At 40.5% G+C, this 72089-nt stretch overlaps 1 protein-coding gene across 4 annotated transcripts; it reads right to left on the minus strand.

Moving 5' to 3' along the window:
* Positions 1 to 26562: 26562 nt before the first annotated feature.
* On the minus strand, positions 26563 to 42565 carry LOC109050392 (membrane-spanning 4-domains subfamily A member 4A-like). Of its 4 annotated transcripts, XM_042756628.1 has the most exons (7): positions 42335 to 42565; positions 40418 to 40528; positions 40252 to 40320; positions 39355 to 39492; positions 39046 to 39162; positions 27232 to 27303; positions 26563 to 27121 (listed from the first exon to the last, which is right to left on the minus strand). In XM_042756628.1, the coding sequence occupies exons 1-7, from the start codon at positions 42518 to 42520 to the stop codon at positions 27047 to 27049; spliced, it is 768 nt and encodes a 255-aa protein (XP_042612562.1). In that variant the 5' UTR covers positions 42521 to 42565; the 3' UTR covers positions 26563 to 27046. The 4 variants fall into 4 exon arrangements, 2 of the variants coding, with proteins under 2 accessions (XP_042612562.1, XP_042612564.1); XM_042756630.1 differs by lacking the exon at positions 27232 to 27303; XR_006160082.1 differs by lacking the exon at positions 27232 to 27303 and having other exon boundaries at positions 27026 to 27121; positions 39462 to 39492.
* Positions 42566 to 72089: the final 29524 nt, after the last annotated feature.

Raw genomic sequence — 72089 nt, forward strand, 5'->3', positions numbered from 1 at the left:
CACTTCATCAGCCTACACCAGGGATCTCCAACCCTGCTCCTGGAGAGCTACTGTCCTGCAGACTTCAGTACCAACCCTGCTCCAACACCCCTGTCTGTAATTATCAAGTAGCCCTGAACACCTTGATTAGCTGGTTCAGGTGTGTTTGATTGGGGTTGGAGCTGCAATCTGTAGGACGGTAGCTCTCCAGGAACAGGGTTGGAGACCACTGGCCTACACCATTATAAGTATAATTTTTGTTTTATGCATTTGTGGCGCTTGGGCATACATTTTATTTTCTTTAAGGTTATTTACTCACATGTGCAAGATAAAGCACTGGGTGTTTCGTGGTTGTTTATCTAGCAGACTAGCACTGCATAATTAAGATGTTGATCAAACTAATACATCCAATTTTTGTGACAACTTTGTAATGAGGCATTTTAAGGCTCATTATTAAAGGCTTACAATCTTTATACTGATAAAGATCGTTGCTCACATTTTTCATTTCTGAAAAATATGCTATGTCTAGCACACTGTAAAGTATTTGTTGTCTTAATCATATGCTTTTGTCTTCGTTTATTCAGTCATTGTTTCATTTGCATCTATCTACAATAATTCCTGAACACTTTGTACTGGAATGGGGTAAGTATTACAACTTAAGTCTCTCCTGTTTCGTAGACCATTTCTGCAAAGAGGTCTTCGTTATCTATTTCTGCACGAGCGTCCTCTGAATAAGAGCATGAACGTAAACAGACACGTTTTCTTGCTATGCTCAAACACTGAAGTTTTCCCAATATACAATATATTGACTAACTAATTTCATCATACTAATCTGTCATTCTTTTACTATTCTCAGGACTTATTTAAAGCTCTAGTTTAACTATGTGGCATTAGTTTGCTCTATTAAATAACTAGCTGGCGCTCTTTCTGTGTGGTGAGCATTAAAGTATTCCATCTTGGAACTTGCACTCATCAAGGCCTTTCTATAGTCTGATGTTTTTATGTACTTCCTATCTATAGATGACTTCCTCTCCAGATTTCCTCGTAAACTTCATCAATGTTTGGACTTGGAGGTTATAATTACTATTGTTAATTTAGTTTGTGCTCCGTGACATTAATGTGCTGGACAGTGCATGCTCACTCATAACATCTGCTTTAAAGTTCTGCAAAAATCTTTGTGTAAGGACTTTATGCTTTTACAGGATTCAATAGCTATTGAAGTTTAATTGGCTAGTAAGGCATCGTAGTTAAATGTAAAGGGTTCTTATCCTTCTGCAAGGGTAATGCATCAAGTTTTATTTTTCTATCTTTGTCCAAGTCCATACATTACTAATATTTCTTTAACTTGTATTTCATGTGATCTGGTTTATTTGAAGGTTCACTCGTCAGGTTCCTATGGTTAAATGGAGTCTATCAAGCTTTTGTGGGAGTTAACTAGGGCTGTGCAAAAAATCGAATGCGATTTTCATGCGCATCTCATCAGTAAAGACGCTCCTGTAATTAGTAGTATATCGTACTCGGTTACGAACGTAACCTCGGTTCCCTGAGATACTTCGCTCATACTGCGTATGGGGAAAAGCTCCTTTTTTCCTCAATACTGAAGCCTTTTTTCAATAACGCAATGCAACTGCACTGCCATTGGTTTAATCTGTAAACTTTTTTAAACCAATGACAGTGCTGCGTAGCTGCGTGAGCCTGTGGCGATGCGTGTAAGCTGCGCGAGCCTGTGGCGATGCAGCGCGCCAAAATGGGCAGGGTGAATGGCTATATAAGCAGGCAAATCGCCAGAGGAAATCAGGTCATATGACTGAAGCGACGACACTGAAGCCGCAGCCTCGTGGCACGGCATATAACGCAGTACTCGTTCCGTATCTCAGGGAACCGAGGTTACGTTCGTAACCGAGTACGTTCCCTTTCGATACTTCACTCATACTGCGTATGGGGAACGAATTAAATCCAGCTCTCGCTCACCTGACAACGGAGGCAGAGCTGAGAGGGAAATTACCTGTGCTCTGAATGGCGTCGAGAGCACTTTAGGGATGTAGCCATGCCTGGGTTTTAAAATGACCTTCGAGTTATTGGGCCCAAACTCAAGGCATGCAGGGCTCACCGAGAGGAGCTGCAAATCGCCAACACGCTTGACCAATGCTAGAGCAAGTAGCAGAGCGGTTTTGAGTGTTAGGGGCCGAAGGTCAGCTGACCGCAGCTGTTTAAAGGGAGGTCCTTTGAGTGCTCCCAGGACCGTGTGAAGGTCCCAAGTGGGAACGATGAGAGGACGTGGGGGCCTCAATCGCCTAGAACCTCTCAGGAAATGCACAATGAGGCTGTTTCGACCCACTGATTGGCCAGCAATAGGAGCATGAAATGCTGCGATGGCTGCTACGTACACCTTGAGCGTGGAAGGGGTGAGACCCTTGTCTAGACGCTCTTGGAGAAATGACAGTATCGGAGATATGTCACACTCAACAGGGTCTTCGTTTCGTGCTGAGCACCAGTCAGCGAAGACTGACCATTTCTGGGCATAGAGGCGTCTCGTAGACGGGGCTCTCGCCTGAGCAATGGTGTGTACCACGTCCCCGGGGAGGCTCAGAGGCTCCCATCGAGGGACCATACATGCAGACCCCAGAGTTCTGGCTGTGGATGCAATTGTCCTTTTCGCCTGAGAGAGGAGATCCCGCCTCAGGGGGATCGGCCATGGGGCTTTCATGGAAAGCCTGAATAGCTCCGAGGACCAAACTTGGCTCCTCCAGAGTGGGGCCACCAGGAGGACTCTGTGCCTGTCTTCCCTGACTCGTCTGATGACCTGAGGGATCAGAGCGATCGGGGGAAAAGCATAAAGAAGGAGGCTGGGCCAGTCGTGGGCCAGCGCATCTGTGTCCTTTGAAAAATAAGTTGGGCAATGAGAGTTGCTTTCTGAGGCAAAGAGGTCGACCTCTGCCTTCCCGAAAATCTCCCAGATTTTGAGAACTGTCTGGGGATGGAGCATCCACTCGTCCAAGGGGACATTGCTCCGCGAAAGCATGTCTGCTCCCAGATTCGTCTTGCCAGGTATGTGTGTCGCCTTGAGCGATTGCAACCTGGGATATGCCCATTCCAATAGGCGCTTTGCCAGTGCGCAGAGGCGGCTGGACGAAAGGCCGCCTTGGTGATTTATGTAGGACACCACTGTCGTGCTGTCTGACTGGACTAGGACATGGCGCCCTTCCAGGATCGCCTGAAAGGATTGAAGGGCTCGTTCTACTGCCAGCATCTCGAGGCAGTTGATATGGAGATGGCTTTCCTCATGTGACCACGAGCCGAAGGCCGGTCTGCCCTCGCACAGAGCACCCAAACCCAGGTTGGCTGCATCTGTTGAGAGCACCGTCCTTCTGGAAACCGCCTGTAGGGGTACTCCACGACTGAACCAAACAGGGTTCATCCAAGGCTCCAGGGCTGCTAGACAGGCCTGGTTGACCCTGATGAGAAAGCGGCCGTGCCGCCAAGCATGAGGTGGAACCCGGAGTTTCAGCCAGTATTGCAGGGGCCACATTCGGAGGAGACCGAGCTGTAAAACTGGGGAGGCGGAAGCCATCAGCCCTAGCATCCTCTGAAAGAACTTCAGAGGGAAACAGGCTTTGTTCCTGACGGAGGCCACAAGCTGCTGAAGTACCAGAGCGTGCTCTGGTGATATGACCGCCCTCTTATGGACAGAGTCGAAAACCGCTTCCAGGAACGTAATACATTGGCTGGAGAGGAGTGAGCTCTTGGCGAAATTGACCCTGAGTCCTAGGCACTCTAAGTGGCTCAGGAGCACTGATCTGTGGTGGTCTAGCTTGGTTCGCGACTGGGCTAGAATGAGCCAGTCGTCGAGATAGTTCAGAATGCGGATTCCCATCTGTCTCAGAGGGGAAAGTGCCTCGTTCATACACTTCATGAAAGTGCGGGGAGCTAGAGACAGCCCAAAGGGAAGGACTGTATATTGGTAAGCCACACCCTCGAACGCGAATCTCAAGAATCGTCTGTGATGGGGGGGGCTATCTGGATGTGAAGTAAGCATGTTTCAGGTCCAGCGAGAAGAACCAGTCCTCGGGGCAAATCTGCATGAGGATCTGCTTCAATGTCAACATCCTGAACTTCCGTTTCATGAGGGAGAGGTTCAGGAGTCTGAGGTCTAAGATGGGTCTGAGACCGGCATCTTTCTTGGGGACAAGGAAATAACGACTGTAGAACCCCGATCTGCTTTCTGAGGGAGGAACTATCTCTATGGCTCCCTTCCTTAACAGCGTCATCACTTCGGTGCGGAGGACCTGAGCGTCGTCCGGCTCTACCAAAGTGGGAATCACCCCGTGAAAAAGTGGGGGTCTTCGGGCAAACTGCAGTGAGTAGCCGTGTTTTATTATCCCCAACACCCACTTGGACACTCCGGGGATGGCCTGCCAGGCCTCAGCCCGCGTGACAAGAGGCTGGATAGTGTCGGATGGCAGGCCGCTGATTAGGGGCCTGAACACTGACGAGTGTGGAAGAGGAAAACTGCTCTCTTCTTGAAAATGTTAAATTTTTATTGTGTTCACCATAATAACGGCGCTTTAACCCTCTGGAGTCGATTAACACGTATACGCGTTTTGGGGTATTTTCTCCTGATAACCCCGAAAAGAATTTAAATTACACTTTCAATTTTGATCGTACAGATAAGTGCAATACATCAATCGAATCTGTAAAGGGTCTACTTTTTTTTGTATACAGACATAATAACAACAAAACTTTGTGCACTTAAAAAATAAAGATAACAAACAAGGAGTGCTGTCTGCAGCCTTTGTCTGCGCTGATCTTCAGATACAAATGCGTCATTAAAATGAACTGTAACTCAGTGAATACTCAACGAAGAGACATGAGAGAGATATCTATAGAAAGCCTGACATGTCTTCTTTTAAACTAAACAAGTGCTGCTGAAAACAAATATTCTGTGATAAAGTAATCCATATGAAAACAACGCGATGTCCGTTTTTCACGTCTCCCTTCATTATCTTCTAATGTGACCACGCCCCCCCGCTCCGAGCGCGCTTTTGAGATTCAAATGTTTCACTGAAGCGCGCGGCTTTTGAATACGCCCACAGAACAGAAGACAACGCAGCGAGACTGTTCTTCAAGTTTTTATTATTTTACTGTTTGCTTCGCGATGAGAGGAATAAGACATAATTCACCCCAACAAGATGTGATGTGGTTGAGGATTTGAGATTTGGATTTCCTCAGAAAAAAAAAAATGAAGCACTTTATTCAGCAGAGTTCATAAACATGAGTAAGTCTCTTTTTATTTATTTATATACTTGTACTAGTTTTCACATAACGTGTAAACATTTTACTAGTTAGACTTTTTCCAAAGACTTTTTCCAAACTATAATTCCTGACTAAATGTATAATCAAGTGAAATATGATGAAGTTTCAATAACAATATACACTACTACACCATTCAAAAGCTTGATGTAAATAATATAAATGTAACAATAAATGTAACTGTAACAAATGTAATCATTGCTGTTCTTTCAATTTATCCCCCCTAAAAAACCTAAAAAAAAAAATATTCTCAGCTCTTTTCAACATTAATAATAATAATAATAATAATAATAATAATAATAATGATAATAATAATGATATTAATAACAATAATTGTTTTTTTGTAGAAAATAAGATTGTTAAAAGGATTTCTGAAGGATTGTGTGACTGGAGTAATGATGCAAAAAAATTCAGTTTGAAAGTCAGCTTTGATTGTTCCTAATAAACTGTTTAACTGCACTCACAAGTAAATATTAAATTATGTTGTGGGATAATTAAATATATTCTAAATAAACTACAAACATAAAATTATATACATTTATTTTGTCCTCACATTCTTTCTTGTAACTCATCCCTCTCAGTGACACAGCTGACTGAATGGCTCATTATGCAGCTCATTATGCAGGCCTTTGTATTCTCAGGTGTGAATTCATGATAGTTGATTCCTACTCGCATATGACTTTTACCAACAAAAAGTGTCTTAGAAAATTTAAATAAATATATTGTTTTCTGTAAGTGAGTAAACAAGATGATTTTCACATCATTTAGAAAAAAAAAATTCTAGGCTACAAGCTCCAGTTCTCAAAATTCCTGGGAACCAATTTTCTGTATGTGTTTTATTGCCTTATTCAAGTGATTTAACATTTTTAGTTTTTCACTAACCACGCATAACATTTTTTTTTTCTCAAAAACACAATCATGTACATACATGCTGCTCACATATTATTATAGCCTAGTTTGTGCTGATTACAGTGAGATTAGACTTTAGCCATTTAGATATTTATAAGAAACTGAAAAATCACAAATGTCAGGGCATGACAAAACTTCTCCAGGCCCCAAAAATACCCTTAGACTCCAGAGGGTTAAATAATAAATAATAATAAACACACAATTACGTTAGTAAGTGGTTTGTATGTGATTTTCTTGAGATTTGGGGCATTTTTATAACAATTTTGAAAATGTACATCTGAAATGCTAATTTGTGCAGCGATATAAAAAGGCTATAAATAGCATATTTTTACAACAGTAAACGACTAAATTCCACATGAGATCGCAAAAGGAAGTTATCACAAACACTCGATCGGGGTTTAAAGTTAGTTTTGAGTAAAAGTGTACAAATAATTTCATAAATTGTCTTATGTAGCTCGATGCTAATGTTAGCTCTAATGGAGCTACATAGCAGGTGCAGTTCTTTTTTTTTTATAACTTTTTATTTATATTTTTCACAGAACAAAATACAAAAAATATTGTATTGTGAAAAAATAACAATAATACAAATGGAAATAATAATAATAATAATAAATAAATATTCTGTATATATATTGCTGCAATGTTCACATCTAAACTAACATGATACAATAATATATAGCCATATAATGATATATATATATATATATATATATATTGCTGCAATGTTATATTTTTATATATATTTATATATTTATATATATAAATATAATGATATTTTTTATCTTTTGTTTCTTTCCCCTTTTTTTTTTTTTACTTTAATTTATAGATTTAAATATTCTTTAACCATATGCCATCTCTGATTAAAAAGGTCAGTTTTCAATTGTAATGATGCAGTCATTTTTTCCATTTTTCCATGTAAATCTTTTTTTGTCTCTGTTTCTATTCAGTTACAGTTGGTGATTTCTAGGGATGGGACGAAATATCGTTTGACAAAATATCGCGATACAAAACGTGACGAAACGCATCGAGGTCGAAAAAAATGGATCGCGAAATAAAGATAGATGGCACTGCTGCATGATTTGCGTAGTATATAAATAATTTAGTGTATTATATTTGTGTGTATGTATATGGGGCAGACATAAAGTCTATGGTGGCAGGGTAAAAAAACTAAATGAAAAAAAAATATATATCCGGGGAACGGTGCGGTACGTCGTAAAGTCAAGACAGCGCATGTTGCAATAACAACACTGCAGCGAGCTAACAAATATTATTAGCATTAGCACCAACTGCCTTGCCCCCAAACAGCCGACCATGGAGTCAAATGAGGTTGAAATTGAGGACGCTCCGCCTGGATACAAGTCATATGTCTGGCAGTATTTTTGCTTTCTCATTAAAAAAAAGACAAAGACGGCAATAGAGTAACTGACAAGACTAAGACTGTGTGTAAGCTATGCCATGCTGTCATTCCGTACACCACATCCAACACATCAAACATGAACCACCACCTTCAACGTCACCATAAAAATGTGAAGTCGGCCCCGGAGAAAACGAGCCTACCGAAGGGACAGCTGACCATGAAACAAGCGCTGACACCAACTCTACCTCCGTCAAGTCAGCGTGCAAAACAGATAACCAGGCTCATTGGCGAATTCATAGCGGACTATATGGCTCCATTTAACATGGTAGAGAACAGAAAATTCATCCAAATGTTCAATGTGCTGGAGCCCAAGTTTAAGATGCCATGTCGAGGACATTTTTCAGAGAAGGTAATCCCGGAAATTTACAATGAAACCAAACAAAGCGTGAAAGAGTATCTTAAAAAATGCCGACTGTGTCGCCCTGACCACCGACAGCTGGACCTCGCGTGCAACACAGAGTTATATAAGCATCACGGCAGAAGTCATCAACGAGAAATGGGAGAGAAAAAGCTTTGTGTTGCAAACTCGTGAGCTAAGTGAAAGTCATACTGGTGTTAACATAGCTCACGTGTTGAGAAATGCACTGAGTGAGTGGGAGCTAACGAGGCCACAAACAACCATTGCTTGTGTCACAGACAACGCGAGCAACATGGACATTGCTTTGAGAGAGAGCGGTCTCCACCCTCACATTAAGTGCTTAGCGCATGTTGTGAATCTGGCCAGTAAGCGAGGCTTGGCTGTATCCCGCGTCGCGCGCCTTCTTGGTCGTGTGCGAAGAATAACTACATTCTTTCACAAGAGCACCACGGCCACCGCCGTCCTGACCAACAAGCAAACCCAGTTAGAGCTGCCTCGGCATAAACTTATCACGATGTCCAAACCAGGTGGAATAGCACATACGACATGCTGGCGCGCTCCCTGGAGCAACAAGCAGCTGTCTCAGCTGCGCTGAGCTGCCCAGGAATCCGAAGGAATGCGAGAGAAATTGACACTCTGGATAACAGTGATATAATCAGATGTCGAGGACTGCTTAAGCCACTGAAGACAGCCACAACAGTTGTCTGTGATGAAAAAGAGCCCACTGTTTCACTGATAATCCCACTGAAGTTCATGATCGAGCAAAGCATGTCACCAGACGAAAATGACACACAGACCATCGCCAACATGAAAAGCGCCATTCTACTTGACATCTCGGACCGGTACTCGGGGGACTGCAATGACATGCTGCAGGAGTGCACTGCACTTGACCCACAATTCCGAAGCCTGTCCCATCTGAATGATGAACAACGCGAGTCCGTCTATGCCCGAATATGTGAAAAAGCTTCAGCACTTCATGAGCAGCGCAACCAGGTAGGCTAACTTTTATTGAAAAAAAAAATGAGGTGCCCTGTGCGTGTGTGTAACTCTGTACGTGTAGGCCAGAGCCCGAAAACGTATTTCTCATATTGTTTTTTTTATTAGTCGATGAGAGAGAGAGAGAGAGAGAGAGAGAGAGAGAGAGAGTCTCTGTGTGCGTGTGTCTGTGAGAGAGGGAGGGAGTGAAGGATTGAAAGACAGAAATGTTTGAGCTAGTTTTATTTTATTTTTTTCAGACCAGTGACATGGATGAAAGAACCACTAGGGCCAGTGCTTCAATATCAGGGGCAGCAGCAGAGCAGGCCAGGGTCATGGTTGAGGCAGCACAGGGAGCAGAGCAGAGCCAGGAAGAGCCAGTGGGGGGAGAAAGGCAGATGCAGGACGTGACACAGCCTCCCCCACCAAAAAAGACAGCGTTAGAAGATCTCCTTGGGAGCTCCTACACTACTGTTGTTGAGACAGTGCAGTCCAGCAGAGGGATTGAAATGGAGATACTCTCCTACAGAAATGGGATTTCTTTTTGAGTCAGTGGTGTTCAGCTTGGGTGTTGGAATGTTAATGCCTATGCTTACCCCATACTTGCCCCCCTGGCCAAAGCCTACCTTTGCATTCCTGCTACGTCAGTGCCCAGTGAGCGTGTCTTTTCCACAGCAGGAGACATTGTGTCTGCTCAAAGATCACTGATTACACCAGAACATGTTGATATGTTAGTTTTTTTGAAGAAGAACCAGTCCTGAGATAACTTAACCTAGGATTAGAGCAGCACTAAGGGAGTGTTCTTGTTTGTGTTTGGCCAGTTAGGCCTTGTGTTTTCCTGTGTGCAGCTGAAACAAAAATAAATAAGTTGTTGTTATACAGTAATATTTTCTTCTTTTTTTTTTCTTTTTTGATATCGTATTGTGACGTATCGTATCGTGACCCTGGCATATCGAGGTGCATCGTATCGTGAGTTTAAGTGTATCGTCCCATCCCTAGTGATTTCACAGACTTCCAATTAGCAGTAATGTTTTTTTTGGCAATTAGTAGTAATACACATAAAATATATCTTTGGTCAGCATTAAAAACATCCACTGATATAACACCCAGTAAGAAAAACCGTAAATTTGAGGGAACTTCTCTTTTTACAATTTTCTCCATCTCTTCTTTAATATTTTTCCAATACTCAAGGATTAACGGACAGTCCCAAAATATATGTGTATAGTCACCTGTTTTACCACATTGTCTCCAGCAAAAAGCAGCAGGGGGGTCTTTTACAAATTTTGAAATAAACAGAGGAGTATGAAAGTAACGTATTTTAATTTCCCAGTCAAATTCCTTCCACTGTTGACTTTTAATTCCCTTATGGCACCTATAACAGAGTTTATCCCATAACTCATCCTCTATTACTATATTAGCTTCTATTTCCCACTTTTCCTTAATATTATAAGTGTTTCCAACCATGTCTGCTAACAGTCTTTTATAAAGATGAGAAACATGTTTACCAAGGAGGCGTTTTTCTGAAATTATGATAAAATATTGTTCTATGCCATTTGGGATTTTGCCAAATCTTTATTTTTCCTTATGGTTTGTAATGTAATGCTTAATTTGCAAATATCTATAAAAATCACTTGAGGGAAGATCGAATTGTTCCTGAAGTTGTGTAAAAGACTTTAAGTGTGTTTCTTCAAAGGGCTGATTAAAAAAAAAGAGGCCTTTAACTGCCCATCTCCTAAACCCATGGTCACACTTTAAAGGTGGAAAATCTACATTACCCACTATGGGCATAGCTCTAGAAATTGTTCCCACATCATTAAGCATTTTCTTTACTTCTGCCCATACCTTTATTGTATGTTTTATACATTCATTTTCAATCTTCATTTTTTTTTACATGTTTTAGATCCATAAAGGGTAGGGCAGACAGTTGTGCACCCTTAACTCCCCCTTGCTCTATTTGGGTCCACTTTGCTTCCTCATCTCCCCTGATCCAAGTCACAATTGCTGCTAGTTGAGCTGCCCAATAATAAAATTTTATATTTGTCAGAGCCAAACCTCCTTTATCTTTAGCCAGATGAAGTATTTTAAGTTTAATTCTGGGTCTTTTATGTTGCCATATAAATTGAGAAATTAATTTGTTTAACATATTACAAGTGGAAATTGGAACTCTTATGGGCAACGACTGGAATAAAAATAGGAAACGTGGGAGCAAGTTCATCCTTACGGTCTCCACTCTGCCAAACAGAGATAAAGGAAGAACTTCCCAACGAACTAGATCCCTCCTTATTTGATTAATCAGCTTATTATAGTTTGCCTCGAAAAGTCTTGTAGTTTCAGGTGTAATAATAATCCCCAAGTACCTAAATCCTTGTTTAGACCAGTGAAATGACATCATCTCATTTAGTTGTTTGGGCCATATTCCTGATATCATCATTGCCTCTGACTTATTTTGATAAATTTTGTATCCAGAAATATCTCCATAATCTTTTAAGCATTGCATTAGTCGTGGTATTGAAGTAAGGGGATGTCTTATAAAGAGTAGGATATCGTCAGCGAAAAGGAAAATTTTATGAACTCCACCCCCCCATCCTCAACTCCCTCAATCTGGACATCCTGTCGTATTGCCTCTGCTAGAGGCTCGATACTGAGAGCAAAGAGAATGGGTGAGAGAGAATCACCCTGTCTTACACCTCTCTCTATATCAAAAAAATCAGAGCAATGTCCGTTAACTCTAATTTTTGATTTGGGATTCTTGTACAACAGCCGAAACCAGAAGGTAAATTTTTCACTGAAACCCATCTCAGTTAATGTTTGTTCTAAAAATTGCCAATCTACCCGATCAAATGCTTTCTCAGCATCTAAACTGAGAAGCATTGACGTTGGAGTACCCTTTGCCATGAGTGACTGCAGGTTTAATGCTCTCCTTATATTATTTGTCCCTTGGCGACCTGGAATGAACTAATTGTTCATAGTATCTGGCAAAGGTATTTACTACTGCTTTTGGACTAGTTTCGACATCGTTGGAATGAAGTTGTTTAATTTTAGGAATTGTTCGACTAGCTTGTGCTTTCTGTAGTTGAAATGATAATAACCTGCTAGCCTTGTTTCCCGATTCATAGTATTTTCTATCGATAAACCTAAGGGCACCCTCTGCCTTATAGGTCAGAATCTCATCTAACTTGGCTCTATTCTCTTTAAGTTTATTAAAAACTTCTTGTTTTCCACTTCGTTTATGTTCATTTTCTAATCTCTTGATTTCAGTTTCTAATTCTACTTGTTTTCTAAGTCTGTCTTTCTTTAACTTTGATCCTATAGATATTATTTTCCCCCTTATTGTGGCTTTTCCTGCATCCCATAAAACAGTAGGTGAGACCATTCCATTGTCGTTTAAAGCAAAATATTCCATTATCGCTGACCCTATTTCCTCTCTTATATTAACATCTGTCAATAATGAGACGTTAATTTTCCAATACTTCATACCCGACCCCAATCCCAAATCGAGTGTCATTTGTACTGGGCTATAATCTGAGATGGTTATTGACTCAATAGCACAGTTTTTAACTCGGTATGTGTCCTTTTTGGACACCAAAAAATTATCCAACCGTGAATAGCTTCCATGCACTTGTGACATTAAGGTGAAGTCTCTCTCTTTTGGATGAAGGTGGCGCCAAGCATCTATCAATCCTAATTCCTTCATCATATTCATTAGACTTTTCGACATTCTGCTTTGAGGTTTAGAGGATGATGGTAATTTATCTATTCTATTATTCAGTACGCAATTTAAATCTCCACTCATTAAAAAAAAAGCCTTCCCCATGATCTGCTACCAAATGTGGAAGCTTTTTGAAAAATTGTGGATAATCTTCATTTGGTCCATAGGCATTCAAAAGAGTTAATTTAAAACCCGCAATCCTTCCTATAACCTTGACATAACGACCCTCTGTATCCTGGAAAACCTTTTCACAATGAAAGTACACAGACCTACTAAATAGTATAGCTACACCTCTCTTTTTACATTTCCCATAAGAGCTACTGTAAACCTGATCCACCCATTCTCTTTTTAATTTTTGGTGTTCTGTTTCTGTGAGGTGAGTTTCTTGAAGTAAGGCTATAGAGCACTGCATTTTCTTCAACTGCCCCAGTATCTTTTTTCTTTTAATTAGGTTATTTATTCCTTTTATATTGTAAGTAATTAAATTAACTAATGCCATCATTGTATTTATACTGATTCATGTAACACAACCCGACCCTCTCATAAGCATTTGTTAGACCAAAACAAATAAAATAATTTAACTCAAAATATACAAAGTTAAACAAAAAAGAATTTGCAACCTGCCTCAGATAAAACAAAACAATAACATTACGAACATAGAACAGAACTTCCACATTTCCAGTCAGACACAGAGAGTAAACTATAACCATGTCTGATCCCCGGTGATAATGGGACAGAAAGTGGTGACCTAATCCCTCTGTGGAGAAAAGCACCCAATGTGCAATAATGACCAGTATTACACTAGCATGTAAGAAAGGTCTTAGTGAGTGTGAGCCACTCATGTAAATATCCAGAGTCCGTCAGACCTTTTTCCTTTTTTTTAACCCTTTGTGACAACTTTAATTTTTTATTTTGTATTATGCTATTATTGCTTTCAGTCTATGCATTGTTCATACACCCTCAACATTATGTTCCTTTAGCAGCCCTAGTCTGAAATCAAACTGAAATAAATTCTAAGTATTATATACCTCCGACTACTCATCCTCATCTTCTTCCTGAATCATAGCCTTCAAGTCAGCTATCACCAGCATGTTGGTTTTCCTCCTCTTCACGTTGATGTTCCATCCTCCAGTTAGTTTCTCCTTGATGCGCTCTTTCTCTCCGCACTGCACCTCTACACCCATCTCTCGCAAAGTATCCACAGCATTTGTCAGCGAGGGAAAAGTTTTTTCTCCCGAGTCCATCTTGACTTTCAGTCGTGCTGGATACAGGCATTTTGCTTCTGCTTTAGCTGCTTAACGATTGCGTGAACCTTAGCTCGCTTCCTTTGTAGTTCAGGAGAAAAATCTTGATCGAAGAAAATCCTCTTGTCTTGAAACATTACCTTTCCTTGGCTTCATGCTTGCTGCAAAACGATATCTTTCACCACTGCGTCGAGGAATCTCACAGTGATTGATCTGGGAGGAGCTGCTGGATCTGTCGGTTTGGACTGAAGAGAGCGGTGCGCTCTTTCAATTTTAATATCCAAATTAGGTGGTAACGTCAGTACTTTGGGAAGCAGGGCTTTCACAAATGCAACCACGTCTCCATGCTCACTCTCCTCTGGTATTAGAAATATTCAAAGATTGTTTCTCCTCAACCTGTTTTGTAAATCATCACAAACCGCTGTGAGTTGTTTTTCGCGTTGAAACAGGTACCGTATCACACGATGCTGCCCTGCCCTCGCATCTTCCACATCGCTCACTCTCCTCTCCAGCTCACCGATCCTCTGCTGGTGGTCACCGAGCTGCTCTTTAATATCTGTCACAGTCTTTTCCAAGCGTTCAAGGGTCTTTGTTGTTCGTTTGTGTCCCTGACTGTTTTCTTCACAAAGTTTTCTAATTTCTTGTATCAAAGACATTTCGCCCTCGCTTGCTACCTGCTCCTCATGGCTAGTAGCATCTAAGCTAGCGCTGTTCGTGCTTGGTGGTTTATTGTCAGTTTCTTTCAACTGTCCTGGTTTTCCTTGTCCTCTCGTTCTCGATGATGTAGTCATCTTGTTCCCGGGCTATTTTCCACCCTGAAAGCTTTATATATCTACAGTTGTCACTGTTTTCTAACTTTTTTTCTGACGGAGCCTCTTCTCTAATCTGTTGTTCCAACCATGACGTCACCGGAAGTCGGTGCAGTTCTTCTTAATGCATTTTGTCATAATAATTCACATAAGGTCATAAGAAAATGTTTTGTTGTATTTCTATAGAAAAGCTTTTGATAATAGTTGGGTAAATGTATACTGAGATTGAAGCGATGTAACATTGTAATACCAGAACAAAGGCTAATAATAAAAACAAAAGAATAGTGATAAAAGAATAACGAGAATAATGTCTCATACCTGTCGGAGGTGTGAAAGGCTTGTTTCATAAGAACAATAGAATCATGAATAGAGCAGTCTGCCGAGCCAAAAATGAGATAATAGCACACCAGGATTGTTTACATGGGTCATAAATCAATTTTATTAACCTTTTATTAGCCTTCTCTAAAAACACACAACATTGTCTTAGAAAATGTTTCATAAAATTCAAAGTTTGTGAGATTATGTTCTGAAATATCAAATTGAAGTATTAGTAGACTTGTGGCTTTAGCTCCATTATGTTTGTAAAATCATATCCTACATCAAAATTTTTTTAATACATTTAAAAAAAATGTTTTTAATATTTTTATTTTTGTTTTCATGTTTGAGCTTATGTATCTCTATTATCATAACAAGTAATTCTGATTCATGAACAGTAGTGTCAGCTTTGTGAACATATGATGATTATGTATCTAGTGAGAATGACTCATGAGCAGCAACCTTTTAATTTTTGGTATGTCATTTGTGTCTCCATGCTGAAAATGGGGGCTAAGCTGTAAGTCATAACCATCAGAATTAAAACAAAAAAACTCTTGAAATATTTCAGTTTGTGTGCAATGAATCTAGAATATTAGAAAGTTAGCTTTTTTTAATTAAATTACAAAAAAAAAAAAAAAAACACTTTTCCATGGCATTCAATTTTTTTGAGATGCACCTGTAGCTTGGCTTTCAATACTATAGTCCCCAGCAAGCTGGCTTCTTAACTCATGGACCTCGGTCTAAACTCTTTACTCTGTGACTGGATTCAAGACGTCCTCACCGGCAGACCTTAAGTGGTGAAAGTAGGCCAGTTCATCTCCAGCTCCATCACCCTGAACGTTGGAGCTCCACAGGGCTGTGTCCTGAGTCCCCTGCTGTACTCTATCTACACCAGTGATTCTCAAATCTGGTTCTTTCCTGCAGAGTTTAGATCCAACCCTAATCAAACAAACCTACCTGTGATTTTCTAATGATCCTAAAGACACTGATTAACAAATTCAGGTGTGTTTGTTTAAGGTTAGAGCTAAACTCTGCTGGAAAGTGGATCTCGCAAGCCATATTTGAGGACCACTGCTCTACACACATGACTGCATGTCTTCCCATAGCTCTGCTTATATTATCAAATTTGCTGATGATACTGTGGTTCTGGGACTCATTTCCAACAATGAGACTGCATACCTGGATGAGGTAGAGAAACTTACATCATGGTGCCAGGACAATTGTATCTCTCTGAATGTGAGCAAAACTAAAGAGCTGATTGCACTCCTCTTATGATCAGCGGGACCCCTGTGGAGAGGGTGGGCAGCTTCAAGTACCTTGGTATAAACATCTCCGAGGACCTGACTTGGACTACCCACATTCAAACACAGGTTAATAAAGCCAGGCAAAGACTGTACCATCTGCGACAGCTGAGGAAATTCAGGGTCTCACCAGCAATCCTGAAAACTTTCTATTCAGGGGCCATAGAAAGTGTATTGTCAGTGTGGTATGGGAACAGCTCCAGTCAAGACTGCAAAGCCCTGCAGAGAGTTGTGCGCTTAGCTGAGCGCATCTCAGGGTCTGCTCTCCCCTCTCTGCAGGACATCTACCTCAAACGCTGCAAAAGCAGAGCTGTTAAAATCATCAAGGACTCCATTCACCCCAGTAATCATCTTTTCACTTTGCTGCCATCTGGTAAGCGCTTCCTTAGCCTGATGGCAAAAACCGAGAGACTTAGGAGTTGTTTCTTCCCCCAGGCCATCAGGCTCCTAAATTCAAAACCAGCCTCTTAACATCTACATGTCTCCACTTAATATATAATATGAATATAATAAGTAAGATATTCATCATTCTCTACCTCATATTGACATACTGACAGTGTCAACCTGTTTGCATATTCGCCTCTTGTACATTCCTGTGTATCTTAATATTTGAGACTACAGTATACTTTAATGCATATTTAATTTCTATTCTATATTTAAGTCTACGTTACACATTTTATTTGATATTTTATTCCTACTTTTATTGTTTACTTTTATTTCATCCTTTCATATCTACATTTATGTATATTTTCCTCTGTGTTGTATTCTTTATTAATTGCATTGTCCATGGAGCAGAGCTGACTCACATTTCACTGCTGGTTATATATACTCTATATAATTGCGTATGTGTCAAATGAAAATCTTGAATCTTGAGATGCAGTTATAACCTGTAAATTGAAGGCTATTTGACGTTTTAAAATGATCTAATGGCTGATGTTGCTCCAAATTGTTGATCATTAGTTGTTCTTGATCAAGATTAAATGGATGCATGACTCTCATAAACTTGTTTTAATAAATCTCTTTTGCATTAAATAATAAAGATACAAAGCAGGTTAAGCTAAATATTATTGTACAAATTATTATAAAATGCTATAGACTGCGAATAAGATTGCAGTTTTACATTTTGCATATGCATTACGAAGTTAATTATTTTTTACATGCAATTCTACAAAATAAAACCAAACAAGATTTGTAATGAAGATAAAATATGTAGACAAAAGAAGAATAACTGTTGCAAGTCGCATTCAGCATCATGCGGGCAGCACAAATCTTGCACTCTGATATTTTAAGGAATAGTATACATTCCTGCATTTAAATGCAGCTGCAGTTTTTTTTTTTTTTTTTTTTAGTTTTATATAAATATATAAATATAAGTAAAGTAAAGGCTCCCTTTAAAATCACTGAAGATGTCAATTAATAAAGCTCTTTTTTTTTACATTGTGTGCACTTTGTTGATTATGAGAACTTGAGGTTAAATGTGAGGATGTTTTATTAAGCCGTCCATTCTTTTCAGTTTCAATGATTTAGCTAAATCATGGCCGGGTTTAATTTACTTTGTTTCTTTTTTTAGTTAGGCCTAAATAATGGGAGGGAAATTATACAGTGCCTCACGTTTTACTGAAATAAAGGAAATGATTCATAAAACACGCAACAATTTTTTTTCCCCAAGTATTTATCTGTTTTACCTAAAGGAGGGTAACAAATAACCAAGTATATGCGTGTCAAAAATGCATGCTGTTTTATTAAAGAAATTTTTAAATCTAAATTAAAAAATGTACTTGTGACAAATATAGGCCTAATATGTGAGAATATTGACATTTTGCATATATCCATGTATGTAGCCTAGCTCACTAAAATAGGCTACCACTTTTAATGCTCTGTTGAAAAGTAAACCACCATTTCTTTAGGATAATATAACAAATTATTCATATTATATAAATAAATAGTGCTCCTGTGCAGGGCCTTGCACAGACATTTTGAGAGGCAGTGGCCCAAACCAAAAAATGGGCACTGGGGGGTGGGTGCTTGTTAATACAAATTATAATGTTACAAATATACAAATTAAAAGAGAAGACAGCAAACTCTGTAATAATTTTAAACTTTATTGTAGATGTTTTGATAAGAATGGGCTCTCCCACACTCTCTGAGCCTGCTTCTGCCTCATCTTCAGTGGAAGTAGGCGGGAGAAGGGTAAGTTGAGCCAATGGGTAAGTTGATCCACCCCCTGTTTCTTGACAACTATACACCTTCTTTGTCAGGTGACCATGTATTTTGGAACCACCCATCATTTCTGCCAGACTGTGAAAAGGAGAAACACATGGGAATGGAAGTCACCCATTTACTTTAAAAACTGTTTTTGCCTTTTCAAAGTACAATTTTAGCATAACAGATGTATTGGTTGTTACACCAAGGCTAATTTATCCAGGTCTAAAAATATAGTTATGATATATATGTGATTTAGCAACAAATGAAACCATGCAAATCATTCAGCTAAATATTAGCTTGAACTAGTTAGCAACAGTAGGTATTTTTCCAAAATGGCCTATGGGGCAAAGTGAGCCAAATGCTGTGGGGTAAATTGAGTCAGCATTTTAACTTACCCCACCATAAGGCACTGTAGTTAAGCTAAATCTCTGAATTATAAACTGGTATTTTAATGTGATATTACTGGTTTAGTTTATCATATATACACATTTTGTAGTTTATTTGATAGGGACTGTGTAGATGTGCATCAAATCCTTCTCTGATAAGAATCAGAAAATGCTTTTCATCACATTATAATCAGATATATCTTTCCACCTGTAGTCCCTAATGTCCAACAAACTCTCTGTTTAGTCTGGTTTTAGGAAGGCTACAACTTTAGTGTTCAACATATTTTTTCAGAAATGCAAACAATGAAATGAAGTTTAAACTTAATTTGATTGGTTTTATGTTGTTAAATTTAACTTCATAAAAAAAAGAAATATGACTGTTTGGAAATTATTGAAAAAATTTAAATTATTATTTATTTCACATTGGTTTGATTCAGATTTGGTCAGATGGTCATTTTACACCTAGATGGTGAATCTTACACACTGACTTAACTCGGGTCAACTTACCGCAAACCCGGGGCAAACCTGTGCTCTTCTCTCCTCTCTCTCTCTCTCTCTCTCCTGTGCTCTTCTCTCCTCTCTCTCTCTCCTGTGCTCTTCTCTCTCCTGTGCTCTTCTCTCCTCTCTCTCTCTCTCTCTCTCTCTCTCTCTCCGGTGTGTTGCATGCTGGGTAGCGAGAGTGTGGCGTTTGGGTTGCATGTGGGGGAGCGCACGGTTTTTCAAGATTTTTTCTGATTTAACCTTTTTTTTTTTTTTTAACCTTGTCTTTTTCTTTTCCTCTTTTTCCCCCAATTCTTTGGGCATTATTTTTCTTTTTTCCTTTTGTATTAGTGTTAGTCAGTGTGATTGAGTGAGTGGGGAGCGTGAGGCTGTAATGACGTCTGCCCCGGAGCGGGGAGCGTCGCCTCTCTCTCTCAGGAATGGGTTCAGGTGTGCGCCGGAATCAGGCGCAACCGTAGAAGATGTTCTCCTCGCCGTCGCGGACCAAATCGGCCACGAAAACATAAACTCGGCCTCTAGGATGAACAAAGCTGTTGTAGTGTTTCTAAAAAACGAACACTTGGTAAAAACAATGATTGAAAACGGAATTTGGGTTAAGGAGACGTACGTGCCCGTCACACCCTTATCTGCCCCGGCTACAAAAGTCACGGTTTCAAATGTACCGCCTTTCATTTCAAGTGATTCAATTGTAAAGGAGTTGTCTAGATTCGGGAAAATTGCTGGAGGGGTGAAAATGATTCCGCTCGGATGCAAGAACGCATCGCTAAAACACGTGTTGTCTTTTAGGAGACAACTGTATATGTTTTTAACTTCGCCGGACAAAACACTCGATGTCTCTTTCCGTGTGTCTCACGGAGACAGTTCATACATGCTGTACGCGAGCACAGACAGTTTACGCTGTTTTGAGTGCGGGGATATCGGCCACAAACGCTTCGTCTGTCCACATAAACAACGCGCCGAGGAGAACCAGGGCCCGCGGACAGATGAGCAACAAACTGTAGCGACGGAAGGCAGTGTACAGGCAGAGACGGTCAAAGTGATCAACACTGAGGTAAGTGAAGTGGTTAATGTTGTTAATGATAGTCAAATGCCTAGTGTCAGTGCTGTAAGTGTTCAGCAGAGTACTGATGGTGCTAATGCTGAAGAGGCTTTGAGTAAGAGGTGTGTGGAGAGTAGTGATGATGAGGTGGATGGACAGTCTGAAGTCACTGAAGGAAGCATTAGAGATGATGAATCCTGTTTTGATGTGGATATGGATAAGGCTTATGAAGGAGAGTTGTATACTGTTGAACAGATTAACAACTTCTTGGATGAAACCAAAGGCAAAAGTGTTGAACTTGCAGAGTTTTTCCCCGATTTAAACAAGTTTGTTGATTCAGTGATAAAAATTCGCAGTGAGTGCAGCAATGAAGTTCTGTCCCAACAAAAGAGATTTAGGTTAAAGAAACAAATAACGGCAATTAGGCAAGGTTCAAAGAAAGTTCGAAATAAGAGAAGTAAATTAAAATAAGGATCACATGGGTGTCTACAACTCTTTCGGGTTTCTCTTCACTTTTCTGATTTTATTTGATCTCCTTCCCTCTTTTATTTCTATGGATATCCTGAGAGTAGGATCTTTGAACATAAATGGGGCCAGGGATGGAAATAAATTAGCTTTGTTAAAAGAGTGTATTGGACCTAAAGAGATTAATGTGATGTTTCTTCAAGAAACACACAGTGATGAAGCAAATGAAACAGATTGGGGTTTGAGGTGGGATGGTGAGTGTGTTTTAAGCCATGGCACTAATGTAAGTGCAGGGGTGGCAATACTTTTCTCAGTGAAAACAAAGATCAATATTTTATCAAAACAGGAAGTAGAAAAAGGAAGGCTCCTTGTTTTAAAAGTAGAAATAAACAGTAAGGTTTTTGTTTTTATTAATATTTATGCTCCCACAGTAGGAAGTGATCGAATTAAACTATTTCAGAAACTTAAGAAAGTTCTTTATGATTTAGATCAAGATGATTTTTTAATTATGGGTGGGGATTGGAACTGTACTGTAGATTTTATCACTGACAGGAATGGTGAAGAACCTCATCCATCATCTGCCCTATCCCTAAAAAATGTTATAAAACAATCAGAACTCTTTGATATTTGGAGAGGAAAGAATGAAGGAGTGAAACAGTACACCTGGATTAGAGTTACTAACAATAGAATTAGTGCTGCTCGTCTCGATAGATTTTATATGAAGAAAACTATGTATAATAGAGCAATGGACCACACAAATAATCCCAAACGTTATCTCAGACCACCATATGATCACTTTACATGTTTTATTGTCACATACAACGCCTCGTTTTTATTTTTGGAGGTTTGACACCAAACTTCTTTTAGATCACAACTTCTGCGAAAATTTTAAACAATTTTGGAGTTATTGGGTAACTCAAAAAAGTGATTTTAACAATCTCCTGCAGTGGTGGGAAGTGGGGAAAGCTCAGATTAAACTTTTTAGTCAACAATTTTTATCACATACAAGAAACGAGCTCAAATATACTGTATATGTTTTAGAAAAAGAGATATGTGAAATTCAAAATAGCCTGATGAACCAAAATGATCCTTGTTTACAAGAACGCTTAAAGACAAAAAAAACAGGAATTAAGAGATATATTTCAGGAGAGGGTTAAAGCAGCTTTGGTCAGAGCACGGTTTATATCAGTGCAGGATATGGATGCTCCAACAACCTTCTTCTTTAACCTGGAGAAAAAAACACTCCCAATCCAATGTTATGCATGGCATTCGAAAAGCAAACGGGACAGTTACCTCAGATCCTCAGGAGATGAGAAGGCTTGCTGTGGACTTTTACACTAATTTATATGCAAAAGAAGAGACTGATTTCTATCCATCAAGTGACTTTTTTAATGATCTGCCAGTATTGGATGAACAAACTGCACAAACTCTTGAAAGTGACCTGTGTTTCGGAGAAGTGACGGAAGCAGTTCATCAGCTTAATAAAGGGAAAGCTCCAGGCATTGATGGTCTGCCGGCAGAGTTTTATAAGTCCTTTTGGGAAGTTATTGGGCAAGATTTGTTTTGTGTGTTTAAAGGAAAGTTTTAATCTGAATATGCTCCCTTAAAAGTTGTCAGCGGGCCGTTCTCTCTCTAATCCCCAAAAAGAGGAGATTTGCTTATGTTAAAAAATTGGAGGCCTGTGTCTGTACTCACTACAGATTACAAAATACTGTCTAAGTGCTTTGTTAACAGACTTAAAAAAGTGTTAGACAAGTTAATTTTTGAAGACCAAGCTTATTGTATTCCCAAGAAATCTATTTATGATAACCTGTTTTTAATGAGAGATATTTTAAGGTATACAAAACTGTACAATGTGGACTTTGGGATTGTTTCTCTTGATCAAGAGAAAGCTTTTGATCGTGTAGATCACCACTATCTCTTTTATGTTCTAAAATGCTATGGTTTTGGTGAAAAGTTTTTATCTTGGATAAAGGTGTTATACCATGATGCTTCATGTTTGATAAAAGTTGGAGGAGGGTTAAGCGTTCCTGTAAAAATGGAGAAAGGCATTAGACAGGGATGTCCGATGTCAGGACAGCTTTACAGTTTAGCAATAGAACCTTTACTTTGCATGATAAGGAAAAAATTAAAGGGCATAGTTATAACAGGAGGTTTAAGAAAAGAAGCTTTTGTTCTCTCTGCTTATGCTGATGATGTTGCTGTTGTAATTAAAAATACAGATGTGCAATGTTTAGAAGAAAGCTTAGAAATGTATGGCAAACTTTCTTCTGCCAAACTTAACTGGGAAAAAACAGAAGCCTTATGGTTTGGATCCAAAAGTAATGATATTTTTAACTTACCTAAACTTCCAAAAAATGTTAAATGGAATAAAACAGGTTTTAAATATTTATGGGTATTTTTAGGTAACGATGACTTTGAAAGGAAAAATTGGGAGGGATTAGTAGATAGGGTCCGCGCCAAGTTGTCTAAATGGAAATGGTTGCTACCCCAGCTTTCGTATAGGGGAAGAGTTCTGATCGCCAACAATCTGATCGCCTCAACACTCTGTCATAAGTTCATGGTCCTCGACCCACCGATGGTTTTAATCAGAGAGATTCAAAAGATGCTGGTGGACTTCTTCTGGTCTGGACAACATTGGCTAAAGGCAGCGATGCTCTACCTGCCGGTGCATGAAGGTGGACAGGGACTCATCGACATAAAGGCGAGGCTGGCAACCTTTCGATTGATGGCGGTCCAGCGCCTCCTCTATCATCAGCCTCACGTGTGGATGGATGTTGCGTGTGCCCTGCTTCTCAAGACCAGAAGAATGGGCTTGGACAGACAACTGTTTTTTAATGAACTTTAATGGAACTTCACTCGGAGGACTTACACCCTTTTATAGTAATATATTGGAGCTGTGGCAGACTTTTAATTTTTCCAGAGAATGGGGGAGTCCTGATGCCTGGATCCTAAAAGAGCCCTTATTTTTTTAATGATCTTTTACACACTGTTTGTTTGTCCTCTGATGCCATCAGAGTCGCACTGACTAGTGCTGGGATATCAAAGGTATCCGATCTCAGAAGAGGATGTGAATGGATGGAGGCAAAGGAACTGGCTGATATGGTGGGCTTCAGATCCGTAAGGACCACCCAACGGTTGTTTAACGAACTAGAGTCGGCACTCCCAAGAGCAGCAAGAGATTTTTTAAATGTTACTGCTCCAAAAACCTGTAAAGAGGCGTATGGTTTCCCTGATTTTAAAATCTCCCTAAAGGATGAAGATTGGGAGGAAGCCCCTGGAAACACAGTGACTATGAAAATCCCCGAGTTGAGTTGTTTTAGAACGCTTACCAGGAAAACCCTTTACAGAGTGTGTTTAAAAACTGCAACTATAAAAATTTTTAAAGACTTCAAAGGAACAAAATGGACTTCAGTGTTGGAGTCAGACTCTTCCTCCGAGAGGAAGCTGGAGGTCCCTGTACAAAAGACCCATTGAGAAGAGAATAGAAGATCTTCAATGGAGAATTGTATATGGGATATTAGCTACGAACAGACACATAGCGCGGTTAGATCCTTTAGTTGGGGGAGGGATGTCCTTTCTGTGGTGAGTCTGAGAGTGTTTTACATGTTTTTATGCAATGTTCTCGTTTAAAAAATATTTTAGAATTGGCAAAATGTTGGAGTATAAGACTGTTGGGTTGTTTTAGTTTTAATCTGTTCATTTATGGCCCAAAGTACTCTGTTGATATAAAAAGAAGAAAGTGATTATTTTAAATTTTTTGTATGGTTTAATCAAGCTTGCAATTTGGGTTACAAGGAAAAATAAAGTGGAAGCAAAGGGGGGTGAAACAGATCCTGTTTTTATGGTTAATTGTTTTATTAAAAAAAGACTAACGTTGGAATATGCTTTTTACAAACTTACTAATAATGTGATGTTTTTTTATCATTTTTGGGGAGTTGATGGGTTTTTATGTGAACCTGATGGTTTTGAAGGATTTAAAATTAACATTTTTTGAGAAGGTTTGTAATTGAGTGTTTAAGGGCTTTTATTGTTTATTTATTTATTCATGTTTTTATAGCTTGGGAATGTATAAACTTATGTGTTTTTTCCCATAAAAGCAAAAAAGCTATTTTGTAATGTATAAATAAAGGACATTCTAAGGTGTTTAGTCTCTCTCCTGTGCTCTTCTCTCCTCTCTCTCAGTCAAAAGTCTCTTTTTTTCTTGCTTTTCTCTCTTCTGTTCTTTTTTTCTCTGCTTTTCTCTCTTCTGTGTTTTTTGTTCTTTTGTTTCTTTTTTTAGTTTGTTGAGTTTGATGAGCTGCTTGAGCAGCTTCCACTCACTCTCAATTGCTTTATTTACTAACATGAGGAAACAACCAAAATGAGGGAATTAATTAAATAAACCGTCACATTACCTGTTTACATATACAAATCAACAACACATGAAACAAATCTTTGTTTGAATTCAGTGTTCTAATAAACTCTTACATATTTACAGGCGGTGAGCCAGTACTCAGTGCTTATTTTGGGGGGCGTTCTTAGCCTGGCGGCTGTCCTTTGCTCAATTGCTTTTTAGGGGTACTCTAGGTTCGGGCCATTCCCAAGCTTGGAGCCCTTCCCCGGACAGGACGCCAAAAACACATTATCATACTTCAGCTAATTATATGTAAGCGTGAACTCGTGAAATGCTCCATTTCTTAAGCGATGTGTGATACTGTCATGTTTATATTTAGTTTTTTTGTCCAAAAGCCTGTGCTATTGTCACTTGTACCCTTATAGTTTGCATTCTACCTTGTTTGTTTCTGTTTCCTGTGATTTGTAGTCACTTTGTTTATTGGCAGGGTTGGGAAGGTTACTTTTAAAATGTATTTCACAGCATAATACAAAATACATGCTTTAACTGTTCAGGACAAACAAAGGACTTGTGAACAACTACCACAAAACAAAAACAGTCATGGATCATCCAGGAAACAACACATGGTGTTCAGATCCAAGGGTATGTAAACTTTGTGTGGGACAGTTTCTGTAAATTCATTTATTTTGTCCTGTTGAGTTTATGTAAACATCTGTTATGTGAAATGACTTATTCAGGATAGTACTAAATAAACATACCATGCAATTTTTATGATCCCTCTTATTTTGTTACAATTATTACAATTTTGCATATTCTGCAAGTGGTATGAAATGTGTGAGCAGAACTGGAGCTTAGGATGCTTTGACAATTCAAAGTAGTTACTTTGATAATCTAAAATAATTTCTTAGATGTAACTGTAATTTGATTGCCATCCATTTAAAAAGTAACTAATAAAATATTCATACTGTATGTGACTTACAAAGTACGGCAATTATTATCTGATCAAGTGGTTTCTTTCTTAGCTTTAGAAAACAAACGTCTCGCGAAAGCATCACACACACAATGGCAGGACCACAAACCATTCGCAACGAAAACATATTGTCATATATTATCAATCAGTATATTAAATTGTTTAATGTATATTAAAATACACTGAATAGTATATTGTTGATTACTTAATACATTGTAATGTATGTACTCAATAACATTCTTTGCAATATCTAGATATGTATGTGATAAAATGATACTCTGTGTATGTGCGCACACATAATGTTGCCATGAATTTAACCAGACATCTGATCGTCTAAAAGTCCAAAACTTTTATTTATCTTTTCAGTACAGTTTTCTTTTAATACGTCACAAATATTTTCATATACTGAATGTGTAACTATGCAAACAATAAAGTGAGAGAAAAGTTTGTGTTCAGCTATGTGTATAAGTGTATTACATGTAAAATTGTGGCGCAGTATATATTGCAGTATGTTGAAAAATGTAAGATAACAATATATATATATTATTTAATATAATCGCATTATATTTTCTAATACAGTGGTTCTCAAACCTGTCCTGGAGGGCCCTGCACATTTGCATCTCTCCCTAATCGGACACAACCAATTTAGTTCTCGCAGTCTCTACTAACGAACTGATGAGTGGAATCAGGTGTTAGATGAAGGACACATACAAAAGGTGCAGGGCAGGGGGTCCTTCAGGACAGGTTTGGGAACCACTGTTCTAATACATTCCCATATATTTTTTTGTTTCATAAGGTAACAGCCCACTTATTCATATTTATTTGGATTCACTGTATTGTGGAGGAGTGTCTGCAGGCTGATGATGAATGGAAGAGCTGCTTGCCACAGGTATCTGAAAAAACAACAACAACAAAAAAATTATATTTATATATAATGTTTTTTTTTTTTTTTACCACCATTTTACTCAAAGTCCAGTTAAACTGGGGATCAACCTTTTCTTACCTCCGAGCTGTTATGATCATGTAAACGTGTGAAATCAGAGGACTGTGGTGATAAAACCTGCGCAAACTGCACCTATGGTTTAAAAAAAAAAAATACTATATAAAATGTAATATTTTATTCCTTCTTACTGTGAGATGCCATAAATGCAATAGCACCAGCAGACAGGTAAGACTAATCCTTAAGAGTCTGGACAATCAAACACGAAGAACTGAACTAAAGTCGTGGAGATAATGAGACACACACACCTAAACATAATAATGAAATCAAATCATTATGATTCGTCAAGTATTGTGCATGTTATGTGCTATCACACTATTGGTACAGATGTGTTACTTTGTACACTCTTCATATCACAGTCCTGCAGAGGTGAAAGCAAATTTTCTCACAATTGCTATTTGCGGCAAAACATGGGGGCAGTTGTGTTTTAGATCAGACATACAGTTGAGAGTGTGTGTGACCTGGATGCATCAGTGAATGGTGAGTTCTTTTCGTAAATAAAATAATCCTGTCAGAAGAGCTGCATAAAAACGTATCATGTCTGTTCCGTGTGTATCATCTGCAGTGAGCTTTTTTGAGGCTTTGCGCATGCGCAGAAAGAAAATTTAACATTTTCTGATGTATCAGTGTGGATGAGACAAAGTTTGCAAAACGCTTGAAAACACTAGTGTGGACGGAGAGCGTTTTAAAACGCAAAATGCCGTTTTCAAATGCATCCGGATTAATGTAGACATAGCCCAAGATGATATCATCTCGCTAATCAGGATCTGGCTAATTTGATTTTTTTAACACACCTGTTGTTGATAAGTATGACTGGATTAAGTTACCTGAGATAATCGTGTGTTCATGGGTTGGTTTAAAAGGGGCTATGTATTGATACTCAAAACCATGATCAGCAACGCAGCAATTGGCTGGCGGCAAGACAGCAACGTAATGACATAAAAAAAAAAAAAAAAACACCTGACCAAAAACTTCACACATTTCTGGACCTTTGTAAGGAAACATACATAAACTACATAAATTTTATGATAGAAAAATGAAATGTGCACTGTTTTTATTGTTTACGTGATTTACATGATTCCCAATTATTTATATTCATGATTTCTAATATTTGTACAGGCTGTATATTTTTATTTCAATGTAGTTATTAGCAATTCATTTAATTTTATATTTGATCAGATTTGTTATGTGACAGCATTAATGAAAGTTTCTTAAAGGTCAAGATCATGTTATCTGCATCTCCTGCGCTCCATCAAGCCACATGATATGTCATCACTCAAATTAATGCACGACTCTACATTATCTGTATAGCATGTGTGTAAGACTCTAATACTATTAGAAGTAATACTTTTATGACAAATAAATATTTCAGTGAGTAAAACTGGCTGTCTAAAGTGTTAAAGACTATACAACGTTATTATATTATCTTTAAATTAATTTTTAAATTATTATTATTTTAAATGATTGTCCCTGGATCAGTAGGATACTCTTGTAATAAATTAGTGGTGGCTGGGACAGATTTTAACCCTTCAGGCGCCAGGGTTTTTTTTAGAAAATATGCTGTATTTTGATGTCAAGATTTCAAAAGCTTGTGGCTTGAAAGGGCTTAAAGATAGAAATCTACTGTGAATTAGAAAAAATGTTGGGCATGACCGAAAGTTTATGTAGGGTGTAAATATACTCATCTAATTTGCATATTATCATGTAATCAGGGGGTGGCCATCTCAAATTTCATAATATTCAGGAAATAGTAGATATTGAATTGATGTTTGAACTTATTTGCATGTTTGTGTGTGTGTGTGTGACTTTTTATCCTCATTCCAAGTGATCACAAAAGAGCAAGCCAACAATAAAACAGGAGAAAGTACTAAATTATCACTATATTACTATCTTTTTTTTATTTATTTTTTGTAATTCTCATTCCAAATGATCAGGGGAAAAAATGAAACCAAAAAAACAAAAAACACTTAAAATGTAGTAAATTATTACTGTATTACTGTGCCATAGTAAAATGCATGCTATTTTTTGATCAGTTGACCAGCTATCTGCCGAATCAGATATCTAGGTGACACAGTTTATAGTGCTTGAGAGTATGGTACCTCTCATTGCATGGCACAGGGCAGAGCGCACCTACTCCACACTGACTGCACCTGTACTGTCTGCTGGCGGCCTTTAGAGCGTGCACAATCAGCAACAGCTCTCCTATGGACACTATGACCATGTTCACCCCTGCCACCCCCATCGCCGTTGGGCAAAGGGTCGAAATGATCACTTGTTTGCGCTTCGTGAACACTCTTGCCTTGCATGGCGGCACCAATGCGCTGTAAAGAAGTACCTGGGAGAAGCGCGATCATTAGACGACCGATCGTCATTTCCAAATAAAGGCAAATATTCCCCTTCAGAGTCAGAATCGGTGAATAACATTTGCAACACATCCTCACGGTACAACTTTTTATTAGCCATTTTCCGATTTTCTCTCACAAACCTCACCATTTACACGCACGCTATTAACTGAACTGCTTCCGCATCAATGACATGATAGCTCACTTGCTCTGCTATTTCCTCGAACACTTTGAATAGGAACATGATGTAATGTTGGTCTAGAATCGAAGTACTACATGTCTGCCATCTAGTGGTAGGGAATACAAATAAGATATTACACCATAATGGGAACTACAGTCTATTTTATTAAGTATGAGGTTGTAGCAATTTTGCGACTTTGGCGCTTAGAGGGTTAAGTATTGGTCATAAATTTTATCTAACAATAAACTTCTCAGGTTACTTATGTAACCATGGTTGCCTGTGTAGCGAACAAGACACTGCGTCCTCTAGGGGTCGCTATGGGGGAACGCCTCGTCGTGATCCGTGTCTGAAGCATACATTGAAAAACACCAACAACATGTTGGCCGGCGACAGCCCATGACATCACTACCGGTGCAACTATAGTATAAATAGGCGCAGGGAAAACACGTCATCCACTTCTTCATCTGAAACTTGCGTCTATAGCATGGCATGAAGCTAGAGGACGCAGTGTCTCATTCCCTACTTAGGAAACCACGGTTACATAAGTAACCTGAGACGTTCCCTTTCAAGGGAATTTCGAACTGCGTCCTCTAGCAGTCGCTTTGGGGAACAGTATACCCATGCCACCATGCTGAGGGGAGTGGAGGCCAGAACCATGGCGAGCACTAAGTACCAACTCTACCATTTCTATCAGAGTTGCCCCTGGGATGTTAGATGGCTGTCTGTGACTTTACCCCTTACGGCCAATGTCCTAGACTACATACCAAAACTTACCTGTTAGGGCCAGACTCCTGGGCCCGGGGTAGAGTTCAAGGCTTAGAATCAAGAATAGATTCCTTTAAAGGGATACGACCAAGAGCCTAGCATCATACTAAGCCTTGGCCTGTCACACAGGGGCTACCGCTTGCTCTTGCATAAGCTTGCTGAAGGAACTGTCTCAACAGATCCCTAGTAGCAACACCCTGTTTAAATGTGTATCCTGAGGATACATAGGTGGAGTGGCGCCCAAGATGAACGGGGCTTTTACCAGCTCAAGAAAGGGCATGAAGCAACCACGCAAAGCCCTTACCATATAGGTTTTTAGAAAGAACTCCAAGTACTAGCATGCGAACTTGTGGATTTTAGAAAGTGCGCAAAGACTTCACGTGCACACTTACCATAACATGGATTTTAGGATACTGTTCTAATGGGCTTTCGTGGTACTCTGAAAATGAAGCTCATAGATGGAATGGTACATCCCAAAACCAATATGTTTGAGACTCATCAACTCGATCTATGGTATAATGCTGTAGTGGCTAACAGTAAATATCTAGCTGAGGGTGGGGGGCAAACACCCAGCTCTCAAATGAGAGGGAAGCTTGACCTACCGCATGTTCCAATGCTGGAACAGCTAGCAGTAGGTTATCTAGCTGAGGGAGCACAACCCAGCGCATCAGAGAGACGGAGGAAGGGCCTAGTTCACCTGATACTGCTGGTTCCAGGTGCTCTGGAAAAACAGATAACTCAACTCTCACATGAGAGGAGAACTCCGAATTCAGAAAGGAGTAGGGGAGCATAGGCAGGGTAGCGCTGCTAAACTACCACGAGAACAGCCCATGGAGTGGGGAATTCAACTCCTCAGAAGGGGAGAGAACTCAGGCGCCCGAAAGGAAGCACCATACACACAATAAACCTCAATGCTGAGGGGAGCGACGCTTCAAAGTATGTTAATAGACACACTGGTTGAGTGGAGCTCAAGGTACCGGGGTCTAACCAACTCAGAGAAAGGGAAGAAGCTAATACGCGTTACCCTTACTGTACAGGATTTCAGAAAGTGCACAGAGTCTTGTGTGCACACTCACCATTTATGTGGATTTTAGAAAGTGCGCAAAGTGTTCAATGTGCACACTTGCCACCATGTGGATTTTAGAAAGCACACAGAGCTTAGCGTGTGTACTTAACACTTCCCAAGCACCTGTCACAGATGCCCGAAAGAACTGAGCCAAATGGGAGAGGCAAGCTCAAATACAACCCTCTGTGGCAAGGGGAGCACTGTCTGAGACAGCTTTACCCAAGAAGGTTCTCGCAAACGCCACCTTTACTTCCCGCTCAATGCCTCAGCAAGGGGAGATATCCTGGTGACCAGGAAGCCCCTTAGAGCGACCTAGTTGGTCATCGAGGAAATTTTGCAGTGCCGTGCTGGGGGCCTGATGATCAATAAGGCTCCCGCAGAAGCCTATGACCTGGCCGCATGATCCAGGAAGCATGAAGCTGGAACCAGGGCTATCATTCTGGCTGGACACAATATTGACGAGTGAAGTAACACTGCAAGTCGAGCACCCGGTTTCTGAATCCAGCCAAGGGGGTTGCTCACAGATGACCTACCTTAGAAAGGACAGAAACCCACCGGTTCTGGAAAAACACTGCAAAGAAATGTCACAGAAGGATTATAAACACATAACCACCAGGCACATTAATATATATATATATATATATATATATATATATATATATATATATATATATATATATATATATATATATATATATTGTGGCGGGGTGAAGAAGGACACGATGAGTAGGTACAGGTGAGTTCCCCGAAGGGTGGATTTTATTGACAAATAAGGTGGTGAGAAGAGGTGGTCCGGTGCGGGGTGCTCAGCTTCCTCTGTGCTCTGGTGTGCGGTGGCAGGGTGGGTCCGTTGTGCTCTCCCGCTATGGTGGGGCTGGCGGTCACACACTGCTCTCTGCAAGTAAGACAGATCAGTAGGATTAGCTGGCTCTGCTGGAGACATCGCTCACCTCTGTGTTCGTTTGCTGTGCTTAAGTATGCAGTCCTTGATGATCCGCAGGTGTGGCCGCTCAGCCCGTGACGAGCAGGAGCAGGTGTGACTGCTCGGTTTCCAGGGCGACGCTGATGAGAGCTCGGGACACGTGTCACACCCTCCCCCCCCCCCAAGCGTCGTCCTAGTCCTGTGGAGAGAAGCGGGGAGACTTGGGGGAGGGCGGGGAGTGGACCCTGACAGACCTGTGAAAGCTGCCCAAACCCGAGAGAGTCCGTCGGCGTTGGCGTTGGGCCGTCCCCGCTCGATGTTGCACGGTGAAGTTGAAGTCCTGGAGCGCCAGGAACCACCGCGTCACTCTCGCGTTCGTCTCTTTGGCCCAGGCCATCCACTGCAAGGGGGCGTGATCTGTAATGAGAGTGAAGGGGCGGCCGAGGAGGTAATACCTGAGCTCCAGGACTGCCCACTTGACGGCCAGCGCCTCCCTCTCCACCGTAGCGTACCGTCGTTCCGTGGGGGTCAGCTTTCGGCTTATGTAGATCACCGGGTGTTCCTTGCCGTCATGGACCTGGGAGAGGACGGCTCCCAACCCGGTGTCGGATGCGTCCGTCTGCACCAGGAAGGGACAGTTAAAGTCGGGCGCTCGGAATACCGGCTCCGTCGTAAGGGCTGCCTTTACCCGGTTGAACGCATCCTCCGTCTCGGGAGTCCACTGGACCTTCTCCGGTTGCCCCTTCCTGGTCAGATCTGTCAGGGGAGAGGCTAAGGAGGAGAAGTTAGGGATAAAGCAGCGATAATACCCTGCCAACCCCAAAAAGGCCCGCACCTGCGTCTTGGAGGTGGGCCGGGGCGCGGAGAGGATCGCTGCCACCTTCTTCTCCTGAGGTCGGATCAGGCCCCGACCCACCTGGTATCCCAGATACTTGGCTTCCGAGAGGGCCAGGTGACATTTTCGGGGGTTGGCAGTCAGTCCAGCCCGGCGTAGTTCCAATAGCACCCTCCGCAGCCGCTCTAGGTGGTCCTCCCAAGTCTCCGAGTGTATTACCACGTCGTCGATGTAGGCCGCCGCGTAGGCCTGATGCGGCCGGAGGATGACGTCCATCAGCCTCTGGAAGGTGGCCGGTGCTCCGTGGAGGCCCGAAGGGAAGGACCCGGTAGTGCCAGTGTCCATTTGGAGTCGAGAAGGCCGTCTTCGGCTTGGCCTGTTCCGAGAGGGGGACTTGCCAGTATCCCTTTGTGAGGTCGAGGGTTGATATAAACCGGGCCCTTCCCAGACGATCCAGCAGCTCATCGACGCCGGGCATCGGGTAGCAGTCAAACTCGGAGACTTCGTTGAGGCGGCGGAAGTCATTACAGAAGCGGAGGGTGCCGTCGGGCTTAGGAACCATGACGATGGGGCTGGACCATGGGCTGTGAGATGGTTCAATTACCCCTAACCTCAACATCTCCTGTACTTCCTCTTCGATGGCGTGTCTCCGAGCCTCCGGGACACGGTAGGGCCGCTGCCGGACGATGGTTCCGGGTGGCGTGCGGACGTCGTGTTCCAAGACGTGGGTCCGCCCGGTTGGGGGGAGAACACATCCGGAAACTGACTGACCAGGTGCTGCAGCTCGGTCTTCTGGGCGGCGGAGAGTTGAGGGTCCATGTCCACAACCACGGGAGCCGCTTTGGTGTAGGCCGAGAGCTGAGGCCCAGTTCCGACCCAGCGCTTCAGGAGGTTGATGTGATACAGCTGGTCCCTTCTCCGTCTTCCGGGTTGCCGCACTTGGTATGTGACGGGGCCGACCTTTTTGGTGACGGTGTACGGCCCCTGCCAGGTGGCCAGGAATTTGCAGGCGGCCGTCGGGACCAGAACCAGAACATGGTCTCCTCGCTGGAACTCCCGTGGTTGGGCCGCCCGATTATAGTGTCGCTGCTGGGCCTGTTGCGCCTTGACGAGGTGCTCCCGGACGATGGGCATCACTCGGTCGATCCACTCCCTTATCTCCCGCACGTGCTCCACGGTGGTATGGTGTACGGCCGGTTGTTGCTCCCAGGCCTCTCGGGCCACGTCGAGCAGACCACGGGGCTGGCGGCCGAAGAGCAACTCAAATGGGGTGAAGCCAGTGGAGGCCTGAGGGACTTCCCGAACCCCGAAGAGGACGTATGGCAGCATCTTGTCCCAGTCTCTCTTATCTTCGGCCGTCACCCGGCGCAGCATCTGTTTTAGGGTCTGGTTAAACCGCTCGACTAGCCCGTCGGTCTGGGGGTGGTACACCGTAGTGCGGAGCTGCTGGACCTTCCCTCCGGGGAAACGGCGGCGCTCTCTCCCCAACCTCCCGGTGTTGGGTGGCCTCCGCCAGCTCGATGGCCTCCACTAGTTCGTCCACGTTCGCTGGGTTCCGCATGCCGGCTGCCTGACGTAGCGGGCGAGGAAGGGCCCGCAGGAGGCGATCCACGACGACACGCTCCGCTACCTGGTGTGCGTTGGGACCCCCGGCCAGTAACCAGTGCTGCGTGAGACGGGAGAGATTGGCCGCCTGAGCTCGGGCCGGCTGTCGTGGGTCGAAAACCCATTCATTAAAGAGCTGAGCGGCACTGATCGGTGAGAGTCCCATCCGCCCCAGGATTTCCTTTTTCAACTCCGCGTACGATTCGTTGAGCTCTGGGGGAAGCGTGAAATAAGCCCGCTGGGCTTCTCCCGTCAGCAGCGGGGCGATGATCCGGGCCCACTCCGCTGTGGGCCAGGCCTCCCGAGTGGCCACGGTCTCAAACATCTGAAGGTACGTGGTAACGTCATTGTGGGATGTCATCCTCGGCAGCAGCTGGGTGGCCTGGACACGGGGGTCAGGCAGCGGAGTGCGTGCGCCGGCAGCCATGCGGAGCGCGGCGAGCTCCCGTTCAGTTTCCTCTTGCCGAGAGGCCATATGCTCCATAATTTGTTGCTGGCGGATGCTCACCTCGGTGAGGTGCTTCAAGAGCTCTTCCATCGCCGGGGGAGGAGCGCCACCTGAGGAAACCAGAGAAGACACGTGAGCCAACAGGGCGTGTGGGAAAGGAAAAACCAAAAAAAAAAACTCAAACCAGTCCGGCTGGGGAAACCCCGCGTGGGTAGGGGTCGTCGGTGTCTTCTTCACTGTCCTGCCCGCATTCTCCACCAGTGTGGCGGGGTGAAGAAGGACACGACGAGTAGGTACAGGTGAGTTCCCCGAAGGGTGGATTTTATTGACAAATAAGGTGGTGAGAAGAGGTGGTCCGGTGCGGGGTGCTCAGCTTCCTCTGTGCTCTGGTGTGCGGTGGCAGGGTGGGTCCGTTGTGCTCTCCCGTGTATGGTGGGGCTGGCGGTCACACACTGCTCTCTGCAAGTAAGACAGATCAGTAGGATTAGCTGGCTCTGCTGGAGACATCGCTCACCTCTGTGTTCGTTTGCTGTGCTTAAGTATGCAGTCCTTGATGATCCGCAGGTGTGGCCGCTCAGCCCGTGACGAGCAGGAGCAGGTGTGACTGCTCGGTTTCCAGGGCGACGCTGATGAGAGCTCGGGACACGTGTCACAATATATATATATATATATATATATATATATATATATATATATATACACACACATACAGAATGGATCATACTCACCCACCATGGTTACCGTGTTGAAGCCCCACTCAAGAGGCGATTCAAAGAAGTCTCTGGTCCGAACTATCAATAAGGTGGTCACTATGAACCCATAGGACCAACCAAAACATCATAGGTCCAGCATAGGAGACTATAATGTAGGAAGTTCCTACTTAACCTCGGTCAGGTGGAGAGCTGGTGGTTATAGAGGAATTAGGAAGGGGAAGATAAGGGCAGATGTAAAACCCCCAAAGGGAATGAATAGATACTCAAGTATCACTCTGATCCAGATGAAAGTGGTGACGCCTTGTCTGGATCACATCCCTTAGGCCTTGCCTACCTTCCTTTGACCTGCGATTCCTCTAACACCTACCCGCAGGTGGGGGAGGAGCAAGAGGGACCAGGACCCCTCTGATGTTCAGGCCCAGACCTGGAACTTCGTGCAATGAAGGACGCTGAGCACGCTTTTCCCTCCCTGAACTTCTCGACCACTGTCTTGACGGAAGTACAGAAAAGATCGTAAGGTGAAACCAGAGCATCAAGAAGAAAGCCGCTCAGCAGCGGTGGGTCCTGAACCGGGGCAAACAGATGGCTGCCCCTCTTTCCTCGAAAAGAGAGACAAACGAGAGCGGAGCCTTTTCATCAGAAAACACTCACAATGCATGCAAATTGCCCCCCCAAGGATATCGCGTGTGTGGTCTTTGCCCAAACAAAAAACGCAGAGATCATGTGTGTCATCAGGTGTCAAAATAAAGACGACATGGATGCACACATCTGCTAAACATTTTGCTAGTGCTCGCCATGATAGACTAAATATCGCTCTTCCCACGTTCAAAATGCACGCTTCAAACAAAACAGTCAGTGAAGACAAAGAAGAGGATGACGTGTTCTCCCAGCGCCTATTCATACTATAGTCACACCGGTAGTGACATCATGGGCTGTCGCCGGCAAATGTGTTGTTGGTGTTTTTCAATGTATGCTTCAGACACAGGTCACGACAAGGCATTCCATAGCGACCCCTAGAGGACGCAGTTCGAAGTTCCCTTAAAAGGGAACATAAAATTTCTCTAGAGCAATTTTTGAAGGAGACACAAATAATATGGCCAAAATTGTACTTGTGAGGATAGATATGTGCAGGTAGCATGGAGACTATGTTTAAATATGAGTTCAGTTCATAGGTTCACCATGCAGTCATATTATAATTAATTATTTTGCATCCTCCGCATAGTATTTTAGGTTTAGTCTGGGAACGAGGACGTCTCTTATTTAGATATTAAACCGCAACAAGCCCACTGATCTGCCACTTTACATTGTACTGAGCAAAGCCCAAAACATCGGTAGGTCAATATTCGCCTAATATCAATTCGTGCACAGGCTTATCACAGTGTTAGTTGTAGTGAGTGACAAGCTACAGTATTAATTGGTAAGCATATAATCGCTCATAGAAAAATACATCAGATATCATATTTTTGTCATGACTAATTTATTATGATCCAGCATTATCTGTATTAAAGAGAAAGAATAAAATAGCCTTGACAGCCTTATTTACTTACACATAACTGAGGAACTTTGCTCTTTCATATTGGACTCGTGGACCAAACCACTGTGAGGCAAGGGAGGGGGGACTTAAAACATTTCTGAACTTGAAACACTTTTTTGCATTTATATTGTTTTACTACTTACACAGGTATTTTAAGTATATGTCCATCATATTATTTACAATACACAGAGTTGCTTGTAATGATATTTTTAGGGGGCACTCTAGAGATCAGGGGCCTGTTGCACCAGCTAGACGTACATACATTTTTTCACATCTTTAAGTCCATTACCAATGTACTTGTCTGCACTAAACATGCTCAACAATAAATTGAACATTGATGCTTTTTATTTACTCCACAACAATTCCATTAAAGAACTTTAAGCTGCATCTTCATGTCTTTGTTTGGAACTCAGTTCCCCCACTGGCAACCCCAACTGGTTTTAGTTAAATCAGCAGTCTTTATACATAATAAATATTGTTACGGTCATGTTTACAGAGCTGAACTGACAGCGTTTAAGCTCTTTCATGAGATCTGAATTCTACACTGTAACATATCACAGCACAGTGATTGGATCATAAGAGTTCATTCTCATGAATAATACTGCGAAAAGCTTGAAATCTGATAAAGGAGATGTGTACTCTCCAGCCACGGTCGCTAATCACTGCTCCAGATTAGGTTTTTTCGTGACTTTTTATATTGTTGGTTTTAAATTTTTATAATGTGATTATTTTTTCTTGAGGTTTGTTTAAACTTTAAATGTTAATGTTGTTCTAATTACATTGTGTGTTGGACAACGATTTGATTGGAACAACAAATATACATAAGTGTTAAAAACTACAAACATGGAAGAAATGTGAGACAGACAGAGTAGTTAATCATCAATATGAACAACAAATATTTAATGTTATATACCATATGCAACAACATTACAGACTTTTATTTCATTTTGAATTTGTGTTAATAATAGGTTAAATCTATGCATGTAAAACCATGTGGCATCAAAGTTAAAGTTTTATGCAGTGTGTTTTTAGGGCAACTCAGTTCACAGTAAACGCTGCTTCACACGAACTCCATCTCTGCAAGCGCTGCGGGTTTAATGTTTGGGAACACGATGTGTGCTGAGTTCACTTCATTTACATTTACATAATTTCAAACATTTCTGTGAACAGGAGATTAAAACTCAATTTTACAAGTTAAGAACTCGAGGGTTTCAACATTTGAGATTAAAGAATTTAAGAAATAAATATTTGCATTGAAACATAGTGTTTGTTGGTTCTTGCAAAGCGTGAACCCAAGGGTCAACAGCCTTAAAAGTAACTATTTCCATTTTATATACATATCAGTTCAGTTAACACGCACACAAATACAAAAAGTTTGGAAAGTCCTGATTTGGCTCATTACTCACCAGAGAAGGAGAACTGTAGGCGCTGGCTTTACAGGCAAATGCTGACAGACAGATGGAGATTATAAACTCAAACACGGCGAATAACATTAATACACCTCTGATTCCCCTGAAGAGAGTCTGAGAGAAAAATAAACATTAACACAAATAATCCATGATCATTTCTGAAATGCCAGATAAAAACAGTGAACAGAAGAGTGCAGATTAAGGCTTGTGTACTGACCACACAGTGATCTTACAGTAAATATTAAATAAAATTTCCATTTTGACACAATTTGATGTTAATTGTGAATATAAAAGTTGATGACATACATCATACTGTTCCTCTGAATAACAGGAAGAATCCTTGCAGTAAGGGTATGGCCATATAACAAAATCTAGTGAAAGTAAAATAATGGCAATGCCTGCAGTTATCGTACTGAAAATGTTCATTCCCAGTGAAGCATTCACCTACAGGCAGAAAACAAAACAAAAAAACAATTAATAAATAAGCAAGACTTAAAAAAATTGTGTTACCATGTTAATGTACATAGAAAAGTATATGAAGTGTGATAAAAATGCACTTTTGACGTTATTAGTTGCTAAAATTTGATTGGCTGATAGCGGCCATGTTTTCATATTATTATTTTCATATTATGAAGATTCACATTCATTTTCAACTTTACCAATCCTACAGTTACAGTGTTGAGGAGTTGAAGCGCCTCCTACAGGTGCAACTTTGATGCAATTTGGCATGAATTCTCAAAATATCCTGTGTATACACCACTTTATATATATAAATATATATACACATATATAATTTATATTGCTTCATTAAGGGAATCCGAGGCCACTCTGCCATGGCCGCCCCCTGAGTTCCCTACTCCGCCATGGTCCCCTGAGTTCTGAGTTCCCTACTCCGCCATGGTCCCCTGAGTTCTGAGTTCCCTACTCCGCCATTGTCCCCTGAGTTCTGAGTTCCCTACTCCGCCATGGTCCCCTGAGTTCTGAGTTCCCTACTCCGCCATGGTCCCCTGAGTTCTGAGTTCTCTAATCCGCCATGGTCCCCTGAATTCTGAGTTCCCTACTCTGCCATGGCCCCCTGAGTTCTGAGTTCTCTAATCTGCCATGGTCCCCTGAGTTCTAGAAAATCTGTATGAACACAACAGAACACTATTTCTGTACTTCCAGCTGGTGCTTAGACCCCAAAAATAAGTGTTGTGTACATACCAAACACAAACTGGAGGGTGAATTAATTTTGTTTTCTGCAGCAATGCAGAGTGAGCCTGCAGTAATGTACTGAGAAGAGAGAGAAAGGACAAAACTGAGGCTTGGGATGAAATATTTAGCTTGATTTATAAAAGACAGAAATTTTAATTGTATAGTAGTTTCTTACGATGAAAGATCCCCAGTAAGTAACACCAGTATAGACAAAGATGGCTTCTGCATAAACTGTAGACACAATGCCAAACAGCAGAGTCATCACACCAATCATTATCTGGACCGTCTGTGAGGGACAAAAAGAAGTGTGAGTAGCATGAGAGTCTTTCATAAAGCAGGACAATATAAAATATACTGTAGCGTTTACTACGTCACGGGTGTTTAACAGCAATGTAACGCAGGTAAATAAGTGGGAGGTTCACTTACCTGATTAAAGCACGGGCAGTTAAGAGTTGAAACGTGGACCAATAAAATCCGTATGTTGGAATCCAGTACTTAATAAGCACGGGCTATATGCGGAGGCGAGTATTAGGTTTGACATGTTGTCTCGTCAGGAGAGATGCGCCACCGGTAAGCTGTTGTTTCTCTATATTGAGCTGCGGTTTAAGTTTGTTTGTTGCGCTACTGCTGTGCTGCCGCTATGTATGTGCGCAGTTTGTATACTTGATAACTGTTACGTTGGTCACGTTGATAAAATCTTACTTGCGGTCTGATGTTTAACGCTGTCGGCTCGATAGTATCCGTGATTATATTCTAGTAAATATTTGAATTTGGAGCGTTTCACTGTTACATAAGCTACTTCCTGGTTGTGGTGCTGGATGGGTAATGTAGTCAATCGCTTTACATTGGTAATGGATTGCTATGCACAGCGTCACTATTTAAAATTACAATCACTGTATTCACTTTAGACCAACATACAACTTTGTGGTTTTGGGCTATTGGTTTGATGTGTTTTACATTGATTGTGTATTTCTGTATTTAGAGAGATGTGCTTTGTTTAGTCGTTGAATTTTAAACACCAATTATATTGCTGATTATATTGACATTTATATTTTATTCATGTTAGTATATTCAGAATTTATGGTGTATTATGTATGTCAATGTGGCTAATATTGTTGTTTACATCATAGCCTTTCTATTTCAACAGGTTTATAACCTGCTATTTGTGGATTAATATGCTGTTTGTGGAAAATCAATCAGTTTTAAATAAAAAACCACAACGAGTTATAACAACGTGTCCTCTCCTGATGCCCCGTTCGGTGGGGAGATTGTTAAAGAACCGAACATATACAATATGGCAGCTGTAGTTATGGACTTATGATTGTACTAGAAAACTATCCCCAAAAATATATATTGCAAGTTTGGAATTATCATTGTATGAATGTCATTGTATTCGCAGATGTGCAAGATTGGATTAATTCCCATTTTTTGATAGTTTGCAGCTCCTTAAACATTCTTCTCTGTGACTGACACACTGTAATCTTTATTATTTTACTCTGTAATTGATAAACCTGATCTTATACTGGTGTTTCCTGCACTGCCACAAAGACAATAAGTCACATTCTTCAATAAATATTGTGTATACTTTGTTAATGTGTGCACCGCTTCTCGTTTAAAATGTATTCATGTATTTATTTGCTTACCTCACACTGACATGCACAAATAAAAAATTGTATATATGTGATCCTGGACCTCAAAACCAGTCTTTTTTAGATTTATACAGCACATTAATGGTGAATAAATAAGCTTTCCAGTGAGATTTGAAATTTGAAAATCTGGCATCTGAGGGTGCAAAAAAAAAAAAAAAAAATATTGAGAAAATCACCTTTAAAGTTGTCCAAATAAAGTTCTTAGCTATGCATATTACTAATCAAAAATGAAGTTTTGATATATTTCCAAAAGGAAATATACAAAATATCTTAATGGAACATGATCTTTAATTAATATCCTAATGATTTTTGCCGTAAAAGAAAAAATTATAATTTTGACCCATACAATGTATTTTTGGCTATTGTTATAAATATATCCATGCAACTTAAGACTGGTTTTGGGGTCCAGGGTCATATATTTGAGTTTATGAGACATTTCTCACCCCAAGGGCTTTCGGTTGTCCTTTCAGAAATGCCTGAAGTCCTTGAAGAGGTGAAGCTCCCGTCATCTGTTGTACATAAACAGGTCCAGGAGCATTTGTCACCGTCGTATCATGAGCTGTTTGTGTTGCTGGTTGCAGCTGGATGACGAGCGTTGAAGAGTTCATGGGTATGACAGTGTGAGACATTCTGGTTTCTCAATCTCAAACTGACCTGTTCAAAATCATAGTAAATCAAAACGTGAACAATATGATTTTGAAACAGCACGTTTAATTTGATTTACATAATTTACTGTAAGTCATTTAGCAGATGTTCTTTCCAAAGAAACTTATAAAATACATTCATGTATATAATTTGACATATATAATTTGACTTTTCTATATTTCTGCATTTTATATTTTTTCCTTTAGAGTTTGCTGATTTAATTCATATTTCTTTGTTTTTTTATTTTTGTGAATATGTCCTGGCCCAGATGCAGCAAAACAGGCCCAAACCATGATACTACCATCACCACGTTTCACAGATGGGATAAGGTTCTTATGCTGGAATGCAGTGTTTCCCTTTCTCTAAACATAACACTTCTTATTTAAACCCATCATTTCTATTTTGGTCTCATCCAAACCTTGCACTCTGCCATGCATACTATGACTATTGCTATTATTATTGATAGCTCTTATTCATACTGTTATGTTGAATGACTGTAGTCAATGGTCAATTTCATAGAGACATCAGTAGTATTGGTATCAGTGATACTCACCTTTAGTCATAAAAAAAGATTCCACTAAACAAATAATTAAAAATATACTGTCTTTATGTTGTTTGCTCATTAATTTGAATGTTGCATGTGAAATTATTGCAATATAAAAAAATATTTAAAAAAAACTTCAGTCTTAGGTTAGGTGAGATTAATCGTGATTTATTTCAGAAAAAAATGTGTGATTTAATTAGTATGTATATATGTATAGCAGGTGGGCCATCAGGGAGAAATGAGGATGTTGCAGTTTAGACCGCTAGAGCTTCTTGCCAGCCCCATGTTAGGTATAGAGCGATTAACGCTTTTTGTTATTTAAGTTAGGTGTGTCGTACGCAGGTAGATTGCTTGTGCTGGCAGTTGAGCTGCATGAGGATGCACCGAAGAGGTTTTGTAGAGTTGGTTTATTTAATTTTATGGGATAGCACTTAAACCTCATTTTGAAATTATTAATCACTATTTGCAATTTTTGCCAGTATCCCATTAATCAAACATAAGACCAGGAAGATATGGTGGCTCAATTTTCTTAAATTAGTTCCTTTTCTTGAATCCATAAAAATTTATAATGGATAATTTGGAGGATTTTTTAGCTGCTCCTACAGAGGAAAAACTTGAAGGTCTCACAAAAGATCAGTTGCGTAATGTTAGTGAGCATTTTGGTGTTTAATTGGCTTTACCTAAATCAGCTAATTTAGGACAACTTCATAATCCTGTTAAAGAAAAATTAGTGAAAAGGATGGTTTTGACTTTGGATACACAATCTGATGTGGAGGAAGGGGTATCAAAAGGATCTTTACCTCCGCTTATGGCAGAGATAAGAAGTGATTTGGGAAATTATAACAATGTTTAAGCAGCAAAAATAATTGTTAGAAATCAGAAGAAAGGAATGCACATTGGATAGACAATTGAAATGGGAAAAGGTAAAAACTAAAGAGTGAGAATGTGAGCGAGAATTTGAAAAGTTTAGAACTCTACATAAATTAGAAGAGTTGAAATTGTTGCAGGAAATGGAATGTCTTTGATTGACAGCTGAGAGGAAAATGCCAGGTACTGGTTCTGAAAATTTACCAAATGATCAGCCAGGGTTAAATAGTCAGATCTTCAATATTGTAAATGTGGTAAAATTTGTACTGAAATTTAACAAGACCCAGATGTGTTTTTTTATTATTTGAAAACATCACTGAGGATAGAGTGTGGGATGATGCGGTGCGCACCTTCCTGTTGCAGAGTGTTTTAGTGGGCAAGGCACAAGAGGCTTACATTGCCCTATCAAAATCTCTACTAAACTTATACCATGTTGTAAAAGAAGGGGTGCTCAAAGCAAACGAACTGGTTCCAGAAGCATATAGACAATGTTTTAGAGGTTGGAGAAAAGGAGAAAAACATCCATTAGAAGTCGCAAGGGAATTAACGGGTCAATCGCTGATGTGTTTCTGCAGGAGCAGACACTTTTGAGAGGTTGTGCAATCTAATGGTATTAGAACAATTTAAGAACATAGTTCCTGATCATGTAGCTACTTACATAAATGAGCATAAAGTGAAGTCTGCACCTGAAGCACCAGACTTTGAGCTTTCTTTGATATTCGATCTTTTGTTGTTTTCCTTTTCCTTCCCTTTTGGGTTTAACTGTAGTTTAAATTGCATTAATGTTTATTTTGAGGTGACTTTGTGCGTGGCCTCCCCATTTCATGTTACGCTGTCTTGAGCCTGGTAGTTTATAACTAATATATATATATATATATATATATATATATATATGTATATACACTCACCTAAAGGATTATTAGGAACAGCATACTAATACTGTGTTTGACCCCCTTTCGCCTTCAGAACTGCCTTAATTCTACGTGGCATTGATTCAACAAGGTGCTGAAAGCATTCTTTAGAAATTTTGGCCCATATTGATAGGATAGCATCTTGCAGTTGATGGAGATTTGTGGGATGCACATCCAGGGTACGAAGCTCCCGTTCCACCACATCCCAAAGATGCTCTATTGGTTTGAGATCTGGTGACTGTGGGGGCCATTTTAGTACAGTGAACTCATTGTCATGTTCAAGAAACCAATTTGAAATGATTCACGCTTTGTGACATGGTGCATTATCCTGCTGGAAGTAGCCATCAGAGGATGGGTACATGGTGGTCATAAAGGGATGGACATGGTCAGAAACAATGCTCAGGCAGGCCGTGGCATTTAAATGATACCCAATTGGCACTAAGGGGCCTAAAGTGTGCCAAGAAAACATGCCCCACACCATTACACCACCACCACCAGCCTGCACAGTGGTAACAAGGCATGATGGATCCATGTTCTCAGTCTGTTTACGCCAAATTCTGACTCTACCATATGAATGTCTCAACAGAAATCGAGACTCATCAGACCAGGCAACATTTTTCCAGTCTTCGACTGTCCAATTTTGGTGAGCTCATGCAAATTGTAGCCTCTTTATCCTATTTGTAATGGAGATGAGTGGTACCGGTGGGGTCTTCTGCTGTTGTAGCCCATCCGCCTCAAGGCTGTGCGTGTGGTGGCTTCACAAATGCTTTGCTGCATACCTCGGTTGTAACGAGTGGTTATTTCAGTCAAAGTTGCTCTTCTATCAGCTTGAATCAGTCGGCCCATTCTCCTCTGACCTCTAGCATCAACAAGGCATTTTCACCCACAGGACTGCCGCATACTGGATGTTTTTTCCCTTTTCACACCATTCTTTGTAAACCCTAGAAATGGTTGTGCGTGAAAATCCCAGTAACTGAGCAGATTGTGAAATACTCGGACCGGCCCGTCTGGCACCAACAACCATGCCACGCTCAAAATTGCTTAAATCACCTTTCTTTCCCATTCTGACATTCAGTTTGGAGTTCAGGAGATTGTCTCGACCAGGACCACACCCCTAAATGCATTGAAGCAACTGCCATGTGATTGGTTGATTAGATAATTGCATTAATGAGAAATTGAACAGGTGTTCCTAATAATCCTTTAGGTGAGTGTATATATACTGTGTGTGTGTGCATTAATGAGAAATTGAACAGGTGTTCCTAATAATCCTTTAGGTTATATATATATATATATATATATACTAATAATCCTTTAGGTGAGTGTATATATACTGTGTGTGTTACAAGTATAATAGGTCTTTTAACTCTTAACTTAATGTCTTATTTATATTTGATTTGATCCTTGATGTTACTGATTTTTTTTTTTTAAATCTCACACAGAAGAGTTCAATTCTTTATCAGAATCAGAAAGAGCTTATAATAATGTAATATTAAAAAGTTTAATATAATAAAAAATGATAATATTGCTCTTGAATTCCCTTTTTGATGTTGATTATTTATTAAGTTTATAATATAATATTATTATATAAAAAACTGAAGCATTTAAACTGATAGAATTGAATGGAATTGAATAAAATGGAAATGGCATAGAATCTTTTAAAATGTGATTTGTTTGATGTGTGTTTTGTGAGATGAATATTTGGGCATGTGAATACTTTTACAGTTATCTAAAACATCTGGATGTAGTAGAGTTTTCACACCACTACAGCTGTGTGTGACTGTAATTGTTTTGTTACATCGTCCGTTATTTCCAGCACTTAATCAAGCCTCTCTGATTTAAAACACGATGGTGATTTATTTCACGTGTCATTGTGTTTGTGATGCAACTCAACTGTTAACCACATTCACCGTCTCTAACTCTTTATCGACACCAACTCCTGAGCAGTTCGTTATTTCACCATCAAATGGCTTTCCCAACTCATTTCTGCGTGTCATGGCGCAACTTTCCTGTGAGGAACATTGTTCAGAGGAAAACCCGAGATTGAGCAAGACTTCTATCCGCTGTAGAGAGATAACTGGAAACTGTACAACTGTTTGTGCTGCCAACAAGTGTAATTAAGACAATACATGTTATGAATATGATAAGAAACACCAGTTTGCAATATTAAGGACCAAAACGAGCTGTTTCTGTAAAGTTAAAAATAGCAGAAAAACACATTAGATTTACAAACGACCCGCCCAGTCTAACAGAAAAAAGAAGGTGAATAGCGAAATCTCTCTCTATTACTTCATTTACTGTCTACTATATTGACATCGATGTGAATCATGGATTCAAATTCACAGAAATGTATAATGAATAAATTTTATGATAAACGTAAGCCATTAATTAGTAAAACCTCACAATACACTCGACTTAAATAGCAAACACACAACACACATATAATATAGTTATTAATATGACAGCATCATATTTTGTTTTGGAGGTTATTGTGTAATCGATGATTAATAAGGAAGTTGTTGTATTTTTTTCAATTAGTTGAGTTATGGGTTTTTTTTTTTTGAGTAGTTAACTTTGAAGAAGTGGGTGGGACAGGATTTGAGTGTGTGTGTGTGTGTGTGTACTTTAATAAAATGTATTAGGCTACTGGGTCCGAGATTATTAATGCCAATGAATGAATAAGCCATAAACACTTTTGTTCCCAAACAGTCTCGTGTGTAAAGCGCTCGTGTGCTGAGGAGTGGGACATGTTTACGACACGATCTTATCACAGGACAGACTCAAACGTTTAGTTTCGATTTACATGTGTAAACGCTCAAATGACAAGCACCATCCCGACTGAGATTGGTTATCGTTGGTTGAGATCTTTATATATTGATAATACAAAGAAAAATGTATGTAAAAAAAAAAAAAAAGTGAAAGAAATATATATATTTTTAATTTAAATATATGTAAAATTCAAAGTATAGTAACTATTTTTCTTTTTTTTTTATTCCCCCTTTCCTTTCTTTTCCCCTTTCTTTCCCTTTTATTACCATTGCTGTCACCACTGCTATCTTGAAAATACAGCTTATACTAAAAAAAATAAATAATAATAATTAATTTCTATCTTTAATGGGGGGGGAGGAGGGAGAGAAAATGAAAAATGAAAGATAGTAAGGAAAATGAGGAGAAAGAGGAAGAGGGGAAAAGATAAATTAGGGGAGATTGTATTATTGTATGATTGTATTATTTGATGATGGGAGAAGACAGCAAAATAAAATGTGAACCCGTTTTCTTTGAATCATATGTCTTAGGAAGGCCCCTTCTAGGACATTACATATGATCTAATCACAGCTTCTCCTTAATAGATCCTAGTACAGGATGATCAACGTGATCCTGAAATCTGTGCCTCAGCCAGTTGACTTCTCAGAGCCTTGTTTGCCAGACCCAGTGGCAGTTCTTTGTACAAGTCAAAAAACATTATTTCAAGCCAATTCATGAAACCAACATGATTGGTTCATGCTGACACTGGTTCAGCTGTGATTGGCTCCTCCTTCTGAAGTCTCCTTGTATTTTGTGGAGTTGAAATGTAATAAATTCAGATTATATAATGTTTAGTACTGCCCCAGATGAATCTCTACCCCGCAGACTCTGGCTCCAGACGAACCTCTTCTCCGCATGCTGATTTATTATCAGTGCTGGAAACTGTTGTGCTGCTAAATGTTTTTTCTGGAACCTGTGATACTTTTTTTCAGGATTTCTTCATGAATAAAAAGATCAGCATTTATTTAAAACATAAATATTTTCTAACAATATACACTATCGTTCAAGAGTTTGGGGTCAGTACATTTTTATTATTTCTTTTTTTGAAAAAAATATAAACTTTTATTCAGCAAGGATGTGTTAAATTGTTAAGAAGCAAAGACTTATATTGTTAGAAAAGATTTATATTTTGAATAAATGCTGTTCTTTTGAACTTTTTATTTATCAAAGAATCCTGAAAAAAGTATCACAAGTGCCAAAAAATATTTTTTCAAAACATAATGACTATCAGGCATTTTTTTTTTACCACAATTTACAGAAGATACCCACTAAAATGTAATTCAGTGTAGCAATATGTATGTACCAAAAAAAATCTCATTATGCATATTTAAAGCATGAATCATTTAATGACATTTAAAAAGAATTTAAGCATCACAGTGCAGCCCTCAAATAATTAACTGTAATTTTTAAATCTTTATATTGCTTATATCCTTCAAACCACTAGGTTTTTTGTAAGTAAGTGCAAGTCATTTGAAATATAATTATAGTAAGTATGATCACATTTATTTTATTATTTTTTTATATTTCAATAAGTACAGGTCAGAAAAAGTATACTGTTTCATTTGTACATAAATATATCTGTTATGCTAAATGACCATGGTCTGTATTTGGGCTGGAGAAACCCCTCGGGGACCACTCTTGAACTTCTGACACACTGTAGTGAGGAGGAATACAGTAGGTGGCCAACCAACATGAACTTTTTGCCACCGCTAGTGCCGCCGTCTGCAAAGTGCATTTGCAGCTTTTGAACACTGAGTGGCGCTTTAACCACAAGTTATCAAACAAACGCATCAAAGCACATTTTTGCAAATAGCCGTCAGCTTTGCCTCGACGATGTGTTACATTTGACGGCTGCAGTCAGGGAAAATGAAAGAAAAACACTGTAGTTAAATTGTTGAATATTCACAGATGAAAGTTTAGTACTTATGAAGTTATGTGCGTTTCTTAGAATGAATTCAAGCAGGTTATATGTCAAGACTATGAGCCTGTGCTTATATTTTCTCTAAGCTACACAGTATTACACCATATTTTAGATTTGACACATTTAATAGGTGTACAGTATTATTTATATAATATGAATTATGTGTTATATTATCCTAAAGAAATGGTGGTTTACTTTGCATCGGAGCATTAAAAGTGGTAGCCTATTTTAGTGAGCTAGGTTACATGGATTTATATTCAAAATATCAATATTCTCACATATTAGGCCTATATTTGTCACAAATACATTTTTCTTTTATATTTTAAAATTCCTTTAATAAAACGGCATGCATTTTTGTCACGCACATACTTTGTTATTCGTTACCTGTCATTTATTTTGACAGATAATTTCTTGGGAAAAAGATATCTGTCTGTACACTGATTAAGAAATTGTTGTGTGTTTTTAGTAAAACGTGAGGCACTGTATAATTTCTCTCCCATTATTTAGACCCAGTTAAAACAAGAAACGAATAAATTAAACCTGCACGATTTAGCTAAATCATTGAAACTCTAAAGAATGGACTGATTAATAAAACGTCCTCACGTTTAAACTCAAGTTCTCTCATTATAATCAACAAAATGCACACGATGTGAAAAAAAGCTTCATTAATTGACAACTTCAGTGATTTTAAAGGGAGCCTTCTTTACTTGCGTTCATATAATTTAAGTAAAGTAAAAAAAAAATGCAGCTGCATTTAAATGCAGGAGTGTATTCTATAATATCAGAGTGCAAGATTTGTGCGGCGCGCATGAAGATGAGTGTGACGCGCAGCATTTATTCTTGTTTGTCTACATATTTTATCTTCATTACAAATCTTGATTGGTTTTATTTTGGATAATTGCATGTGAAAAAAAAAATTACTTTGTAATGCACATGCAAATTGTGAAACTGCAATCTTATTCGCAATCTATAGCATTTTATAATTATTTGTACAATAATATTTAACTTAAGTGATGTTTCATAAACAAATTTCGGGAGGAGCATGCACGGATAATTAACACGGCCAGTTCATCATTAGTGATTACACTGTTTACCAATCAGCTCAAGAGGAAACACCTATAAATAATCAAGTACATCCTACCTTCGCTATCTCTTGACTTTCAGCATTCGGTTCACTCTGTTGCCATCTTATCACAGACCCAATTTTCCGTCCAATGAAGAGATCTATACAGGGGATTTTTCAGATCTGCCGCATTTGCCGGCCCCATGATAACTCCTACCCCGCCAAACACGGCCGCCGAGCACCAGGCGTTATTGCGACAGCTGCTCTTCTCGACCAGCCACACGCTGTGGCCAGTAGACCATGCAAAGCCCCGGGCTCGCCTCGCTCGACACCATTGTGCCGCTCAAAGACCCGGCTCTCCTCGAGCGCTGGATCACGGCAGCAGCAGGCATTCAACGAGCCTGGGCCGCACCCCAGATCTCACGGCAGCAAAGCCTCACTCGCTTCCTGCTGCGGCTCAGCCTTTCACCGCGGCTTTCCCGGCCACAGCGCAGTTTGAGGCTGCCTCCACTAGCGGCGCAGACCGTGTGTTGCAATTTAATAAATTTTTAGAGTTGTGATCCACACTGTAAAGTCTGAAGGCATTACATTTGCCTTACTGTGCATGTATAAACCTCACCGAGATGATACAGACATAAGTTTCATGCAATTCTACTGGCAGGATCAATTTATTTATGGAAATATTTCACCATTTACTGGCACGCTCACTCAGAATTGCCCTCGTGTTTTCCGCAGGACAGCAATTGTGAGTACATTTTCTGTTGTCTTTTTAGGACTGCAATATGAAATGAGTACAAAGTAAATATCTTTAGAAACAGTGTGAAAGTGAATAGCACATAACTGCAAATTAACGTTACTGCTATAAACATGTCTATTGGTGCAATGTGCAGTGTTTCCCACAGACTTACACTCTATTTGTGGCGATTTTGAAATGTGCAGTGCTCATGTTTATTCAATGAAGTCAAAGCCTTTTGGAAAATCTATTTGTGGCGGTCAGTTCTGATATTGTGGCGGCCCTCCACAAAAAAATCAATGTGTGGGAAACCCTGATGTGTTACAAGACTAAACATGCTTCATCGTTTTCGAAAGCCTCTGTTTCCACAGTCCATACTACAACATGAAAACAGCATTCTGAAATTTATCCACTCTGGAGAGCATTAAAAAAGGCTGGAAGGCCAAAACGAGAGGAAAAGATGCTTTTCAACAGGAATGTATTAATGTGGACAAGGCTTGAGGAATTGTCAAATCAGGCAACCAATTGCTAAACCGGCAACACAGTAGGCTACCCAGGCATTTTTAGCTTACCCCGTCAAATGTTACTAACCCTTCTAACTTTCCCACAGCCAACAACTACAGCAGCCGAAGCAAGCATGAAGCTGCTTCTACTTGCAACACTGGCCCGCACATCCCAGTATTTACATTCTGTTACTTCTAACCCCCTTTTTTCTTTTCAGCGTCCTCCTGCTCACGTAGCAGACATTAACATAAGGTTGCCTCTGCTAGCAGTGCAGGCTACACAGGTTCTTCCAGACATCATACACCCCAACCCCTTCCCACGGCCTACAGCTACAACAGCTGAAGCAAACGTGAGGTTGCCTCCATTTGTAAACATGCCCAAATTTCTCTCACTCCCTCATGCTACTTAAAACCATTTTTCTGTTCAGTGGCCTCCAGCTCCTGTAGCAAACGCTAGCGTGAGGCTGCCTCTGCTAGTAGTGCAGACTGCACACAGGGTCTACAGGATTCCCTTCCTGTGGCCTACAGCACGTGAAGCAAGTGCGAAGCTGCTTCCGCTTGCAACACAGACCCTCACATCTCAGACCTTCCTCCTGCTGCTACTTACCCCTTTTTTCCTTTTCAGTGGCCTCCAGCTCCCCTCCTTCTCTCCATCCCTCTCGCCTTGGAACCACCCCCCGTAGCCAGCACAAGTCCCAGCTCCCGCAGGAGCCTTACCTAATTCCCACACTGCCGCAGCAGTGTCCGCTCCAGCAGGAGCTTTTCCAGATTTCCCCACTGCCAATGCTGCTCCTGCAATGCCGCTGCATTTCTACAATGCCGCTGCAGTTCCCGCTCCTGCAGGTGGTCTTCCATATTTTCCCCAGTCCTTGCTTCCACAGGAGCTTCATCATTTCCCCCTCTGCCACTGCAGTTCGGGCAGGAGCCTTACCTAATTCCCACACAGTTCCCGCTCCCAAAAGAGCCTTACCTAATTCCTACACTGCCACAGCAGTTCCCGCTCCCTGCAGGAGCTCTTCCATATTTCCCCACCGCTGCAGCAGTGCCCGCTCCTGCAGGAGCTCTTCCATATTTCCATATCTAACCAGTTAAATCATGGTTACCCGGAGGGGAAGTTAATGTCCGATTGAGAGACATCATGGCCTATTTGGACAGATGGAGTTTGTCACATGTAAGAATTCGACATAAATGGAGACATACATTTAATCAGTTTAGGAAAATATTGTCCTTCATAAAGTTAAAAAGTGTAACGGCAATCAATTTAAGGCCAATATCAAAAATATGCTGATTCAAGTAATACCTGATAGAGCACTGATGAGACTGCTTCAGAATAAATTACATTTGTGCCGAAAAAAAAAAAAAAATCTTTTTTTTCCCCCCGGACAAGTAACTTTTTTTTACTTGGACAAGTGAATGATTGATTTACTTGTCCGAAGGACAAGCTCATGTCAAAACTTAATGTCGAGTCCTGTGATATGATGAAAAGTCACAATAACATATTTTTAAGTTGGGCTACTTTAATTCATGGAAATAATTTAAGCATTTTAAAGCTTTTTTTATACTAGATTCAACTTGAACATCTATACTATTAAACTGACTTTAAAATCTCAAGGAGTTTATAAGTTGAAACGGATTAAAATGTCACAGTGCATGTTAAATGGCCTAAATGAACTTATAGTATCCGAAGACCTTGATTGCATGTTACCATGAAACTAACAATACAATTTGATGGTTTTTTTAAATGAACAATTCCTGTATAAAATGGGACAGCAACCTTAATATCAAACATTTTTAACTCATCCAAATCATTCTTAAAGTAATTTTCAGATGCAATGGAAAAAAAATGAATAAAAACATACACCAAACTTGTAAATAGTTAGCAACATAGCAACAGAGTCTGGGCCTAATCTAGGCTAAGTATACTATAATGTAAATTTGCTAACACATTTTAACCGATTAATCGCCTATTTTCGTTTGCTGCATGTTTTTTAAAAACACGCTAAAAAGTTTTTGAGAGGAAAAAAAAAATATATAAGTCGTGTATAAGTCGCATTTTATTACATTCAGAAGTAATAACGGCAGGCCTAATAAAGTTATAATGTACCAACAGGATATTTTTAGTTCTCCTCACTTTACAACAAATCCTTTAAATTTAACTATCAGAACAGAGCTGTTACGGGTGCTGGTGTGTTAATCAAGGCGCACGATGAAGGAGATAACAAAAAGGCTTTTAATGATCCACGGGAGAGAAAAGGGCACATCCAACACAAATCTTCCAACATAGACATGAACAATACTACAACACTATAACATTAATCACGGACGAGGAAGAACTAAACAGACAGGGTATTTAAGGAGACAGGAGGTAATCAGGGAAATGGAGACAGGTGGGGATTAATCAATTAACAAAACTAGAACAGGACAAAGACCAAATAAGGAAACTGAAAGTCACTGAATGTAACAGTTCGCCCCCTCCCGGAATGGTGCGTCCTCGCACCGCAAGAGGAATACCAGCGGAGGGAGGGTTGGGGTTCTGGAGGTGGCCGTGGGGCAGGCGAAGAGGGAGCAAGGAGCTAGGAACCAGGGCGGAGTGGATGGAGGGAGGAGCCCGGAGCAGGAGGAGCCAGATGGTGCTGCAGAGACCAGCCAGGATGGAGATCCACGGTGGAGTCGACGGCGGGAGGAGCCATGGTGGAGGAGGAGCTGACGACACCAGGGGGCCGACAGACGGAGACAGCGCCGGTGGGTGAGGAGCCCAAGATGGAGCAGAGCAGCCGCAGAGCCAGGGTGAAGCCGAGGATCCGGAGGGCCAAGGTGGAGCAGAAGGCTCAGGCGACCAAGGCGGAGGCGGGACCCTGGCAGACCACTGCAGAGCTGGAGTGACTGAGGCTGGAGGCGGAACCAGAGGGAAGGAGGAGCCTGACAGAGCCGGAGGGATGGAGTGACGAGGCGAAGCCAGAGGAATGGAGTCCAGAGGCGGCGGATGGTCAACGACTGACCAAGGTGGAGCCGGAGAGACGAGGGAGCCCAGTGGAGCAGGTGGGATGCCGGGCCACGGCGGAGACGAGGGAGCTAAGAGCCAAGACGGAGCCGCTGGGTCGAAGGACCAAGGAGGAGTCCAGGGCTCAGAGGCTGGAGGCGGAGACAGGGAATCCACACGCCAAGGCGGAGCTGGAGACTGGAAGTCCTGCGGAGATCCATCGCGCCCAGATGGCGCGGACTGAGGGTGAGCTGCGGGACTGACTGGCACCAGCGGAGATGAGGTCGAGGAACTGGCTGGTCTAGGAGGAGATGAGAGAGGGAGGATGGGAGGAAACACAGGAGGATCTGGGCTGGGCGGAACCAGCGGAGAAACAGGAGGATCAGGGCTGGGCGGAACCAGCGGAGAAACAGGAGGATCAGGGCTGGGCGGAACCAGCGGAGAAACAGGAGGATCAGGGCTGGATGGAACCAGCGGAGAAACAGGAGGATCGGGAAATGCCTCCCCAAACCAGTCTATAAGATCCAATAATTCCTCTCTATAATTCCCAGAAACCAAATGCAGCTCACCTTCAGTCGCAGGAGTGTGGGCAGGGCTTTCCTCCAAGCCCTCGATCTCCACCAATCATCCCACGACGCACGGTGTTGCCGGCTCACACACCTGGTCAGTCGCGATCTCGAGTTCCTGCTCCCTGTCGGTGATAGGCTCGGGCTCTGCAGCTGCGGTGGGCTCTAGCTCCGTGCAGCGGGATGGTGGCTGGCTGGTCTCTGGTTCGGGAGTGGGGCTGGAGATATCCTCTTCGGCGGTGCAGATGGTAAATGGGGATCCATTTTTCTCCAGCACCCACTCCACGAAAGCGGCGAAATCCTCTCTGGGACCGTTCGCTGGTAGGCGTGCATTACACCGCTCGCTCAGGTGTAGTAGAAATTAGAGAGCGAACGGTCGGGGAAGTGGGTAAGGCTTGCCAGATCGAGAAAGTCCCTAGTATGGTCCTCCAGCGAACGGTCCAGTTGCTCCAGGCACAGGAGTTGGACTGCTGGGATATCCATTCGGAGAGGGGGGGAAAACAAAAAGAACACAAAAAGAAAAACGCAGCTAAACTGTTTGGGTCCGTGATTCTGTTACGGGTGCTGGTGTGTTAATCAAGGCGCACGATGAAGGAAATGACAAAAAGGCTTTTAATGATCCACGGGAGAGAAAAGGGCACATCCAATTAAAATTATATAATTCTAATGGATAAATATAATTGCAGTGTATAATAATAATATAGGCTTAGCTATAAAAATAAAATAATATATAATAATTTAAAGCGAAATATAAAGTGAGATTGGACTTACCTCTCTCATTCAAGACAAATCCAAATGTTTCCATATTCGTAATGTTGCCCATTTGAAGCTAACTATTATTCATTAGGTAAAATAGGCTTTGTAGTTCACACGTGTTTCAGTATCGACAGAAACTAAAAAAATCATAATTAGCACAAATATGGCAAAGTGGACCGCTGCACACGCTGAATGGCACGCAGAACGGCTGCTGTTTCCAATGAATATGTGCGCGTGAGGCACCAGCGCGATCAAACAGCTGAATCAGAAAATACTTTATTTATTTTTTACCAAGAAAGAACTGAAATGAAAACATTTAGCTTTTAATCTATATATATATATATATATATATATATATATATGTGTATGTGTGTGTGTGTGTGTGTGTAATGACTGTTTAATAACAATAGCATGCAGTAAGAGTTTTTGTGTAAAGGTCTTTCTTTTAATTTTTGATCCGTAAACTGTAGACTATCCCATGTCTTGAAATTAACTCACTGTAAATTTTCTAATGGTTTTTACGTATGTTACAATGTTATATTATAATGTTATATTATAATATGTTATAACATTATAATGTGATGCAGCTGACACAGATTAGCATATGCTGTTTGCGTTCAGTGGATACTCTCCAAAATGGCACCAGGGTGATGCGGAGGAGACGAATAGTTGAATAAAGTCTATTTTTTACAAAAAGTATTCTTGTAGTTTCATAAAAGAATGGTTGAACCCAATGTCACACTCTCATTCCGCCATAATAATCAAGGAACTTTGCTGCTGTACCATGGGTGCAGCAGGCGCAGTGATATTACGCAGCGCCTGAAAATAGGCTTATTGGAAGTTACCTAGCTGGGACTATGCACGTTCTCAGCAGCAGGCGCGTGAGGCATCTTCTTCTTACTTTATGGTGGATCGCAGACTTATAAGTGCATTACTGCCACCTATCTCTCAAATGGACCATTGACACTCTATCTACAATCTCAATTAGGAGTGTCAGTGGTCCAGAAGAATATGACGACGCCTCACGCATCTGCTGCTGAGAAGTGAGAATCTGCTCAGGAGGACACACTTAGGAGAGTTGTAACAGTTCGGACATTGCGTGAAGACTGCAATGGTTTCAGTTAAAAATCTTGGTTTGTGTTCTACTGAAGAAACAGTCACCTACATCTTGGATGCCCTGGGGGTAAGCAGATAAACATAAAATTTTCATTTTTGGGTGAAGTATCCCTTTAACTTGCCTGTGATGTATGCATTGCCCAAATTATTACTACTTTTCAATTAAATTAAATATTGATAAGTAGATGATATGGACAATGAAAGAGAAAGACCATTTCCGTGTAAACATACTATTTATAGTACATTTTCATAATTATTCATGGTTTTTTTAATTATTATTTTTTTATAATTAATTAAACGTGGTTGTGGTTAGACATAGCTTAATTCCCCTATAGACTGTAGCCTAGAGATAGTGGAGAAGTGCTAATGTGGCTTGTTGTCTACATATGTAACTAACAATTTGAAAAAGAAAACCTCAAAAAGGTAAATTATAGATATAGTAAGACACCTGTTGACCGCTCATTTTTGTAGCCTTAAGCACTCATTTCAGGGCTTCTCTCATTTCAGAGAATCTCATAAGAGAGTGTGTCTCTCGCAACCGTAACAGACAGGTATGCATTTGTATGCTTTTTTTTTTTTTTTTCAAGGGTTAAATGCAATTTGTAGGATGGACTGTATTTATTTGTGAAATATGATGCAGGATACATTTATTTATATTTGTAAGACAGATTACATTTATTTATTAACACCACTGGGTTTTCGCTCAAACTGACTTTTGTATTTGCAAATTGCTTTGTTTGCAAGTTGAGTGTTCCTTTGCAAAGCAGATCGTGTTTGTTTGCAAAATGCTGCATTTGTTTGTATAATTTTGGCACAAAATTCCCTCCATACTCCCAAGCGATTGAGGTGTTTTGTTGTTGGATTAAATAATGAACATAGCAGTGATCATTTTACACCAGACTGCTTTCTGAACGAAGAACATTTCATGGCAGTTTTTGCTTAAGTTAAAACACAATGATGCATCTGTACCCACTGTTTTTGATCCAGCTTCCACAAGAAGTAAGTCTCACTTATACTGACACTTGACCACATACCAGTTGTTGCAGAGTAGTCAACATTCATGAACTTGCTTTTGATTGATGTCTTTAGCATTTTATACATTTTCGGTACACTGTACTGTGTAACAGCGGCTGTAAGGCATTTATGCCTGTTATTTTCACAACTGTATTTGACAGATTTCGCAAAGGCTTCAGCTGCTCCTAACTGACGGATGATAGCGGCCTCAGCTGTCCTTTTTGAGGTTTCTCTGCGACTTGTTGCTTGGGGGCGCAGTTGGGCTTCAATGGCTGGATGACAGTTAGCAAAATAAGACCTCAAATTCGATGTATTGCTATGTCACAGTGACCTTTTCTCCGGGAAATTTTACAAATTGGCTCATCCAAATTGGCTGGCTCTCCCTTTACGAAATATTCTCAAACTAGCGACATTACGTTTTGGTTCGAGAGTGTCTGCCATTGCTTCAGTCTTAAAACACTTAAACAGCTGGTTGGAATAATCACACTCGTAACACTCTTGTATTCATTATTAAATTATGTGACGAGTCTCCTGCTCTTCCTGCTACAGCCGGCCAGTGGGTGTGGCCAGGAGACTCATCAAGAGAAAGATGTCCACCTGTGCTTCCCTCTATAAAAGTTTTGGCTTTGTTGCTGTGGTGGTTGCTGGTTTGCTCCCGATTGTTTTGTTTCGGGATGTTCATTTGGATTTTGTAATGAGTTGAGAGACTTGTTCTGTCTGACTCTACCATTTCTGTTTGACACAAGATGTTATAGTTATTTTTCCTTTCTTTTGTTAATAAATATTGTTGCAACCTTACCAACCGCATGTCCTCCTTCCATTTGTTACGGCTTTGAGCCGGTCGTGACAAATGTGGGGGCTCATCCTTTAAATTTAGTTATTTGTTTTGGTAAACTTTTGGAGGATATGGTTGGTTTGGTTGTTTTCTTTGGTTGCTTAGTGGGAGTTTGGCTTCGGTAAGTATTGGCTACTTATTGTATATTTGAGGTTTGGTTTATTGTTGGATATGCCTTTCCCTGTTTAGGTTTAACGCCATATTTCCATAACAGGATGCTCAGATTTTTTTTTTTTTAGTTTTTGTTTGTACAGTGAATGCAGTTAGAGCAGTTGTCTCGGGAACACATCTGTGTTTTGTAATGGCGACTCATTAAGCAGTCGCTATTTCAAACACTGGTTTATAGAGTATAAAAACCCGCTGCAAGTAACTACGAAGATTAGGGATGAGTTTAGATAGTTTTGAGATTTAGTTAGAGGGAATTGCTAATCCAACGTTTTTCTTCAAGTGTTGTTTTTAGGAAATGTAAGTAGCTATACTTTTTGTCTTTCACAATGGCCTCAAAGGTGGAAGAATTTGTTAGTTAAGATTTGTTAAATGATTTGACTAAAGATCAACTAGTAGAACTTGCAGGTCACTATAAAATTAATTTGGTAAGCCAAGATAAATGTTTATAAGAGAACATTAAAACCTTAATAAAGACTGAGTTAATTGAACGCAAAGTTTTAGAGTCTCAAATTACGGAAGATGCTTCAGTTTTCGGTAATGCAACGTCTACAATATCCCACCTAACGTTTGAACAACAAAAATGATTGTTGTTAATTCAGGCTGAGATGAAATGTTAGAAGCACAAAATAGAATTAAGTTGTCTAAAGTCCAGTTACAGCAACGACAGCTTGAACTATACTGAACAAAGTTATAAACGCAACACCTTTTTTTTGCCCCTATTTTTCATAGATTACCTCAATGATCTATGACTTTTTCTATGTACACAAAATGCCTATTTCTCTCAAATATTGTTAACAAATCTGTCTAAATCTGTGTTAGTGAGCACTTCTCCTTTGCCGAGATAATCCATCCACCTCACAGGTGTGGCATATCAAGATGCTGATTAGACCCCATGATTATTGCACAAGTGTGCCTTAGGCTGGCCACAATGAAAGACCACTCTAAAATGTGCAATTTTATCACAAAGCACAATGCCACAGATGTCGCAAGTTTTGAGGGAGCGTCTAATTGGCATGCTGACTGCAGGAATGTCCACCAGAGCTGTTGCCCGTGAATTGAATGTTCATTTCTCTACCATAAGCTGTCTCCAAAGGCGATTCAGAGAATTTGGCAGTACATCCAACCAACCTCACAACTGCAGACAACATGTAAGCACACCAGCCCAGGACCTCCACATCCAGCATCTTCACCTCCAAGATCGTCTGAGACCAGCAACCTGGACAGCTGCTGCAACAATCGGTTTGCATAACCTCATCTGCATGCTCGTCGTCCTCATCGGGGTCTCGACCTGACTGCAGTTCGTCGTTGTAACCGACTTGAGTAGGCAAATGCTCACATTCGTCTTGCACTTTGGAGAGGAGTTCTCTTCACTGATGAATCCCGGTTTTCACTGTACAAGGCAGATGGCAGACAGCGTGTATGCCATCGTGTGGGTGAGCGGTTTGCTGATGTCAAAGGTGTGAGTGGCCCATGGCGGCGAAGGGTTTATGGTATGGACAGGCGTATGTTATGGACAACTAACACGGGTACATTTTATTGATGGCATTTTGAATGCACAGAGATACTGTGATGAGATCCTGAGGCCCATTGTTGTGCCATTCATCCATGACCGTCACCTCATGTTGCAGCATGATAATGCACGGCCCCATGCTGCAAGGATCTGTACACAATTCCTGGAAGCTGAAAACATCCCAGTTCTTGCATGGCCAGCATACTCACCGGACATGTCACCCATTTAGCATGTTTGGGATGCTCTGGATCGGTGTATACGACAGCGTGTTCCAGTTCCTGCCAATATTCAGGAACTTCAAAGCCATTGAAGAGGAGTGGACCACAATCATCAACCCGATCAACTCTATGTGAAGGAGATGTGTTGCACTGCGTGAGGCAAATGGTGGTCACACCAGATACTGACTGGTTTACGGACCCCCCAATACAGTAAAACTGCACATTTTTAAAGTGGCCTTTTATTGTGGCCAGCCTAAGGCACACCTGTGCAATAATCAAGGTGTCTAATCAGCATCTTGATATGCCACACCTGTGAGGTGGATGGATTATCTCGGCAAAGGAGATGTGCTCACTAACACAGATTTAGACAGATTTGTGACCAGTATGTGAGAGAAATAGGCCTTTTGTGTACATTTGTGTACAAAAGTCTTAGATCTTTGAGTTCAGCTCATGAAAATTTTTTGTAAATTTGATCTTGTGGGGAATAAGTTGATTCCTAAATTTGATGAAAAAGATGAGCGCCTTTTTATTTTTATTTTTATTTTTTTTTACTTTTTGAACATGTTGCAAATGCACAAAATTGTCCAGATGAGGAGCGCACGCTTATGTTACAATTAGTTTTTACAGGTAGAGCCCAAGAAGCGTATTCTTCTCTTAGTGTAGAGGATGCAGCTGATTATCAGGCAGTTAAGGCTTCAGTGTTGAGAAGTTACGAACTTATTTGCTTACAGTCATGTGCCAGGTAACTAGATATCCAGCTGCATACCCATTACGTTCAGTAACAGCCAAGCTAGTTCTAAAAGCACTTACCCTGGATAATTTTTGGTATTCCAAATCCAGAAATAAACTATCTGACCAGGGGAGTAATTTTACTAAACTTCACATTCAACACAACCTCTCCAGTTCTTATCATGCCCAGAGTCAGGGAGCACTGGAGAGGTTTCCTCAAACATTAGTCTTTACTGAGGTCATAATTAGAGTAATGCATTTAAGGGTTTAAATTAACAAAATGCGGGCTATAGATTAATTTTGTCGGGTTTTAATTTAAAATTAATAGACAGTTTGGCCGGTGATGCATGAGTCTCTCTGTTCTCAGTCATTTATCCCCCTGGCAGCACTTCCTACATTTCCCACGAACACTGTGCCGTAATGCTACGTGATGACGTTTCATATGCCCATTGGCTGCACGCAGTTTGCAGTGAAACCAGCACGAGAAACCATGGAAACAAATGGAGTGTCCATCAGAAAACACAAGGAAGTAGATCGAACGGAGCCAGAGCAGGGAGCATAGACTGAAAGAGGAGGGAGTTAGCTATTAAAGAAAAGAGTTAGGATTAAACTAAATGCGGCGGTGGTTGGGACAGGTTTCTGGGGGCGAGAAAAGGAACGAGGCAGGGGATGAGGATGTCGACAGAGAAACAAAAAGAAAATTTAATGCCAAATGGCTGACAGGTCGTGAATGGCTTGTTTGATCACGAGAATGTTGTAATGTTTTGTCAGGATTGCTGCATGTACGCGAAAGAAAAAAACAAAACCAGCAATTTCGTGGTGGGAACTAATAATTTTGAAGTTGAGGCAGTGAAGGACCATGAAAGTTCCCGAAGTCATCAGGAGAGCCTAAGGATTAAAACTGCCAAGACAGGTCGTATTGAAGAGAGCCTTGCTGGGAGAAGCCTCGCTTTATTGAAGATGTCTGAGTTGGAGAAGATGCAGCTACTTTTTCGAAATGCTCACGCCATCGGAAAAAAGGGCAGGCCTTTCACCGACTTCGCATGGATGTGTGAGTAAGTAAATTAAAGTTACTATTTACATGTTTCAGAAACAGTGCATTTAAAATGATTCAGAGTGCTTCCATAGACACAGATGAAACTTTACGTTTGCGAGTTTCAAAAAAAATCTCACTGAAATGTACTGTGTTGTAGGCACTAACAGTTGCTTCATTTACACGAAAATTTATTTCAGGGTAGACAGGAAGAAAGACTTGAAGATAGGAGAGACATACACAAATGACTACCAGGCAAAAGAGTTCATACACTACATAGCAGAGGATGAGAGAAGAAAGATGAGGGCAAAATTATCAGATGTCAAGTCCATCTCGGTCATGTCAGATGGATCCCTGGACAGTGCAGTGATGGAAGAAGAAATGGTCTACGTCAGAAGTGCCAGTGAGGGGAAGGTCAAAGTTGATTTTATCGGGGTAAACTTCTCAAAGCCAGATGCTGCAAATATAGCTGAAGCAGTGTGTTATATAATGGAAAGTGGAGTCAGCACTAATTGGAAAAACAAGCTAGTGGCAATCACCACAGATGGAGCATCTGTAATGACAGGTGTAAACAACGGTGTAGTTACAAAACTGCGTGCAGACAGACCAAATGTTCTGGGGATCCACTGCATGGCCCATAAGCTAGAGCTTGCCTTTTCAGATGGAATAAGAAAAAATGTGATGGCCAGGAAAGTTGAGGACTTGTTGAGTGGACTCTACACCTTATATCATAAGAGTGGAGTGAACAGGGCCAGCCTAAAGCAACACTTCAGGGAGCTCCACATGAAGGCTTTGATGCCAAATTGAGTAGGTGGAACCCGGTGGCTGCCACATCTTTTCAAATCCCTTGACCATTTCCTCAGGGGATATGCTGGCATTGTACGCCACTTAGAGAAGGTATGTTACTTTATAGCCTACTAAATCCAGCAGTGTAGATGGATTATTTAATGTTTTAAATGCTGTTTGATACAAGTTGTTTTGTTGCATTCAGTGGCACTCATAATTTATCTTATTTTCACTGATTGGCTGGTAACTTTAGAAAGTTACCAGCCACATTGGCTGGTGATCAAAAAAGTTAATTTAGAACCCTGGTCATAATCAAGTCTTTACTGAGGTCATATTGTACTGAGATGGGGAAGGGTTGGGAGATTGGTTTACTTTTGGTTATTGATGGTGGCTCGGGGAGCTGCACAGAAGAGTACCGGGTTTAGCCCAAATTACTGGGAAAAGTCAGACCCACCAAAAAAATCTGTCATATGTTAGTGATTTTTCACTGTTGAATTTGAGGCTTGTCAGTTGGCAAAATGATCTGTGTGTAAATCTCAGGATCGAATGAAACAACATTTTGATCGACGCATAGAGTTGTGGTCTTTTCAACCGGGTGACCAAGTACAAGCCTTGTTGCCTGTTGTTGGATCACCATTTCAGGGTAAGTTCGTGGGACCGTAAACTGTCGCTCGCCAGATTTCTGAACTTAATTATTTGATCAATACGCCAGATTGAAGGGGGAAAAAAAACTAGAGTGTCACGTAAATGTGTCAAAGACTTATTATGCTTCACATGTCACTGACCCTGTAACAAATGATGTGGGTAGTTTGTCTGACTCATGTATTAAAGCTGGCCTTCTGACAGATTCTGGTACTAATAATGACACCGTGGATTTAGTGCCGGTTATGAGGAGAAAGATGAAATCTATCCTGGAGATTCTGTTCTTCAGGCTCAATTACAAAATTCTGGGCCCTCATTTATCAATGGTGCGTACGAACAGATTTGTGCGTTCACGCAAAGTGTGGGATTCACCAAGTTGTACTTATACGTAGAAATGTGTGTAAATATAAGCACACCTCTGAGCATGCTTACGCAGATAATCTAGTGGTAGAATAGCGACACTACACATAAAAAGCATTTAAGAGTGTCACAGTAAGCATTAAGCAATCCACATATGTCCAGTGTTTCCTTTAAAACGCTCAATTTATAATTTGTCTAGTTTTAAACACGATGCTTAATTGGTGTCAAACCCTATAAAAGACAGATGTGAAATATATTTGTCTCAGTGCAATGGCTTATCTTGCGTTATTGGAAGTGGGTGTGCGTCTCCAAGAAGGAGCTGTTGAGGATGGCTGGCTCATTGGTGAATTTAAGGCTACAACATGTTTAAAATGCTATTGTAGGGCTATGTACAATTACTTAAAACTATTTCATCATTAGGTGATCAAGGTTACCCGCTAAAGCCATGGCTAATGACATGACTAACCAACCCGAGGACCGAGCAGGAACAGGCATACAACCGTGCCCATGCGCGCTCAAGGAGCACAGTTGAGCGCGCAATAGGCCTGCTGAAAGGACGATGGCTGTGTCTGTCAAGCACGGGAGGGACACTGCAGTATCAGCCAGAAAAAGCATGCAAAATCATCATGGCTTGCAGTGTGCTACACAACTTGGCCATCAGACAGGGCATCCCTCTGCAGGAACCCCGAAGACCAGACGGCCCTATGCCCGATGCAGTGCCCCGCCACCTCCTAATGCCGCTGGCATTCAGACAAGACAGAGGATCATACAGACATTTTAGGGAAGTCTGGCCATTGGTCGAGTGCAGAAACATTACAGCGATTTCATTTTGTGTTTTGCAGCTTCATGGAAACAAATAACTGAAATCACATTAGTCAGCGGTTTATGGTTTATTAGCAATTGTATTTGCGCAAGAGGCAATCTGTTTCAGAGACTTGTTGATTTGAATCAATACATTCGTTATGTTGCTCAGTTGATCCTTTAGGTCATTAATGGATTTTGTAGCACCGCCTCACTCAGCACTCTTGGCGCACGGCGCATGGAAGGGGCAATGGATGGGCCCGGCTCCTCAAGCTCCTCAGGCACAACGGGTGTCATTATTAAGGAAACACATGTTCACATTAATTTAATTGAGTTTATCCTATGAATGATTTCATTAAAAGTTTACAAATTTAAATAAAATGTATGCAAACACAATATCCTATTCCAGTTGTTTTATTTTACCTTCACTTTGGGTGTTAGATGGCCCGGTTTGTTCTGTCGCAAGAGCATCAGTGTCACTGTCCTTAGTAATCCCGGACAGAGCCGTGTCTCCGATGATGCAGGCTATGCGGTTGTCCAATGGGGAAAGTTCCGTTGTTGTCTGTCCTCCTCCAGTTGCGGACATTTCTCGTCTGTGTGCTGTGACACGTTTTTTAGCCAATACTTTAATATCAAACCATTTTTTTTTTATTTCTGGGACAGTTCTCTCCTCAGACCCAACGGAATTAACTGCATTGGTGAAATTCTCCCATGCAGCATTTTTCTTTTATTTGTAATTCCTCCTGCAGTGAATGAACTAAACAATATCTGTTGGTTGGATTCAACTTCATTTACAAGTATCTTTAATTCTGTGTTTGTGAAGTTCCTCTTCTTTGCTCTCTTTGCCATTATTGCAGTGAGGAAAAAACACAATCACGTAATTTTTAATGGGAAGTGTTGTCACCATATATGGTTAATTGGAGGCGTTTCCGAATGCTAATGACCATGAATGTGAACGAGCATGGTACTTACGCACATGTGGTATTTATCAACAATGATTCCTTACTCATGTGCGTAAGAACTGCGTGCGCACGTTTGATAAATGCGGATTTTCTTGTACTTACGCACATTCTAAATTTAATTCGTTGGACAAAATAAAGAACCTTTTCTACGCACTGTTGATAAATGAGGGCCCTGAAGTGTTGAGTTCTTTGGATGATCGGCTTAACCATCTGTTGGATGCACACTTAAAGAACGGTTGGATTATGAACTGGGTTGAGCGAGCGGAGCAGAATCTTCAGAAAGGCGCTCTGCGCTCTTAACGAAATATTACCGCTCCGCTCACATGCTCTGGTTGCTGGTTTGCTTCTGATTGTTTTATGTTTGGTTTTGGTTTCAGGAAGTTTATTTGGATCTTGTTATGAGTTGAGACTTGTTCTGTCCGAATCTATAACATCGGCTCAAACTGAAATGGTAGTTATTTATCCTTTCTTTTGTTAATAAATATTTTGTTGCAACCTTATCAACCGCATATCCTCCTTTCATTTGTTACGGCTTTGAGCCGGTCGTGACAATTATTTAATATTCAATACACAGTAAAAAAAATTGCCTCATGGAAAAAAAGTGAACATTGTGGTTTCTGCAGCTGAATCATATGTGCTCTAATACAGATCCTTTCGAGTATTGATTTATAGATAAAAAAGAAGCTATTTTATTGTAGTGATGGTCTTTATATTATTTGCTTATATATTCACATCCAGGATGGGTTGCACCAACATGGATTAAATTGAGCTCAGATTAGAGCTAATCAAGGATTTGTTGATCTGGGTTTTATTTTAAATCGAGTTGTGTTGCACCACATAATTTTAAACACAGAATAACATATCTGTTATGTAAAACATTAACCTGTGATTAAAACTTTCACTTGCGATTAATTCTGATTCAGTGTAGCCTCACTAACCTGCATTGCAACAATGTTACTTGAGTGACTACAAAAGGGCTCGTGCATGTAATTAAACTTTAAATTTTTAAAAATATAAAATAACTGCCGTTATTAACCGCTATCAGATCATTCGCAGAAATGGCACAGGTTATTAGAAGTTTTTTTTTTTTCAAAGCCATGAAAAAAAATTGTTTTATCAATTAATGGAGCAATATGGGATGATAATCGAAGACGACAAGACAGATAACATCACAATTAAAAAGAAATAAAATGCCTGGGTCCAGCTAACTGCTGATTTCAATGCTTCTGTGGGGATTAAGGACAAGCGCGATGTAAATAGTCTGAAAGCCTGCTGGAAAAACCTCAAAAAAATGCAGCACAAGAGAGAAGGGGGACAAATTTCTCATTGGTGGTGGCCCCCCTACTGGAGAAATAGATTCATTGTCACAAAAAATTATCCAGATGATTCCGCAACACATAACCCCATTGCGCAACCCATTCGAAGACGATTCCACTGTTGACCAGTTGGAGTCACTGACATTGTCCCATAAAAGTATGTTAGCTGCATTTAATTTTCACATTTCTTTGCTCTGGACATTGTTGGTTTGATAATGCGGAACTTAGAATATTTATCCTAGATGCAAATGAAGATGAAGAAAGGACCGGTTCCTGCACGCCTGCCGCGCCTAATAAACACGTCAGCGATGAAGCAGCTCAGGCACAAGATCAAGCTCAATGCTCATAGCCCCCAAAGAACAAAAGACAAAAAAAGTTATTTCAGCGAAAATCATCTTGAATTACTAAAATTAGAGAAAGAAAAGAATGTAATTCAAATTGAAAATGCCAAGTTACAGAGAGAGGTGCTTCTTTTACAAAAGTATTACAGATGCAAAAGAAAAACTTACTACAGAACTACAATAACAAATAGTTTTTAGTGAGTTGTAGCAATGTAGGAAATATATTGAAAATGAAGGAAACATTTTGAAAAACAATTTATTTGTTAAATATATGACTAGTAAACAATAGGCTATTATTTCTGTAACGATATCAACTATCCATCTATTTATTTATATATTTGTTTGATTAAATATTTGTTAATAGTTAGTTCTGTAATCATAAATGCGTGTTACCATCATATTACTGTAATAAAAGAAAAGATGAAACTTTTGAAATTATGATTTTTAAAAAAAAAAAAGAAAAGAAAAAGGGCAGTATTGACTAAATACAAAAAATGGGTTTTTAATCAATAATTAATGTAAGGTAAGGAATGTGTGCTGCATAAAAGTGACCACTTTTAAAGTAGCATACATACATAAATATATAAACTACATACTATACTGCATTTACTACATTACTGTATTATACTACATACTATATAAATACAAATACACATACACACTGCTTATGCAGTGAAATGGTTTTCAATCAAGGTCCTCTGGACAGCATTGCCATTGCAGTGCCAGCATTGTGCTCCTTCATCCTCTGTGTGCTCAATTCGGTAATCCGCTTAAAATTCTGATAGTACCTCATTTCCAAGTCTTTCCCCAAAGTTATACAGCACTGCCAGAGCAACAATGACTGCCTGTGTTGTATCAAGCTTTGTTTGAAGCCCATTCTGCAGGCAGGGAAACCACTTTTACCAAACATCCTCTCGACAAGACCTCTTACTGCATTGTGACAGGTGCTGTATTGTTTCTCAGCTGGTGTTGAAGGGTTCAGGGTGGGTGTCAGTAGGTAGGCGTGACAGGGGTATCCATTAGCCGCTTTTCCACTGTCGGGCCAGTGCGAGCCAGGGCTTAAAACGGGCCGGGCGGGGCTAATAGCCTCGGGCCAGTAGCACGAGGCCAGAATAGCGCAGCGTTTCCACCGTCGGGCTTGAAGCTCTGCTGCGCGTCACTAAAACCCGACCTTTACACGCCTCTCAGAGACAACGTCATGCAACCCCATCGTTTCACCAACAAGAGAAGTTATCAGAAAACTAATCAGAAATAAGTCACTGGAACTAGCGCGATCACAAAACAAACACGATAACAGCGGCCTTTTGTTTGCATGCTTTGTTAAATATTCAAATTCAAAAGCATCGATGTTTTACTATAAGTGATACATTGAGCATAATGAATCAATTTATCAGGACTCAAAATTAATCACACAGAAATAAATGTATTTCTATTTTATTTATTTTTAACGCTTATGAAAATAGCCTGCTTATTCAGTCGAGACTGTTTCTGTTTATTTGTAGCCACAGTAGCCTATATACGTCACATTTAGAATGAATGATAATAACTCTTTTTATAAAAACTCCCGAACAAAAATCATTATTATATTTTGATGACATGCTACGCGGAGCTAAACTCTCCAGACGAGACTTATGACAGATAAAATGTGGTACTAAATAAATACACAATTGTGATAGAGAATAAGAAGCTGACGTCTGATTTCTCCAAGTGGTTGCATTTACCATGTTTATTATGGTAACGTTCATGTTTAGCGTGCATAGTCTTTTAAACTGCTTATAAATATTTCTGCCTTTTATGATGATTATAATCCACATCGGATCGCGTTGTTTCAAACACTCGCTGCTGACTGAAAGTTAGTTTTGAGCTCAGATTATTTTTAAAAGTTTTTAATGTTGATGTTATAGCTGTTATCTTTCTGAAATGAACGGCGCTGACGCTCTCCAGACGCGGAGAAGCTCCGCCTTTGTTCATAGCCACTCCTCTAGCCCCAGCTGGCCCGCTTTGGCCCAAGGTTTTCGTCGGGCCAGAAAACCCTGGCCGCTGGCCCCGAGGAAGCCCCGACGAGGCACGATCAAGCCCCGGAAGTGACAGTGGAAACGCGACTGGCCCTGGCACGCACTAGCACGCCCGCTTTAAGCCGACAGTGGAAACGCGGCTATTGTCACCTACTAGGTGGCCCTGAAATGCATGGCTTTCAAGCAGAGCGCAGAGGTGGCTGTTACCAAAGATCCTGCTATCAAGTGTAGATCCTGGCCATCGAGCTACAGTGTTGGTGATTTAGGCCTTCTCATCACACACAACTTGAACATTAATGGAACAGTAGCCCTTCCTGTTGGGAAACAGCTCTCCATTTTCTCCACCTGGGTTTTGAATGGGAATGTGAGTCAATTGCTCCTATAATTCCTGGAAAATCAGCTCTTCTGTAAAATCCAGCAGATGATTCTCCTGTTGGGGCAAATCTTTTATACTGATTTTTCAAGGCTGCAATTGCCTGTGATACTCGTACAACAGTTATGCTCACTGTTGACTTGTGTACTCCAAAAAGGTCCCCATCCACCATATGGAAACAACCAGTAGCATTAAAGCGCAAGGCTGTTAAAAGCTGGAGCATTGGAGGTATGGCTGCATTTCGTTCAATGCCATGTCTAATTGCAGGTTGAATTTTTGGATTTAATCTCATCACAGATTCCTTGCTGAATCGGTACCTCTTTGAAAATTCATCATAAAACTAAACAGGGTTGAGACGGTCCCTTTTTTTTCTGCGAGGAACTCTTTCATTTTCTCCAATCCACCAAATAAGTGCTGCCATTTTGAGAATTGAAACCTCCTCAACAGCAAGTTTAAAGTTAATCCTTAACAGAAATTTTAATCTGAGTTTAAAGTGATGGAGCAACAAGATTATAGTTAATCCAGGTTTATTGTTTAATTAAATCCAGAATGAAAATGATTTAATCTAGATTAAATCTTAATCCTTGATGGTGCAACCCACCCCAAAAGTACATCTTACTTGATAAATGTTACTGTGATATAATGTTTATAACTACCCATTTTAATAGCACAAACCACAAATGTTGTTTTACATATTGAAATATCGTATGTGTGTAGCCTAGTTGGCCTTCATACTTTTATCAAATATTAGCTGTATTTGCCTTTATTAGTTGAGTCAACATTAGCCATTCTGAATGTCAACTGGAATAGAACAGAACTCTAAATTCACTATTTTGAAAAATATATATTTTTGCAGTTTTTATGTTTTTTTTTTTTAACTAAGCCCAAGCAAGAATTAAACTTAGGTATTTTTGCTCTTCCAACATTTCATTAATTGGTGTTTTTGCAGTGTTTCTTTACTGACAATTGTGCATTTTATGGACGATATTAACTTTTAAGTACCTATTGGTCTTTCTTTCTTCCTTAATCAGGACCTCAAAATGTTCAAAATGGACTGGATTTTTCCACAGCTCGTTTTCAAAAGACAGCTGGACAGATTTTTGCACATTTTTAATACAAATCTTAAAAGCTCTACACTGGCACTACATTGGAGAAAGCTCACAGTAATGAAGACACCTGCTGTTGTTCACTCTGTATTCAACCTTTGCACTGAACCATACATAGACAACCTCTGAATTCCATTTTTTTTTTTTTTTTTTTATTTTGTTAGATGCACATTTGAGTCAGTGCCAAAATGACACGAGAAAATTCACCATATAATAACCCAATTATCATCCAGGGGTGTGTTTCCCAAAAGGTTGCAAAAAAAAAAAAAACCTCTGGATGAAATTTGAGTACTGTTTTGCATTCTTCAGATCCTGTTAAGTTTGAGTGTGATGTGAAACACGTTTAACTCTAGAAACAGAGTTTAGCTCGAATCCTAATCAAACACACTTGAGCATGCTAATCAGTGTCTTCAGAATCATTAGTAAATCACAGGTAGGTGAGTCTTATCAGGGTTGGATCTAAACTCTGCAGGCATTGGACCTCCAGGGCAAGATTTGAGGAAGGGGGCTGCAGACACTAGAGAGCAAATACAGGTTTGCCATGCACAATAAAGATTAGATTTAATTCAATAAAATCCGGAA

Source organism: Cyprinus carpio, chromosome A5 (genome assembly GCF_018340385.1).
Source record: "Cyprinus carpio isolate SPL01 chromosome A5, ASM1834038v1, whole genome shotgun sequence".
Taxonomy (NCBI): Eukaryota; Metazoa; Chordata; class Actinopteri; order Cypriniformes; family Cyprinidae; genus Cyprinus; species Cyprinus carpio.

Excerpts from the sequence above, each read along its gene's own strand:
- LOC109050392 (XM_042756628.1), bottom strand. The coding sequence starts at position 42,520 with ATGTCTCACACTGTCATACCCATGAACTCTTCAACGCTCGTCATCCAG. Across the intron at positions 40,321-40,417 it reads CTTACTGGGGATCTTTCATC|TACATTACTGCAGGCTCACT; the intron begins GTAAGAAACTAC and ends CTCTCTTCTCAG. Across the intron at positions 27,122-27,231 it reads ATGATCATAACAGCTCGGAG|ATACCTGTGGCAAGCAGCTC; the intron begins GTAAGAAAAGGT and ends TTGTTTTTTCAG.